This window comes from Vigna angularis, chromosome 9 (genome assembly GCF_016808095.1).
Source record: "Vigna angularis cultivar LongXiaoDou No.4 chromosome 9, ASM1680809v1, whole genome shotgun sequence".
Classification (NCBI taxonomy): Eukaryota; Viridiplantae; Streptophyta; class Magnoliopsida; order Fabales; family Fabaceae; genus Vigna; species Vigna angularis.
Window position 1 is genome coordinate 18,164,956 of NC_068978.1, and position 72,089 is coordinate 18,237,044.

Sequence of the window (72,089 nt, forward strand, 5' to 3'; positions counted from 1 at the left end):
TATCAAGCATTAACATATTTCAAAACAGTAACAAACTTAATCGAATACATATCACATGCAATCAATTACGCAACACTGTTATGCAAAGTTTTAAAAACTTTTCTCTTTGAAAACTCTCACAACACACTTGGAAATGTTTGTGCAAATACATGAGTTTTAATTGATTCACCCCATAATGTAATCGATTTCAAACTGTTGTTTTGCCACACATTTTAAAGTTCAACATTAGTGCTTGTGATTTTTCATTCGAAAACATGTGTCATGCATTCATGTATAAAATCACATATATAACTCAGTGAAATGCAATGAACAACATGGCAATCAACACAATCATCTTCTCATATACTCATATAACATGTAAGCATATAACAAGTAACACAAAATACACATGTATTCTTAATTATGTGTTGTCATCATCAAAAACTCAAATATTACTAAGATTGTGGGTTTAGCTATATCAGTGCTCCCACTATCAACAATCTCCCCCTTTTTTGATGATGCACAACCATGATTAATAATCAAGTGGGTTTAGCTATATCAGTGCTCCCACTATCAACAATCTCCCCCTTTTTTGATGATGCACAACCATGATTAATAATCAACCATGTTGCACAACTCTATACAGATTATCAATCAATTACCAACCAATAATTCTCCCCCTTTGGGCATTAGCAAAAAAGGTCAGCACAATGGTATTGATATACAAATAATCAAGCATATAGAGATGCATAAGATAACCATAAAAAAAGTAATGATGCTTCCCCTATCAAAGATATTCACATGAAATTGAGATATCCCCCCCCCCTTAAATGAAGACATGTGAAATATATCAATGATATGCAATGCTCCCCCTGTCATTATGCATATTTCAATCTCAAAATACAGATGCACAATGTAGTAATCAGAATATGTCAGAGCATTTATAGGCATGTAATAACATTGTATCAGATCAGATATATCACAATAATAACATAGTGATACTTATTCAATCAAACAACACATTTTAATCTCTTATCATCTAAGATATTTTATGCAGCAGATAAGCATAGAGATATAAGAATAAACAATCAATCATCAAATAAAAACAAGATCTAAAGATATTAGATATTCCAGTTTTGGAATCTTTAAACCCTTGTGATGTTTAATCGATTTGATCTCAGCCAAAGTCAATTTTTTGCTGTAACATATTTCAGATTATCCAGTTCCATCCAGTCAACAAGTGATATTCCTGCAAATCCTTTCAAAGTCTTTCCAGATCAAGCATTTTAGAATCAATGTTATACAGGAATTAATGTGTGAGTATGCGAATGTATGAAAGTAACAATAATCAATAATTCATTCGCATACAAGCACAAAGTAATCAATTTTAATCTATTTTATACTACAGTTATCAAGAATTCCCAGTTCATTTCGAATAGTATAAAATCATTCTTTGTTCAAAGGTTTTGTAAAAATATTTGCTCATTGATTTAAGGTATCTACATATTCGACCTTAATTTCACCCTTGAGGATGTGGCTTTGTATGAAATGATGCCTTATTTCAATATGCTTAAATTTTGAGTGAAGGACAGGATTTTTTGTCAAATTAATTGCACTGTATTATCACACTTTAAGGGAATATGATCTAATGATATGCCATAGTGCTCTAGTTGACTCTTAACCCAAAGAGATTGAGCACAACAGCTTCCGGTTGCTATGTACTCAGCTTCTGTGGTAGATAAAGCCACACAAGCTTGCTTCTTTGAATTCCAAGAAACTAGAGAACATCCTAGTAGATGACAGGTACCACTAGTTCTCTTTCTATCTAGCTTGCAGCCACTAAAGTCATAATCACTGTATCCCTTAAGAAAAATGTTCGAACCACTTGGATACCACAAACCAAGATTCTTGGTTCCTTTCAAGTATTTTAAAATTCTTTTTACAATAGTAAGATGGGATTCTTTCGGTTGAGACTGAAATCTAGCATAGAGACAGACATTATGAATGATATCTAGTCTACTAGTAGTTAAGTACAATAGGGATCCGATCATACCTCTATACATTTTCTGGTCAACAATTTTTCCTGCTTCATCAAGATCAAGATAGCAGTTAGTTGTCATAGGTGTTGCAGCCTCTTTGCAGTCCAGCATTTTGTATTTCTTTAACAGGTCGTTGTAGTACTTTGATTGATGTATAAAAATGCCATTATCAGTCTGCTTAACTTGAAGTCCCAAGAAGTATATGAGTTCTCCCATCATGGACATCTCGAACTCTTCCTGCATAGTCTTAGAAAATTCCTTGCATAACATGGGATTAGTTGAGCCAAAAATAATATCATCAACATAAATTTGCACATACAACTTATCCTTTTTGGAATTCTTAATGAAGAGAGTAGAATCCACTTTACCTCTAGTGAATCCTTTCTTTATCAGGAATTCACTTAGACACTTATACCATGACCTTGGTGCCTGTTTCAATCCATATAGAGCCTTTTTTGAGTTTGAAAACATAATATGGATGCTCGTAATCTTGGAATCCTGGTGGTTGTTCCACATAGACTTCTTCCTTAATATACCCATTCAAAAATGTGCTCTTGACATCCATTTGGTACAGGTTAAGCTTCATTACAGATGTAACAACGAGTAGAATTCTTATTGCCTCTAGTCTGGCTACTAGTGCATAAGTCTCATCATAATCGGTTCCTTCTTCTTGGTTGTAGCCTTTAGCAACCAACCTTGTCTTGTTCTTTATGATTTCACCCAAGTCATCCATCTTGTTCCGAAAGACCCATTTAGTGCCAATAACCTATAAGTTTTTAGTTCTTGGAACAAGATCCCACACATTGTTTCTCTTAAACTGATTTAGTTCCTCTTGCATGGCCATCATCCAATTTTCATCAGCAATAGCATATTCAATATTTTTGGGTTCAGTTTCAGAAACATATGCTACACTCATGCAAAATTGATTAAGTTGATGCCTAGTGGAAACTCCTCTCGTGATATCACCAATGATGTTGCTTGTTGAGACATTTCTTGGTGTTTTCCACTCCTTAATCGATTCAACTCTGGGAGGATTAATTACATTTTCAGAATCTTCTTCCCTTAAAACTTCTTCATCTTCTTTTTCTTCTCCAACGGAATCATCTGCATCTATTGTCTTTCTAGGGTGAACATGATTAGTGATAACATCAATATGCTCATCAAAGACCACATGGACAGATTCTTCAACACACATTGTTCTTTTATTATAGACACTATAAGCTTTACTTGTGAGAGAATAACCCATAAAGACAACCTCATCGGATTTAGAATTGAACTTACCAAGGCTTTCTTTACCATTGTTTAGAATAAAACATTTGCATCCAAAGACCCGTAGATGTGAGATGTTTGGCTTTCTTCCTTTGAACAATTGATAAGGAATCATCTTCATCATTGATCTTATTATAATTTTGTTTATTACATAACATGTTGTGCTCATTGCATCTGCTCATAAGTACTTCGACAAGTCCCTCTCATTCAGCATGGTTCTTGCAAGTTCTTCTAGTGCTCTATTTTTTCTTTCCACTACTCCATTTTGTTGTGGTGTTCTAGGTGCAGAAAAGTTGTGATTAATTCCCATCTCTACACAATATTCATCAAATGTTTCATTCTGAAATTCTTTTCCATGATCGCTTCGTATACACTTTATTTTGAGTTCTTTTTCATTTTGAATGGCTATAGCAAATTTTTTGAACACCCTTAAAGTTTCACTCTTGGCAGAGATGAAGAAGGTCCGAGTAAACTGAGAATAATCATCAACAATAACTAAGCCATACAAATGTCTAGTGGTTGACATTTCTCTTTTATTTTTGAAGGATTGTCTTATCTGTTTTCCTTTTTGGCAAGCATCACACAATCTTTCTGAAGCATAGCGTATATTAGGAACACCAATGACAATATCTTTAGACACTAGCTTGTTCAATTGACCCATATTAATATGAGTTAGTCTCTTGTGCCATAACCATGCATCACCTTCTCTAGACATCAGACAAACAACGGATTTGAATGAAGTCTTTCTAAAATCGATTATGTAAATATTGTTATATCTTTTTTCGATTAATAACAGCTCATCAGTTAACCTATTGCTAATGAAACAGTACTTTGGTTCAAAAATAATCTTCAGTCCTTTATCACACAATTGACTAATGCTGAGTAAATTATGTTTCAATCCTTCAACAAGCAGCACATTGTCAATTTCATATGTGAAGGGAATTTGAATTTTACCAATACCGATGATCTTTCCTTTTTTGTTGTCACCGTAGGTGACTTGTCCATTATTCTTGTAAGATATGCTTGTAAACTTTTTTGGATCTCCTATCATGTGCCTAGAGCATCCACTACCAAATACCACATGGAATCCTTTACTTCTTGTTCCAAACAGGCTTTCTCCTTTTCAAATTTTGCCATCATGATGAGATTGCTTTCTGATACACTCCCTTTATTTTCCTTTTGATCCCTGTTGCTCTTCTTCTTCTTTAGGAATCTTGTAAATTTTCCATGCAGATCTATCCTTCCAGTTCTTGATTCCAGCCCTTTTGTCTTGCAACAAATTTGTTTCAAAAGATTCATAAAATCCATTAGTAATGTTCTGTACCAATATTTCCACTTTTCTTGATTTCAACCTCTTTGTAAAGTTGTTCTGGACCAATATTTTCACCCTTGAATATGGTTTAACTAGGATTATTTCCTACTTTTCAACAATTTAATTTGCTGCCTTGCTAAGAATTAGTCCTACATGAGTCATTCCAATGAAGACGTAAATGTAAGCAAGAAGTTTTGATAGTTGTCTATCTGGCACAAGATCTCCATATCCAACTGTTCTCATTATTACAGCACAAAACACAGAAGTAAATGGCACACACAGATCAAGACAAAACTCAAACAAATGAATTGAAACAAATTTACAACATAGAAAAATAAAGAAAAACACTTAGCTCAAGTGGACGCGCTTAACTTAGGCTCTGATACACCGTGAAGGAGAATAAACCTTCCTTTTGATTAGGATGGATGTCACTAGCTACTACATATCTAGGGTATGCAACTTTGTCTTAGAACAAATCTTGGTTCGCCTTAGATTTTTGTATCATATGTATGACTTCTTCAATTGTAGGTGTACTGATTAAAACAAATTTCCTATATTTCTATAGAACATTTTGTTCCCCTTATTCGACAAACAATGTTCTATTTTGGAGGATAAATTTTCATTTAACAAATACTAGATAGACAAGGTCTAAGAATTGAAAGTACAAAATTATGTAGTACAAGGTGATAAAAGTTTTTACATCCATATATATATATATATATATATATATATATATATATATATATATATATATATATATATATCATGTTGACCTACCTATTTTCAATTATATCAAAGAGTTGAGCATATTGTCCAGAATCTTGCTTGGCTAAAAGCCCTTTATACTCATCATAAGAGAGATTTTTAAAATAGACACTTGCATTTCCTAGCATAACAAAAAATGTTTCCTCACATGGATTAACAGAATGTATAACAAATATTCCAAAGCACATAACACACAAATGTTAAACATTCATCACAAAAAAAAAAAACACAACGACATTACATCAACCACTAGTAAAAAAAGTTGATTGATGACATTTTCGTAATAAAACAAAGAGGTATTATGACTTAGTTTTGAAGGCCAGTCATAATATATCAACACAGTGGAAAAATTGAAATTTAAGTTTAAAACAATAGATATTCTGTCATAGTAAATTTTTTTATGGTTGTTAACTTAACATGTGTCATAATACATTGAATATAGTAGCAATATTATAACTAATTTTAAAGAACTTGTCATAGAATCTCCTAAATTTGAATTTTTGATCTCTCTCGAGGATAGACACAACCACAACCCTAGGGTGTCTCCTAAGGTTTCATTCATAATCTAAGGTTTTCTTCTTCTTCGTCCTGTTTGAAATTCGTGAACACTGGTGGCGCAAGTTGGCAACAATACTACGTTGGGCATTTCAGGTGGGTCCTCATCGTCACGCAAGGATGTGTCCTATCTCTTTCTATTCCTAGTTCGTTCACGCATGTAGGGGAAGCGATTTTGATAGTAAACGCGACCTCCCTCTTTGCATCACCATGGACGCGAGGGAAAGGAGTTTCGCTCTTTAGTGACTTCAGGATTATTGGCATAGGTTTCAGGGTGTTGGTCATGCAATTTCTTGTTTAAAGTCTCGCGATTTTGGGTGTAGCCGTGAAGGTTTATTCTTATGAAGATTTTGGGTGTAGTCGCGATTTCTATGTTGTTTATACCTTCATAGAAGTATTAGAGAAGGAGTTGCTCAGAGACTTGGTAGTGTGGGCAACTTGCACAAAGCTTCTTAAATCTTTCTCAATATTTATATAAGTTTTCACCACCGAGCTACCTAATCCCAAAAATATCTTTCCTTATGGCCATGGTCCTTGACGCTGGGAAGAAGTTCTCCAAAAACAATCTCTTCAAACCATCCCAACAAATGATAGACCTCGGCGTAGGGTAATAAAGTCAATCCTTTGTCACGCCCTCTAAAGAATGTGGGAATGCATTCAAGAAGATGTGATCTTCAAGAACATCATAAGGCTTCATCCTTGAACAAACAATATGGAACTCCTTAAGATGCTTATGTGGGCATTCACCTGCAAGGCCATGAAACTTGGGCAACAAATGGATCATTCCAATTTTGAGAACATATGACACGTCCTCATCAGGATATTGGATACACAATCTTTCATAGGTGAAATCAAGTGCATCCATTTTCCTAAGAGTCCTCTCGCGAGGTGGAGGTTGGGCTATATTGTTCTCAGTAGTATAATGAAAAATAAATTTAGTATTATTTCCAAATGCAGCAGATGAAGTAGATGCAGAATGCATAAAATATGAAATAGTGGATGTAGAAATAGAATGTTGAAACTCTAATGGTATGGACTCAGATGGTGGGACTGACTTTAAAAACAAATTCCTAGTATGCCTAGTTAACCTATGAAAAGTCCTATCAATTTCAGGATCAAATAGTGGTAGTTGTCCAGAATTTCCCCTAGTCATGCATTACGCCAACTTCTATCAAAAAAGTCAACATAGTAAAATAAAGGAGGGTAAATACAAGTATATGTAAACCAAATCAGAATGGGCTGAAACTTTGTGACAAACATCCAAAAATCATGAAAAGATAGCACAAACAATTTCAAAGCAAAATTCAAAGTGCAACTATGACAACCAACACAGGAAAGTGTGAAAAACGATAAAAATAAAACTTCAAAAATAAAAAAGAAATAGTAAACAACCATCTTTTGGAATTCGAGTCTTGACCTCTTGGCGCAAGGGAGAACAATGGATAGCTCACATTTTTTTTACCCAAAAAGCATATATGATTCGTCAAATTCGGACATTGTGAGCAAAAGTTTGGGCTGACGCGTTTTTCAGAAAACTTGACCGGGACAACCACAAGCGCTTTTGAGATTTTTCTATCAAAATATGGGCCAAAATAAGTGAGGAGAACCAAAATTCAACAAAAAAACAAGACCTTAGCTATCAAAACTAAAAATGCCAATTAATTAGACAAAAGTTGACATTATTCATGGATTATTCACAAAAACAGAACCAGCACCGCTCAGCGCTAGCACACAAAACACACATACTAACACATACCTAAAACTGAATTTTTCGATCCCCGGCAACGACACCAAATTGGATCGAGGTTGTACCTGAATCAAATTAATGAGCAATTAAATGCAATATAAGCTAGGAAAATGACCCCTACATCGTCTCTCAAAGACCAAATGTGGTTCAATAATTAGATCAAACACATGGTGGGAGGTTTTAAAGGTGGCTTTGCGTAATAAAATAAACTAACTAAAGTAGAAATTCAAACACAGATTTAATGATAGATTAAAGAAAAGTTAGTGCTAACTCGGTTTGCACTTGTTTCTAATCATAGATTTTCATTAGATATTCAATCCTATGACCCTTAATCCAACACAAACTAGACAACTAAGCGAAGTCTTATAAAGTCTTCATAAGATGTGAATTAAGCAAACACACTGACACAAATTCATCAATTCTGCACACATAGTAATCAACTAAGCAAAGATTATCGTGCTCAATTTAGACCACTAAGCGAGGACCAATTGCACAAAACATATTGCATATATGCTGGTCACACAAAACAGAATAACAATTAGACTCCAATAATCTCAAGGAAACCTTTGCAACCTCACTAATCACCAACACACAAAATTAAGCTTCCATGAACATAATTCAAAATGCAGAAAATGAATGCGTAACTCAATGCGAAATTAAATGCAGCAAAACGAATTCAATTAAGAACTAGAAAACAAAATTCACAAACAAAATAAAAACTGAAAACGAAAAAAAAAAACTGAAAATAAAATAAAAAAAAATGAAACGCAATGGAAACAAATTGAACAACAAACGAAAATTGCAATGCGAGAATAAAAGTGAAATTTAATGTGCAAAATTAAAATTGCAAAGAAGAAAACAAAATTACAAAATTGCATTAGTGGAATTGAAAGTACATCAAATTATAAATGAAAAACCTAAAACCTCAAAACCTCAAATTGGGAGATCTCTTGCTATCCAAAAGTGCAGAAAACATAAATGAGAAAGTGAGGGACGTTTTGCCCCCTTTGTATCCTAAAACCCTTTTCCAAGGTTAGCCTACAAATTAAACTTTTAATATTTTGACCCAACCAAAAATGACCCATTGATTCAAATATGTCCAAAAATACACTAAAAACAAATTTATAATTAAAATACATATAAAATGTCTATTGGAGAGTGGTTATTGACGTTCTTGGCTTCTTGATATCCCTAATATTCCAAACAATTTTCTGCAATTAATAATTAAAATAATTAGTCTAAGATAATTTAAATTAACTAAAATAAGAATTACTAATCAAATTAAATCCAAATATTAAAATTAAAAAAATATTGAATAATTAAGCACAATTCCCTAATCAAATGTAATACAATAAGCTAAGTGAATATTAAAAAATATTGAATTATCAGTGTCTTTTTTAATAGTAAAAAATATTAATTTATTAGTGTCATTTTTAAAAAGAAAGATATGGTCCTAAAAATTGACAAAGTTTCTAATAATAACTATAATCAATGTCTTAAATATTATCTTATTTGAAATATATTGCAACCAAGACCATTTTTTCTCAACCAAAACCATTTTTTCTCCTATTTTGTTTATTGTTAGTTAATTCACAATTAAAATAAGATTACCATTGCAATATATATATATATATATATATATATATATATATATATATATATATATATATATATATATATATATTTGAAATTACAATAGTTTCACTAGTACAGTAAAAAGATACGGCTTCGGTTGTTTTTGCTTATAGATAGCGGTTCTGGAACCGAAGCATATACGAGCAAGGTAAAAAGTCTGCTTCTTTTGCCTCGGTTATAGACCGAAACCGAAAATAATAGGATTTTGCCTCGGTTCTCTTTTGAACCAAGGTAATATACTGGAAAATTCAATAAAAAAATGTTATTGTGAGTCCTTCTTTCAGTGCTTTACTGTAATCTAAAATTTGGCAGTTTCCACTGAGTAGTACAATAATCATCGATATCAAATGTTACCAACATCTTCAACCACAAGAAACAAGGGATAATCTTTTCACAAATTAACAAGATATCGTCCTAGACTATCACTACTCATGACGAAATGGCATTGCCCTATTTCTGTGAAGTAAAAAATGGCAAGAACAATGTCACAAAGATGTCCATCAGCTTCCTTACCCACAAGCTTCATCTCCAAAGCTTCATCTCCCTCAACTGTTTCTCTGCCTCAATTCCATGACCAGTACAAATGTACATACCAAGGAGTCTTTCATGAATCACTCCATATAGTGATGGGCTGCCATCCTGTATTAGCCAATTGGACAACCGCACTCCATGGACCAGTAGCAAAACTCTGAAAAAAAATTGAACAATATTTTCAATGGTGTTGGTGATGCCTACAACCACAAAACGACAACTATCAAACCCAAAACAATTGATAAAGAAAGAACCCGGCCCAGGTGGGTCTCCTCCTGGGGCACGAGCCCAGGCTAGAGGTGCGGCGGAACAAACTTGTCGAGCTTGGTGAGCGGAGACGAGAGCAAGGAAGCGGCGCTAGTTCGACGAGGAGAGAGATCGCGTCTGTGACGGAGCCAGATTGCGTCCAGATCGCGTTCGGTGGAGGAGAGAGATCGCGTTCGTGGCGGAGCCAGATCGCGTCTGGTGGCGGATCCAGATCGTGTCCAGATTGCGTCCGGTGGCGTTATGAGATCGCGTCCAGATCTCGTCTGGTGGCGGAGCAAGATCGCGACCGATGGCGGAGAAAGATCGCATCCAGATCGCTTCCCGTGGCGGAGCGAGATGGCGTCCGGTGGCGGTTCTGATTGGTGGTGGGGTTAGGGTTGCGGGGGTGGGAGGCGTGACAGGTTTGGGGGTGGGACAACGACGATGCGGCCATGGGCTTTGGGAGCAGAGACGGAGGAAGAACTGCGGGGGAGAAGAGGAAGAAGAACTGTGCGCGGAGAAGAGGAAGAGGAACTGGAGATTAGGGTTCTGCACTTTTGAAGATAAAAAAGTAATACTGACTTGGTTATTTACCAAACCCGATGTCTATACTGAGTTTACTATCTCGGTCCAATTCAACCGATGCCGTAGGTCAATTTGAAAAAGAATTACGCCTCGTTTTAACCATTAACCGAGGTAATTTGACATTTATGCCTCGGTTTAAAGAGAACCGAGGCCTATAAATTCACTTAAATTGCAAAAATGCCACCGCCTTTATATATACCTCGGTTCTCTGAAAACCGCGACCTATTGGCCGCCTTCTTTACCGTATTTTGTACTAGTGTTTTGTTGAAAAGAGGACTAACCCTACAATTTAAACATTTTAATCATATCTGAACAATGATTTGACATATATGATTTTAATACACAAGCAAAGATATCAATAAAGGGTACTTGTGCATGCAAGCGAAGAATGAAGGGATGATTGCCACGCTTGGGATAATATGCTTAGATTCTAACTCTGGATGGGAAATGATCTCACATTCGAAGTTGCACCATTTCCTCTAAACTTAGTAATGGTTTTGATGTATGCCTAGATGTAGATAAGAACAACTATTAAGAAACCCAATCATGCAGTATTAATTATAATACAACAATTAGATTTTTTATACAACAATTAGATTATTTTTCCCTATATGATCCAAGCTAATATGTGGCCAACAAAAACTTGATTTACTAAAACAAGACTTATATGAAACTCATATGTTTATTTTAAAAATGTCAAGACTTATATGAAACTCATATGTTTATTTTAAAAATGTGAATGTAAACAGTAGTAGTTGATAAAAGAATTCATAATCATAATTAAGGGTTTGAGTACTCCATCCAATATAAAAGACTTATACTAGAATATAGATATGGTAAACTGGTAATTCTCCAGATATCTGACACTGCTAGGTTTCCCTGTTTCCCTGTTTTCTTTGGATATTACCACTACCTTAAGAGCAACACTCTGGAGTAGATTACCGACTCAAAACTTAAATTGGTGCCTTTGCATTTGACTTTGTTTGGATGATGAATGGTCCCCACCACTTGAACAAACCTGACACTTCTTTATAGCTTAGCAAAATTGGTCTGAATACAAGGGAAAGTAGAAACAAGCAAAACTTATCAATTTCTTGTATTAACTAAGGACATCAACAGATGTTTTTCCTTAAAAACTACAAAGTAAAGCAGCAACACAGACAAGAGACAAGCTCAAACACAATAATCAAATCACTGATTACCTCTCGAGAATCAGTGTGGCAGCGAACACGGTAGGGCATTTTAATGGATACAAAATCTAAAAACTCAAAAATTCAAAAACTTTTATGGTTCTTACACTGCTGATACGTAAAGAAACACGTCACATGCTGTTATATTTATTTATGAATGAAAATTTTATTTTTTAAAATTAATTTCTTCATTTATTAAAAAATTTAAAATTATTGTTCGGTGTAGCTCACGCTTTTCAAAATTATTCAAAACAAATAAAAACCATTGCTGGTAGTTGCAGTAAGTAGAGGGTGCTCCAGTTCCAAATGGAATCCCCTGTTCTTCTGCTTCAGTTACTCAAAAAGTAATTTATTAGCAAGATTTAGCATAGCAAAGATTTATTAAGAAATATAAACAGGATACACCAAAAGAAAAAGGCAAGACGAAGACGGAGAAGGAAAACGAGAACATTGATTAATAAACCCAAAATACTGCAAGTCATCGTCATGCTGAAAGGTTTAATTCAAGATACTGGAAACACTAAAAAGGATACAAGAAACTCCAACAGAAATACACAATAAAATGACAAGTGACAAACATGGCAGAAAAAATTGCAAGAGAAATAACACTGTTCCAGCCGTAAAAACCTTACTTTCCGGCTTATACTAATCACGCTAAAATAAGCATAAATTGTGTGTTCATTAGCTTAATTATCTAATAATTGTGACACTTACTTTTCGGATATACATTCGTCAATGTCAGTATTTTTACACTAGTCACACTTTTATGTTTCTTTTATGATAGACAAGTTTGTCTGTTGACACTTTAATGTTGTTTTATGATAGACTAGTTTGTCTGTTCTCACATTAATGTTTCTTTTATGATAGACAAACGATGACTATACTCCTAATTATAATCATATTAGTGCACGTTATATTTTGTTTAGTTAGTTTTCATATATACAAATCCCATAAGTGAAATGAAAGAATGCAAGATTTATGCGAATGTAAGATTCATGTTATAGAGATATATGAAAATAGTTCATTTTTTAACTTATGTTTTTAAGTAATACACTATTCAAACCAAAAGAGACTCTAAAGAACCGAATAAATGAGAATCCAAAGTGACAAGGCCACTAAACTAAGATAATAAAAGTTTCTCCTGGAAAGAAAACTACAATGGGTTGAATCTTAACCCAAAAACATTAGTAAGAATCGAAAATAACCCATCCAAAAATTTTCTCATACTTATATTTAAACTTTGACCAAGGACACTACCACATTTGTATACTCCAATGTCTTAAATTCAATGAGTTGGGCAACTTTCTCTGCAAATCTTGTGAACAATTCATCCATGGTATCTTTCCCAAACTCAACTGACAAAAGAGGTTCGAAAACCGCTCTAACGTACTTAGACAGGAACTCTACTTTCATTTTTCTATCAAGTATAGAATCACCGACATCCTCGTGAGGATTTGCATCCCAAACCATGTTGAAAGTCCTCAATGTTTGAATGGCAAAAGATCCTTCTTCTTCAATCACTTGTCTAATTTCTTCAGCTGTGGGACCATATACAGGTAGATCAAAGAAGTCTAATTTTTTCTCTTCAAGTAGACCCTACAAATCACAAAGAATAAATAAAGTTACCTTATTTTCCTATTGCTGGTCTCTAGAGTCTTTCAAATTTCTGGCTTTAGCAAGCACAAAATATACACCACAGGGGTAACATCCAATACAAAACAATGTGCAAAATAAATGATAAAATAATAAAATACGACCTAGCTATAAAACAACATATAAATTATTATAAAATTTAGTGTAAATTCTAGTTTTAAATCACAGTTTTCGAAACACATGTACTTTTGTTGTGGAATTCTAATGTGCGAACCGCAGTTAGTGGTTTCTGATACTCTTGGCATGAAATGACCGACACACATACACAATAATACAACTTATTTTGATGAGTTGGTTCACTTTTGGATAATCATCTATCAGACCTTATCGCTTACCTCTTGGACCATGTCATTGAGTACCATTCCAATTACCTCTGGAGCTGGATTACGAATTTTCCGAGTTTCATCTCTACCAATGAATGTAAGTAACATAATACCATCAGACTTTAATTCCTCTGAACGTGATTTTAGAAAAAGTTTGAAATTCTTTTCAAATTGCTTGAAGTATGCTTCACGGACAGAAGGAGAGCATGTACTTGTTACACAAATATTTCCCTTGTTGAGTGGTTCGTCTGTGTTGCTCGAGCTTTTTGGTGCCTGCATGATACCATGGCAAGGTTGAACATAAAAAAATTTAACTTTCGTAAATTCAATTGTATATATAGAATAGAACAGAAGCACATGCAGTTAAAATGAAATGATGTTAATTTCTTAAATATATCATCGAATATAATTGACCTGTGATAGCCAGTGAAGACTGTAAGAAGAATGAAAGAAGTGGATGTAATCATCAGGAAAAAGTCTTCCATAGAAGCTTCCAGGTGTTGCATGAATAAAACATCGTACATGGTTGTCGTTTTTTTCTTCATGTATTCTTTGGAAGAAGTCAGGGATAAACTTGAAGGTGCTGTTGAAATCATTTCCAAATACATCATTCATGTAAATTTGCAATGCGCGTGGCGTACCCTGGTTTAAGCTGAAGCTAGCCTTATCCACGATGCTTAAGATGTCTGACACAAAAAAGAGTGAATTTGGCCCCGAAGAGCATCCCAAATCTGCTACTTTCCAACATCTTTCGGAACTCAAGTTTGACATAAACCGTTTTACAGTATCTTCAAGTATAGGTTTCACCATGCTTGCCAATTTTCTCTGCACCAAATTTAACTTGGGTTACCTTCTTATAAGATTGAATATGATATATACATATATATGTCTGGTTCAACTCATTTCGTTTTAGGAAATTTATAAAACAAAAGGAAAACCCTGTTTCTATTTTATGATATAAAGGTTGTACAGATGATAGTTTTTGGACGGCAGAAAAGAGATGATATACCTGAAGTAAGGAGTTTTTGGCATAGCTGGTTTCTCCCTCTCCACCCTTCATATGAAGCACTCTCTCTGTTGCCATTATGTAATGAATGGACTCTGAACAATACAAAGACACCAAGAGTCGTTCTTTTCTTTGAAAAATGTCATGCAAAATATGTCTTGAGAAGATAGAGGTGTGAGGGGAGGAATTAGTTCTTGAGAAGTGGTGAATAGGAGGTAGGAACAAGAGAGGAGGAAGGAAGGAAAATTTGGCAGCTGTAATTGTAAGGATGATATGAGTTGCGTGGACTGAAGAAGAAAGACAACGTGGTGAGTGGGCAATGAAAGTTGTTTAATCATAATCCATGTGGTGTAGAGTTCCATGCATGAAGACACCTGTGAATCTTGGTTTGATGGCCTTGCCATTTTCCCTGGTTTCATCAAATACATTACATCCCTTTGTAAATAAAATTTATTACATTTGTTTTTCATGTCCCTTCCACACGTTACGTTAATTAATCATTTCAAAATATTATGATTAAATGTTTTTTTCTTGAATATTTTTTAAAATTGTTTTTAATTAAATTTATATTATTCTTATTATGTTTTATAAAGAATATATAAAGAATATATAAAGCATTCTTTTTCATAAATAATTTTGTGAAATGTTTTATTTGACAAATTTACTAGTGAAAAAATACCATTTTTTTTAATATATTTCAGATTTTTAACAAAAAATAAGTCTTAAAAAAATGTATGATATTTTTGAAATTATTATCAAAATATAAGTTTAAATTATTTATAAAATCAAAGCTTAATCACTAATTAATAAGAATAGGTTTCGGTTATTGAGCAGCATATATGTTTTGAATAATTTTAAAAGTATTATTGCTTTTTTAAAATATTTTATCTGAGTGGTAGAGGTATAGACTTCGATTTCAGGTAAAATCGAAACTTATACTAACTTATAAGAATAGGCTTAAATTATTGTGTATCCAATAATTTAAAAAATTGATAATATTTTAACATCATTTACGTGTCATTTTATTATTGGTTTATAATTACTTTAATAATCATAAACACCAACATGGACTAATCACATAATGATACGTAGATGATGTTAAAATGTTGTCAAAATATCATTATCCTTTAAAAAATGTCACAATTATTTTTAAAATATTTTAATTTAGTGACAGAGGTATAGACTTCGATTCTTTGTAAAATCGAAACCTATAACCTAATTGCATGAGATGGTGCATTTGTTACACATAACATGATAATAGGCCGATCAATTTTTGCGATAAAAAAGTTTTCATGATTGTCCCTCAAGATTTGTTATTTTTGTCTAATTATAATTGTTTGATTCTTTTTATTCTTCAATTATTTATAATTATATTGATATATTTTAGTGTAACAAAAAAACTAGTTCATACAAGTGCAATTTGTTGGAACAACTGGTACCGATTTTACGTAGCGGAAATAAACAGATACGATTGTTAAAGCAGAAAGCGTGTTACTGTCAATAAAACGGTTCCTTTGGCAATTTTAAATTTCTTGTAAAACTTTTAACAAACAATTGGTGTGTTAAAAAATGTAGAGAGTATAACGAAGAGAAAAATCACACAACTGATTTTTATCCTGGTTCGAATAAAAAAATTATACGTCCAATCGTTAATCACTATAAATAGTAATTAACCTTTTTACTAAAATATTGTTCACAGGTTACAATAAGATGAAATGATAAATGAGAAAAAAAACATCTTCCTTTGACAAACGAACCGGAAGTAAACACTAATACAAAAATGGTTTTTTATACCTCTTAAAAAAGGTTTTTTATACCTATTTTTTAGTAGGTATAGAAACAAGAAGTATAGAAAGTTTACGATCTTTTATACCTATTTTTAAATCGGTGTAGAAAGTTTTCATTTTTATACCTGTGTTATTCATAATAGGTATAAAAGTCTTATATTTACACCTAATACTATGGGAGCAGGTATAAAAAGTCCTCCTCGATGTTAGAGAGAAAATTTTCTTTTTATACCTACTGGTGCTATAATAGGTGTAAAAAGTGAAGTTTTTTTTTAAAATATTTTATTTTTATGTACTACTATCCATATTCAAACCTGTATAAGATTCAATCCCAAAATACAATTTAAATAATCAATAACAAGTAAAATAATCAATATTATTTTCATCTAACACATCAAAATGTAATATCTACCTTACAAATTTCCTAACTATATTTACCTAACATAGTTACTTAACATATTACACATAAAATAGTTCCTAAACTCAAAATGTAATATTGAAACATCCAATCATTTACAAATGGTTAAAAGAAATGTAGCCCATTGCTCCCGAACATCCTTTATGACATGTTGTTCCATTGGAGACGTGTCATCAAATATCTACATAATGAATAGTTTGAGTAAAGTTATAATATTAATAAATTAATATCTTAGTTATAAAATGTTCACATTACCAATTTCCATGAGTCAACGATATTTGCGGATATAATTTTCTGCATGTGCTTCATGACATAATATCCGCACTCAAAGCTTTCCGGTTGAGGTGAGCACTACAAGTTAAATTTATAAAGTATCATAAAATTTATAATTGTATTTATAGTTTGAAAGATTAACTACTTACAGTTGGTGCAATGAACTGCAACTTCTTTCTAGAGACGATATGTGTTCCCTGCAACCTTGAATATGCCTCAACCACTCTATAAAGTTAAATGTACATTGAAATGAGAACTTAGTAAAATCAGATATGTCTACACTACAAATAAAATATTAAAAACTTACAATATTAGTGTATTTTTAATAGCCAAAGTGTGAGGTTTTTTGTGCAATGAACATAAGAGAACTATAAGAAACTGTTGAGGAAGAATTAATAACAATTGTCAGTGACCCCTGTAGATTCAAACAATAATAGTGTTAAATAACATTTACATAAATAAAATTTATTAATAAAAATTATATACTTACTGTTGCAAATAAGGTGCTAAGTACACTTGCTTTTTTCCGTTTACAAAAGCCTCTAAGAGGTAGTTTTGGACCTCTTCACCTTTATTCCCAACTCCTTGAATGGCAACAGGGTCAATAAAACCATAAATGTGATCATTCTTCTTTTCAATGGTCAACCGATGTAAATACCTTAAACATTGAAAATGAATAATGTTAGAATAAAATATTGAATATATTTAAACTTCATAAATGTAGAAATTTACTTACAACAACCAAAGTTGTAATATTGATATACATAACATATCAGTGCCAGAGAGAATTTCAAAAATATCCCTTTGACATATGAAGAAAGAGAGAATTTCAAGAATATGTTGATAAAATTAAGATAAAATGAATTTACATTTCATATTAATTTAGTTATATTTAATGATACGATATTTTTTATTGTTAAGTTAATTTGCTTAGCATATTAGTCATCATATTATTAACTATGATATATTTGTTAACTTAAATACTATGATATACTTTTTAAAATCTATGTTAGCAACAAAAAATTCTACAACTTTTACTTTTTCATATCTACCTTAATATCCTTGTAAAATAAAATACAAGTAGTATTATGTTTTTGCTATATTTAAACACATAATATACTCATTCGTTATGATTTTCTAGTTCTATCAAATCTTCCTACTTTGAAGGCTGATATGTTTTATTTAAGTCGAAGTATTTATAGATCTAAAATATATTTGTTAATACACTTTAACACCAAAGTCAAATATTTATGAAAAAATCACAAAAAATGTAATTATGAATGCATAACTTCACCAATATTATTTATAATATCTTTATCGTAGAGTTTTGATGTGATCTTATATTATGTAGGTTATTATCTATCATGTGCTTTTTTAGAGTTTTACTAACCTGACTTGTTCACCAAATCTTTAATTAATCATATTAACCTTAAATTGGTTTCTACATTTTAATTTATATTTATTGTTTGATAATAATTTTAATATACATATGTCTATTTTTATTGCATGTACGGCTACATTTATAGGAAAAAAATTATTGTTATGTAAAATGGAAAAAATTTGAATTACACTGAAATATAATTAACGATAGTTTGTTTTGTTTAGTAAATGTGAACAGTACCTTTGTTCACGTTTCAACAGGCTTCAGTGAAATTGGAATCACTTTTCAATAGGCTTCCAAACCAGTCAATAATTTCATGATTGGAAGTACCAAAACAGCAATCCTACAAAGGAAGAGATTGGCGCAACCAGATATTACAAATCTGCACTTCCAAAAACAGCCCCTGCACAACTAAACACACCATCCAAGCAAAAGGAAATATGCCACAAAGTAAAACAAACCATACCTGATAGCTTGGGCAAAGAATGCTTCTTCGTGTCAAGAATCCTTACAGTTTAAAAATGTCTTAAAAAAGAAGAAGAAAAAATTAGAAAATACAAATTAACCCTTTTGTGGTTCTTATTCTAATAATTGGCATGAAAAATTATACCTACTTGAATGACGGAATAAAAATAGATGAAAAATTATACATATCTTAGCAGGGGATGCAATTGATAAAGTTCATGGACCATTTTTTCCAGTTTCTTTGATTTATTATTTGAGATACAAGAATTTGTTCTTGAAAAGAAGAGTGAAATATTTTTACTCTCAATTCAGGATATAATCTTTTCACTAATCTTAAATATTAATTTAGAATAAAATCTTTCAGCTGGTCCACTTAAGGTAGAAAATTCCTGATTTCCTGTCTCAGTTCTTCTTAGTTCTAGCTAAGTTGATTATTTTTTGGGAACTAAACTTTGATTAGCTGGAACCAAAGGTTGACTAATCCCAAAAGGTTGATTAATAATTCTAACATTATGAAATCTCAGCCAGAAAATCTTGTAAACTTACGGGAAATGAGCATTTTATTCATTTTCCAACTAGAATTTATATCTAAAGCAAATTAGAAAAGCCATTTAAGAAAGATGACTTTTATTGCAGAGAGCAATTTATGGTGTGGAGGGATACTAGAACTAGATGTTTATGAAGGAACATTACTGATATTGCTTCTTTGATTAGATGAAAAACCAGTTAGAGCCAACAATGTTGTGTCAGGAAAAGCAAATATTTTTCATGTTAAAGAAACTTGATGAATGGTTTTGTTTATGCTGACATGAAACCTTATGGAATTTGATCCTATATATGAAGAACTGAAATGTTTTCATAGCAGTGTAAGCAAAATGACTGACCTCAAGAGCCTTGTTCTTGGCAAATGCTTCAGGATCAGCAGACAATCCAGCAGTGTCCCATCCATAGTCCCTTGGGAATTCTCTAGTTAAATAAGAGGGAGTTTAAGCCGAAAAGGTTCCCAAGTATTTCACTCTGTCTGGATCGTACCACAATTCATTTCTTTGCTCACTCATCAACACAGATAACACTACATATTAGTCACACAACACAACCCAACAAAACCAAAACCAGTAAGAAAAAATATGAAAAGCACAAACAAACAAACACTTGAAATTTTGTATTCTCAACTTTCTTCACTTTTCCTAACTTCTTCAACAAACAAACAAACAAACCAACATAAACAAGGAGGAACTTATGAACTCAAAGGTTCACGTCTAAACATAACTAAGATCCAATCACATTTCCAAGACTAATTTCAAGAGGTTTTCATCACATAATTCAGATTCCAAACTAGATTCAAAGTGTTATATAAGAGAGTAGCAATTCTACCTTATATCAACTAAACAAAGATCTATCCATCAAAGGAAGAAATTTGAAATTTGGATCTTAAACAAATTTAAAGTACACAAGTTGATACGTTTAAATTTACTAAAGATAAGCCAAGATTAACCAAAGTATCATTGACAGTTAGAGTGAACAACATATTGAGTGTTAAACAGCAAAAAACTTCACGCCTGTTTAAACAACCTACTATCAGATATATACTCTTTATACATAACTACTGACAATTATATTCTACACATAACTTCCATAATTGTCCTTGATGATCAGTTCCTATTATATATAACTTTATAGTAGCAAAATGTGATTCAAGAGAATAAATATCACTCCTTAATACCACGTGAGTCATTTTCTGGTTTTTAATCTTGTTTAACATTAGTTCATTGCTAAAATTCTTGTCAATCTGTTCTAGAGTCATTGCAGACCTTTCCTTCACATTGCAAATTGCATAACTAGCTTGTTTAAATGCTTGTTACTTAGTATAATGGTCAGAAACGAATTTAAGCTGTGTGAGTTGATCAAACTAGGAAAAGGCAAAGCTGAAAAAAGAACTGCACATGTGATTTGGATACCTTGAAGAATGTTTTATCATTGAAAATTAATATTTTTATAATTATATATTTATTTGATAACTTATTTTCAAGAATAATGGAATTATCAAAAACATATTTTTATAATTAAAAATAAAATGAACAAAACAACGAATGTAAGTGATTGTATAAATTTATTTGGAATTCATGGTATTATTGTGTAAAGTAAATAAGAGTGAAAAAAATTTGTTTGAGGATCTTCTTAAACTCAACACCTCTTTAATAATATAAATATAATCAAAACATTATTATTTTGTAGTGTTAAATAAATTAAATTTTGTGTTTTGTGGTGTAAAAGTATCATCCGATAAGAGGCATTTCAAATGACAAGTCTGCAACATAATACCACAATAATTGCCTCTGTTATTCCTTTGTGAGCTAAAGTATCTTACAAAGTTAATCAAAAGTTTTGTCCCTGATCAACTAAGATGTACAAAATAAACAACACAAGTAAAATTAGAATTAAAGCTAACTAGCTAGATCTATTCTGCTATTCATATTACCCATGATACTAGCTTAATTAGACGACATGAATAGTTAATGGCTTTCTAAGAATACAAAAAAACTCAGATGTGTTGATTTCTACGAGCAACACGAAAAGCTACTCTAGCTGTTTGATGAATCTGTGGTTGGTTTTGGGTATGAAGAATAGCCTTCACAATAGTAAAGAAAACAGTCGTAGAACCCTAAGTTCAATACCTTGAACACCATATTAGCCACCAACCGCTCTACTCTACTACTTTTAGGATAAGGTTTTTAGTTTCTTATAATGGAGCAGTCACCGAGGGATACCCTAGCTTAGATCTAAAAGAATATGTATGCAGTTGCACACTTCCTCAGCCAAACAACATATAAAACAACGAAACAGATGTCTGCAACAACATAAATATTTTGCACACAATGATACAAGCGAAATTGATTGCCTTAACAGAAAATTTGGAGAAGAATTATCAGTATAAACCCTAATTCATAAAAATGTACCACCCACGGCAGACCACCTGACGACGGCACACCACGGCAAGGGTTTCACCTACACAGCTTGAAACGCGGACGAACAACTTCAAACGTGGACCAATAGCTTCACACAACCACCTCGACAACTTCAATAATAATAACGAACGATAACAATGGCAGGAGAATGAAGAAGAATGGAGGAGAAGAAGGGAGAACGAAGGATGGGGAAGAAAGGAGGGAGAATAAAGGAGGGAGAACAGGAGACAGAACGAAAAAGAAATTGCACTAAGGAAGAAGAGTTGCGGGAGGGAAAAGAAATTGAATATGTAAATAATCCATACCTGTTATAATTTTCAAGCGGTGTAGATCAATAATTTATACCTATTTTAAGGTTAAGAGGTATAAAAATAAAGAATTATTTATACCTATTATCATTGCAACCGGTATAAAGCTATTTGTATTTTTTACAATTTTGCCACCGTATCAGTTTTTATACCTGATTTCATTATAACCGGTGTAAAAAAGTTTCACATATTTACAAAATTGCCACCACATCAATTTCTATAGCTAATGAATTTTAATAGGTATAAAAATTAGCTATAAAAAGTATATTATCCACTAGTGAAACTACTCAGCCAACTTGAAGAGAATTGTTTCGACCTTAGACACACTAAGCACGAGTTTCTCCTATTCACAAGACTTGACAAGAGCACACTATCACTTGAGAACTTCCTCAGACAAATTGTATTCTCAAATGGCATAGATAAGATTTAAAGAGTTTGGCAAAGAATATATATAGCCCAGAGGTTAGAATTTAAAAGGACACTTCCCAACTGCAAGTGATAATCGATTATTGTAATAGATTATCCTTGTCTATTATGGGTTTTTCAAAAAGCGATAATCGATTATTCCGAGGGATAATCGATTATCTGTGAGACTTGGGTCATACTGACTCAGACTAGAATAATCGATTATTTCGAGCCATAATATAAACTCGTGATAATCGATTATTAAACCAAATAATCAATTATCTGCGCAAGCTTTCTAAAGACAAAAAAACTTTTAAGTATTTATATCAACAAAATTAATCCTAATACAATTTATACTACAAGAATGCTTTTAAACATATTACAACAAGGATCTTCAATTTACACCAATGCACTTCATTGTTAACACAGTTATTATATTATACATTGGATAGAAACCATGCTTGTATTACAAGTGATTGGCAATCGATAGTAATTTGATTAATTCAATTACTTTTCAACTTTGTACTTTTTTGTACTAATCGAAATTAATGTCTTTTGTAAAGAGATTTGACAATTCCACACCAATGCATGAGAATTCAATTCCATAGTAATTTGTCACAATTCTATTATCACTAATACATAGCTAATTTGTCGCAATTTTATTCTCAATAATTCGTAGTTAATTTTTGCAATTTTTTTACTCTAATTTGTAGCTAATTTGTCGGAATTATATTCTCTCTTATCCATAACTAATTTGTCACAATTATGTTCTTGTTTATCCATAGTTAATTTGTCGCACCACCAAACCCCTGACACATTATCCTTTAGTGTCACATGTTGTTGTCAACGATAGTCAAGACTCCCTCACATTCTTAAGAAAAGTGTAACCATTTCTCTTGTTTTATCATTACCTAATCCTATTGGGCACTTTGTGATATTTTGTGATGCTTCCAAAATTATATTAGGATGTGTTCTTATGCAAGATAGAAGGGTAGTAGCATAGGCTTCTAGGAAACTAAGAGCACATGAGAAAAACTATTCAACTCATCATATAGAATTAACTCACATTGTTTTGCACTTAAAATATGGAGGCATTATGTCTATAGTGGTAAGTTTGAGGTTTTAGTGATCATAAAAGTATCATATACTTGTTTGATAAAAATGAGTTAAATATGAGATAAAGGAGATGGATGCGATTTTTAAAAGATTATGATTTTTAATTACATTATCATCCAGGAAAGGTAAATGTAGTAGTAGTCGAAAATTTTTTAATGTCTCCAATAAAAAAATGAGTTCGTTAGAAAAATTTATAGAGTTAAATTTGTCAATTACATTAGGTTATGATAAAATGAAATCAAATTCCATTCAAGTCACTAGTAACTTATAAAATCAAATCCAAGAGGCTCAAATAAGTGATTAATTCATTCAAAAGAAAAATAAGTTCTTAGGACAAAAGGATGAAGAAAATTTTGGGAATGATAATACATGGATTTTGATATTTTGAGAGCAAATGACCTTTAGGTGACACTCTTATCACTTCCTTATAGTTTGCCTACATTAGCTCTCATTAGCTCTAAAAGTGCCCATTACTATCATGTTCACTATTCTCTCCACCTTCATTCATATGAATCTCTTCTACATGATGCCATTATATTAGTCTAATTTTGAAAAAATAAGAATAAAGTTATAAAACTACTATAGTAGAAATATATGTATGGTAGTAAACAATGTATAATTATGCTTTGGGTTAATGTAAAATACCTATATAAATATGAATAAGGATGCAAAATATGTTTAATAACTAATTAAGGTGTCCTAAATTTTTTAAAGAGTATACAATATTTTGTAATTACATTAGTAGGTTATAAAAAAAAATCTTTACTAATAAAATTGATAATTGGGACATCACACCGAATATCTTGAGGTCTAGTAGTTACATTTTCCTCTCAAACTCAAAAGCCATAAATAAGATGTAATTGGACCAATTTTAAAGATGCATGAGTTTTAATATTTTGAGTTTTGACTTGAGTAACTATTTTGAGGTTGTATTTTAACAACCATCATTAGAGGTTGATGCTTGCAACCTTTCATAAGGTTGAGTTTTATTTGGCTTTTTAATCATTATGATGTGTCTAATATGTTAGCAAAAAGAAGAAGATAGACATATTGTTTCAATGAAGGATTTTAATGATGATGTTTCATGAAGGAGTGTTGACAATTTAAAGGATGTTTGAATTCAAGAGATACATTAAAGTCTTAAGAACTTCATTGTTAAAGTATTGTAATTTGTGTATTGTATTTAATTTAGTAGTTCAAGAGTCAAGAGGTAGAACTTAAGCAACAGAGTTCTCAGGTAAAGGTTTATTTTTCATAAAAGCCTCTGTCACTAGTGTAGAAAGGGCTTTAGACGTCCGTTCTTTTGGCCTTTAGACGTCCGACCTTCCCCCGACGTCTTTATGGGTGACATTACTCAAACGTTGAGGGGTCCAAATCGGACTTGTGTATAGACGTCCGATGTGTTAGGCCCGACGCCTATGCAGACGTCCGGTGTACACCCCTCGGACGTCCATATAGACGTCCCATGTGCCCCGTCGGATGTCTATACAGACGTCCGTCTTCTCCTCCCCCCGACGTCTATACACGTCCGAGGTGTATCAACCGACGACCACATGCCTGAATTGTTTTGTGCTAGGGTGGGGTTGGACATCGGTGTGTGCACTGTCAGACGTCTATAGACGTCCGACAGTGCACTAACCGACGTCTACTGGCGTTTTTTTTTTAAATTAATTTATTTTTGCAATAAAACCACACCTGAAAAGCAGAAAATTGTCCCAGAACAATTTTGCAATAATATATATATGTTTCATATAAACAAATTTCTACTTAATGTAAAATATAATCCACTACCAAAACTATCAAGATAAAACTTAAACTAAAACTAAGTAATGTTCAACAACAAATAAAACTATTCCTAACTCCATCTTTGCAGAAGATAAGCGGTCCACTCCTGCCTTATCTGTCTAATTGTGTCCTCTGGCATAGGCGATGACCTCTTGAAGCGCTGCAAAATTCAAGAAAGATTCATTGGTTTCATATATGTTTGAAGATGAATTTGATTTGTAATGTATTCAAGGTATACGTCATTTCCTCATTCCAGTCATCTGTAATGACAACTCGAATGATGGTCTTAATCCAACACATCACATAGAAGTCACATTCCCATGAATCTAGTTACTGGTTACACTAAAATAACAAACTAAATAGTTAAGAATTTAGATCATTCAATAACATAGAAAATGAATTAGAACTATAAATGACTTAAAACCTTTGGATACAAGATTTGAACCAGTTGACCACGTTATTTACCAATAACTCTGTACATATGGAAAACACAAAGTATAATTAATATGACTATATTTATCATAAAAGTTGAAGGTGAGCATCAAATTCAAAGTCATTTTTGGAGAAACACTTACCCTTGAAGCATTGTTCTCAAGTCATTTTTCATCTTCCTATGCAACGATCAAAACCATATAATTTTACATGCTTTGGGAATGATGACCATCAGCTGCCAGTGCATGCTATCATAAAAGGATAAATAGTTATTGAACTAATTAAGGAAAGTATAATAATGAACTGGACACATATAACAACACCTACCCATCAATGTATGGCACAAGGTATACGTCTCTTTTTGACTCATCCATCCATGTTTGCAAATATTGTTGTCTGTTTTGAAGTGTGTTACTAGACGGTTGAATGGTCTGAGGTTCAACAACTCCGTACATGGAAGACTGACCTTGGTCTACAACAATTGTGTCCATGTACCTAAACCAACAAAGTTAAGTTGTTACAAAACTATAAGAATCTAAATAAAAGTAATATGAAATACCAAATTGACTATCTTACATGCATCACAGCTGAATGATGGAAATATTCAACATCCGGTCTCCCCCAATCATCTCCAATGCATCAGAGAGATTGATATAAACTGGCACATGTGGAGGAATACCAAATACTCTCAAATCCTAGTATAGTTCTAATGGTGCTTTCTTCAACCTGGGTAATCTTGTCATTAGCTTTGATAGAGGATCATCCTCCGCTTTAGCCATGTCATCATCTTCATGTATGATTGTATCATGAATTGGCTGCTTCTGAGGACGTGTGAACTGAAGATAAGAATTTACGTCAAAGAGTTATCAACAAATATTTGAAGAATAAACATAAAAATACTAAGGGAAAAGACATTATATCTGTGGAGTAGCAATGTGTGACATGATCAATGCTCTAGGCTAGGCAATAAATGATCCTATGGCCTCCCCCACAAAGTTAATTTCTGGAGTGGGTACAGGCACCTGAGCCTGAGGATCACGAACCTCGTCAATCGTCACACGCACGTGCTGGGGTAATATGGGAACACCATGAATAGTCTGCCCTCCCTCAAGCACTCGTCCGACAACCACAATGCGTGGGGGATCCCCATCAACCAACAGCTCATATTGACCGCTATACTGAGTGGGTTCTACAGCAGAGCATGATCCTTTAGTGCTGACCCGAGGTGGTGTGGGAGTTTCAGCGGCCCCCATGTTGCCTTGCATCATGGAATGCAGCTTTTCTTCAAGCGCTTTTTGTATATCTTTTTGTTCTTGTAGCTGGTCCATTAATCGTTGCTCCATTGATCTCATGCTTTGGTTGAGTCTTTCCTCCCACTGAAGATCCATATGCCTCAGTGTCTCCTGACTCATTGATGGGGGGTTTTCTGTGTAGGGCCAAAGTAGTCACGAAGACCAATCGCCCCAGGAACTCAACGTACACATCCTGGGTGCTCGGGCCTTCCAATGACCGTTGTTAGAATGTCGTCCCTACCTTGGCCAACAAATGTGCCTTGAGTCTGCTGCTCAACCAACTCATCCTGCACATAAAAAAACAATCGTTACTTAGAAGACATGCTGTGATAGATACACAATCAAACAACTGCTTATAATTTGAACTTACAATTCTCTGTGAGATCAAGGCAGTTGAGGAAGATGTCATGTTCCCATCAGATTTAGTCCGAGCAGCCTTCCACAGCTCGTACCTAGCAGGTGCAGGTGCTAGGTCCGGCGACTCAAGTCCCAAGGCATCCGCTCTAGACTTTCTAAGTTTCTTTTCCAATTTTGCATAACCACCTCGTGAAAACAAGTGTGGTGCATCATTTAGCCTTTGTCTTTCTTGGGCGGCTAACCTTTTACCCTGTGAAACCGTGTATATAAATAAGTGTAAAATCATAAAAACTTAATGAATACATTTTCAGATGTTAAGAAACATACCTTCCATTCCTCAGACTCTCTAGATGCACGAAACTGCATGCAATCCTCCTCTGTGAATGTATATTGCTGATAGGGATTTTCATGTTGCCTGTCTCCAAAGACATAGAGTCGTGTCAGCCTTGTCTTGAAATCCCTCCATCTTATCGCTATATGCGATAACACTTTCTTTCTAATTTGTATTGTGTTTGGAATATCATAATGTTGCTGTCAGAAACAAAAAACATGTTATTGATAATAAAACATGAAAGATAAGTATATCAAAATTGCATGAAGTATAAATATACCTGAATATCTTGCCATAAGAGGTTCTTGTCGACCTTTGGGACGTCACCCCAACATGCATGAAGGATAGAGACATGACTTTTTGCTAACTTACCTAGATAACTCCTACACCTCACCTATTAGTATTTGGCCCTGATGGATGACCTGATCTGGGGTCAATGTCAACATGTCTCCTCTGACCATCCACACGTCCGGATGTCACATCTGCCACTCGGGTGACGCCTCGACCACGTCTGGTCTTTCCCGATCCTGAGTCTGAGGCCGACATACCTGAAAAATTATATATGGTTAATAATAATTCAATTATGATGAACATACATATAAAGTCAATAAAAAACAAAAATATCAACCTATTAAGATATTGTTTTTTTCCCAAATCCTTTCATTGTGATCACTACGAATTGCTTGGATGACATCGGCAATGTCATCAACTGAGTCTTCAGTGGATCTAGATGCAACAGATGTTGTCTCAAGTATATCCAGAGAATCGTCATCATCATGTCCATGCATGTTTTTTCCTTCTAAAACCACTGACCATTTGTTATTCGCTGGATCATTTACGTAGAATATTTGTCTTGCTTGACTAGCCATGATAAATGGTTTATCAGTGTAATTCATCTTGTTCAAGTCTACCAATGTGAAACCAAGGTCATCTGTCATGACACCAGAATTTATATCAACCCATTTACACTTGAAAACTGGGACTCTAAAAGTGACGTAATCAACTTCCCATATTTCTTGTATTATTCCAAAATAACTAATGGATGCTGTGATTGGATTTTTGTCTTTAAAACTAGCAAAGTGCACAGCCTCAGCTTGTAGTGTGACGCCACTATTTTGAACTCTGCTTTTGTCATTTTCTACCTTTGTCTAAAAAGAAATATTGTTTATATAGTACCCACCATATGTAATGACATCCGTGTTCGGCCCACGAGATAACCTCAATAAAGTTTCAGAAACATGTGGAGTCGCATAAATCTTTTTCTTAAACCATTGTAAGAAGGTTTTCACATGTTCATTAAGATGCATTTTTCACTCATTTTTGGGTTTGCTGCCTTTATTTCATTAACGTGGTCAGAAATGTAAGGAATCACATCAACAGTGTTGTTTAAGACGTACAAATGAGCTTGGTCAATTTCTTTTCTACTAACACTTTGAATTCTCACACCTCGAACACCCTTACCTTCACATTTTCCTTCATGTCTGCTCTTGGGAAGACCCACGGGTTCACAAGATGGCATATAACTTGAACAAAATTCAATGGCTTCTTCTGCAACGTATCGCTCTATGATTGAAGCTTCTGGTCTATACTGATTCTTGACATATCCCTTTAAGATCTTCATGTATCTTTCAACTAGGTACATCCACCTTAAGAAGATCGGCCCACATATTCGAATTTCTCTGACTAGAAGAACAATCAAATGTACCATGATGTCAAAAAAGGAAGGTGGAAAATACATCTCCAATTGACATAGTAGTCTTATTCCCTCATTTTCCAATTCATCTAAACCTCGAGGGTCAACAACTTTTTTGCAAATGGCATAAAGAAAAAACTCAGACATGTCAGAATACCCCTAACAAAAGGAGGTAATATGCCTCGAATAACAATAGGTAACAATTGTTGCATCAACACATGACAATCGTGAGACTTTAAACCAACTAGCTTTAAGTCTTGCATAGACACAAGGTTACTAATATTTGAAGAATAACCTTGTGGAACCTTCACACTTCTTAAACAGTTACAAAAACTTTGTTTTTTTTTTAGAAAGTGTGTGACAGGCTGGGGGCAGATAGGTGCGTCTTCCTATTATCTGTGGATGTAACTCAGATCGGATTCCCATGTCAGCCAAATCTTGTCGTGCTTTTATTCCGTCTTTGCTCTTCCCTTTGACGTTTAATAACATTCCGATGACACTGTCACAAACATTTTTTTCAACGTGCATCACATCAATACAATGTCTAACATCAAGTTCAAACCGATATGGAAGCTTAAAAAATATTGATCGTTTCTTCCAAATGTTTTTTGCAGAGGTAGTTTTACGATGTTTTCCAAACACAATGTCAATGTTTTTGACTTCGTTGTACACCTCTTCACCATTCCGGGGTCTGCACACAACCTCATCCTCAGCACTTCCATTAAATGCTTTTTTCAATCTACGATAAGGATGATTACGAGGAAGGAATTTTCGATGTCTTGTATATACCGTCTTCTGACCATGCTTCAACTGAAGGTAATTAGTGTTTTCTTCACATATGGGACATGCAAAATGACCTTTAACACTATAACCGCTAAAGTTTCCATACGCTGGGAAATCATTTATAGTGCAAAACAACATTGCACGCAAACGGAACTGTTCCTGAACATGTGAATCAAACACTTCGATCCCTTCTTCCCACAACAATTTCAAATCATCAATTAAAGGTTGTAAGTACGCATCAATGTCATTTCCAGGTTGTCTAGGACCTGATATCATCATGGACAACATCACATATTTTCTCTTCATGCACAACAAAGGAGAAAGATTGTAAATCATCAACATAACTGGCCACGAACTGTGTTTGCTACTTAAGTTTCCATAAGGATTCATACCATCAGTTGCAAGTGCAAGCCTTAAGTTTCTTGGATCTGCACCAAATTCTGGGAATTTGTCATCAATCTTTTTCCATTGTGGTGAATCAGCAGGGTGTCGAAGAAGATTATCGCACTTTCTTTCGTCAAAGTGCCATTTAAGGTTCTTTGCATCTTCTTTTACAGAGAACATATGTTTGAACCTAGGTATTATAGGCAAATACCACATCACCTTAGCAGGTGCACCATCATTACCTTCATTAGTAGTGATTCTGTCATATTTCTTTTTAAAACGGGATAAACCACATGTTGGACAATACTTTAGCGATGCAAAGTCCTTTGTGTACAAAACACAATCATTAGGACAAGCACGTATCTTTTGATATTCAAGACCCATTGGACATAAAAAAATTTTGGCCTCGTAATTACGAATAGATAGAGTATTATTTTCTAGAAGCATCTCCTTCAACAACTGCAACAACTCGGTGAAACTTTTATCGGTCCATCCATTCCTTGCTTTTAAACTAAACAACTTTAAAGTTGCAGACAGACGTGTAAAGTTCGAGCATCCTGGGAACAACGGTTGCTCTGAATCATTAATAAGAGAATCATACAAATTAGCTCTTCCAAAATTATCTTCACCGACATCACGTATCATGTCCTCTAAATGGTCACTCATCCATTCTTCCACATAATCTGTTCCTCGTGACGTGGTAGGCTGGTCCAGTACATTTCCATGCCAAGTCCAAACGGTATAAGTCCTCATTATGCCGTACATGAATAGATGATCACACACATTGCCTAAGTCTTGTCGTATTTGATTAAGACAATGAACACAAGGACAAAAATATGTCTCGTTCACAGACTTAGCATTTTGTTCAACGTATTGCAAGAACTCCGAAACACCCTTATCATATTCTTCACTGATGTGACGTTCATTCATCCAGCTTCGATCCATACTATGTTCGTAAAATCATTAGTATAAGTTTTTTAACTCTCACAAGGTTAGACCCTACCCATTCAAAAAAATTAATTTTCATAATTTGCTAAGACACGTGCAAAGAAGTCTACATGATAAGATTGATAACATTTCGGCAGCATTTCGCATTGGTCTCCGAAATACACGAAATGAGAGTAGTCAACGATGACCACAATCAAATATGCATCCAGAGAACAACACAAATATTGAACTGAAATTTTATCAATCTTATCCATAAACTCCAATTGACATGTTTTGCAAATTATGAAAATTAATTTTCTTAAACTGTCCAATCGGACAATTCAAAATTTAACACAAACGATTAAAAGATTAATCGTTTGTGTTAAATTTCAAACGGGAACTAAGTGTCACTCAATGATTTGATACTTACATTCTAACATATCACAGTTATAATAACACAACTAATACATACATATTCAAAAGCCAATAACACATGCATACCTTATAGAGTCAAAAACATGCATACACAAAAACCAATAACATGCATACAAAAAACCTTTATCAACATACAAGCTAACCTGAAAAGTTGATTCCAAATGAAAGGGAGGGAAATCGAGGAGGGCACGGCCTAAAATGTAGGCTAAAAATAATCGAAAGAGTCGCCCAAGAACACGCACCAAACTGCACTAAAACGCACCGAAAACGATTTTTAATTGGTTCAAATCAAAGATATTTCATCACATAGCAATGTAATCGGATTGAAAGTAAATTTAAACGGTCCAAAACAAAGAAAACGCACCTAGAAAGCAATGCCGCAGAGAGAGTTCGCGGGGAAGACGATGAATAGTGAGCGTAACTGCTCGCGGGTTCGTGTTTTACTACAAAAACTAATAGACGTCCAGTACTATGGGGCCCTAACGTTTATAATACTATAGACGTCGGGGCTATCACTAATATGACGTCTATGGGGATTTAAAATTGATATTCGTGGGGGGTTTTAGACGTCCGTGGTGGAGGGGCTCGGACGTCTATAATATTATAGACGTCCGGACCCACCCACGGACGTCTAAGAGGCTAAAGAAATGAACACTTCAACTTCCCTGTCAGCCTCTTAAACGTCTGTTGTGGAGGGGGTCAGACATCTATAATATTATAGACGTCCGACCCCCTCCACCACGGACGTCTAAGTGGCTGAAGACAATTAATTCGTCAACCACCCTGTCAGCACCCTAAACGTCCGATATGGGGGGACGGACGTCTATAATATTATAGACGTCCGACCCCCTCCACAACGGACGTTTAAGGGCTGACAGAGGGAGTTGAAGAGGTGATTGTTCCAGCCTCTTAGACGTTCGTGGTAGGGGCCCGGACGTTTATAATATTATAGACGTCTGACCCCCTCCACAACGGACGTCTACAGTTTCACTTATTTACGGATATGCCACCGGTCAATTATTTACGTTGGGGCTTTTGTGGACGGACGTCCATGGGGTGACGTTAAAGGCCAATTTTGCACTAGTGTGTGATAATCGATTATCACTAATTATAATTGATTATCAAATTAAAATCAAGAATTTCAGAAATGCCTTTGTGATAACATATTATCACTATGAATAATGGATTATCACATTAACAAATTGTTATTTGAAAATGTTTCTAGAATAATTGATTGTCACTTATGATAATTAATGTAAGAGTCTATAAATACTTAACTTAAACCTAACTTAAAAGCATTTTTCACTTAGAGTATTAGAGTTATGTGCCTAAGGGAAACTATCTATGTTTGTGAAAAGAGGCTTTGAAAAACTTAGTGTGGGTAAAGCGAGAACTTTCACTGTGTGTCTAGGTGATTGAGTGTTGCAACTATTGCTAAGAAAGTCATTCATCCTTTGTCAGTCAAAAGAAGTGTTCATCCTTTGTGTATTGAAAGAGGTGTTGTTCATCGTTTGTGAGTCAAAGGAGGTGCTTTCTAACCTTACATCTTTTCTCTGTGATATTTTAAGTTCTGGTTATTTCTTAGTATTTAGTTAATCTTTTTTTAAAAAGGTTAACACCTGAACGTATGGTCTTTTAATCGAAACAAGTATAAAATACTTGTGCAATCTTTCTTTTTTCCTATACTCTTTATTTTTATTGTTGTTATCGATTTTATTTGTAAAATCATTTTAAAAACATGAAAGATTATTAAAAGGTTCAATTTTTCCAAGAATCCAAATTCAACTCTTCTTAGTTATTATCTAAGTTCTAAATATTTCGTTGCGTGTTTTCTAAGATAATAAAAGTGGGATTCTCGATGTGCATTGTATAGTATGATCGTCCGCTGCACCCAAGAACTGGGCGGTTAACCAACATAGGATCAACTCAAGAATCAAGCAATCGACCAGTCTACGGTAAACTGAACGGTCAGATTGAAAACATGATTAACGTTAAGGATACTTATATTAATCATAAGTTAGACCATTACCGTTTAGACCATGTTTATACCATAATTAGGTCAATATTAATCAGAAGTTCATCCCGAAATTTATAAATACAAGTTTATGGTATTTAGGTAGTTGGTTACATTCATTGCGTATTTATTACTACTACTATCTATGACATCCTTAAAATATACGTCATGCATATATAATAAAGACGTCATTGAATTATAATAATAGAAAGCAGTTAGAAACATATGACAGAGTATAGGGAGTTACAATCATCCTTAGAAAGCTAGGAATTCAAACATGAGGTACTAAAGTCTTCCAAAATAACATAGGTTCTACAAATACAATTTTAAAACGCATAATTCAAAGTACAAATATCCTAATGATACTAGGATTCAGCATTCTCTTCCTCCAAGGCTTGCTCCAAGGGTTCCTCCTCGACATCTGCTCCCATCCAAGTGGATGATCATCGCAAGAAGAAACATACACAAACAACACGAACGCAAAAAGGCAAGGGTGAGCTAATTATATAAAAAGCATACAATATGACAAGATGTGCATGCAAGAATATAGTTGAATCAAACAAGATAAACACACATCCTAACATGTTACTTTCTAGACTTGACTCGTCTGGACTTTAGAATGATAGTCGAGCTATGGTGGGTCTTGCACTCATGGTGGCTTATGAAACTTGGGCTCCCCCACCCTACCACACTCACGAGGTTAGCCTGTTCCGGGCCTTGAGGCATACTGGAAGTCCCCAAGACTAAGACCTCCTGCTACTCCTCACCACATGGTTCAATCCTCTCTACATGAGAAGAAAGACCATTGGAGTTTCAGGATGACCCCCAAGATTGAGCTCCTACTTTCATTCTAAACACTAAGAATCTCACCAAGAGATCCTACACAGATGGAACTTGGTTTACAACTTGTATCATCTTACCACCACTTATAACCATACACGTTTTACTACCATCCACATACTTGTTTGAACCTCACAATACAATACTATTGATGCAAGGAAATGCTTCACCAATCAACCAAAGAGCACATAAATCAAACGTAGCATACAATGTAATTAAAGAACCAGACCCAACACTTGTCGCACAGCGCACCACCCTCGCATGGCGAGACTGGCACAATTTGCATAGCGCACCCACCTAGGTCGCCTTGCAAACTAAGTCTGAATAAGCATCAGACTTTGGGTCTCTCGCACAGCGCACCCAGGTCGCTATGCGAAAGTCCAAACAGAGACCAACCACCACCAGTCGCAAAGCAACAAGACTCGTCAGGCAAGTCCACAACTAGAGAGCAACACCCTCTGTTAATTCGCACAGCGCACCAGCTCGCACAGTGAATTATCTAGAGAGTGAGCACCCTCTACAGGGTCTCGCTATGTGAGACAACTCGCATAGTGACTCTGCATAATCTGCAGAACGCGAATTTTGCAAAGTCATGCAACTCACACCCCTCCAACCAATTCCAACCTTCCTTCCCAACTTCTAAGACCTCTAATTCATGATATGAACCTAGTTAAACTCGTCTAGATGAATCTTAACAGTTAAACAGTGATTCTAAAGTGATTTAGGCTTGAACTCAATTATAACACATCAAGTCCTATGGCTTAGTGGCTCAATTCAATTTTACCATTTCTAACTTGCTTTAGTCCAGGTTTATGACTCTAACAGGTCACATTAGGCCTATTTAAGCTACTCATACAGTCCCATTTCTCTTAAGACTCCAATTGCCCAAAATCACTACTCTACTTCCCTCAAACTAACCTAAAACAACACTCGAACCCCAACGTCTCACCTAAAAAATTCAACCACCAGTTTTCCACCCTAAACACTTCAGCAAACACCAATTCCAGAGATCAAATCACATCAAAACAGATTAAAATCATCCCATCACAGTTCATAGTTCTCCCATATCAATACATATACAGAACATACTCGAACAAGACGTACAACTCCAAACCGCATACTAGTTCAACATCCACATGCATACATATTTGCCAAAACAGACTTAAAACAAACAACTGGCTCCCCTTACCTTGAAGTTGAGCAGTATAGTCCACCTAGAATGTCCTAACAGTGCCCTTCACCATGAGAACCCGAACAGTGGACTACAACCACCTAAATGGTGATGGAAACAGCTCTTAGAGCTAGAATAAGCAGAGAATCAAAGAGGAGTACTACCAGTTGCATGCAACAGAAAAGTTGCATGCCCTAGGTTCAAGAAGAATGGAGAAACTAAGTTACCCGTCCAAAGCGGAAATTAATCGGATGGATGGGAAGCTCTCAACTCCGTGAGCGAAAGAACACCACCAAGTTAAAAATCCAATGGTTCAATTGTGTGTAACGGTAGAGGGAAGGCAGAGCAAGAAGAAGGAAAAGGAAACTGAGTTTAGAGAAAGAAAGAGGAACTGGATTATGAACTCAGAGCTGGAAAATGAGTCCTCTTTTAAGGTCATAGTGCCCTTAGCTTCCTTGGCCAGACTGCCTCAACATAGGGCCCAATAACCTTATATTTTCCAGGCTCTTACATTCTCTCACACATCAAAAATTTTCGGCCTCGAAAATTAGACTTACCAGTGAATAGTTGAGGATAAGACTTCCGCATCTCTCCCTCTAATTTCCAAGTAGAGTCACCCGTTCTACTATCCCAGATGACTTTGACAAGGCTGATGGTTTTGCCTCTAAGCTGCTTGTTCTGGCTCCCCTCAATTTCTAACCGACTGCACCTCCATAGATAGATCTTCTCGGATACTAACGTCTTCAGCTTCTAGTACATGAGACGAATTAGACACATACTTTCTAAGTTGTGAGACGTGAAAGACTAGATGAAGATTAGCGAGCCGTGATGGCATGGCTATCTCATAAGTCACTACACTACATATCCTGAAATTTCCGGCGGATATTTACCGAAGGACATTGTTCCACCGGTATTGTTATTTTACCGAAGGATGTTCCAAAGGATTTGAGCCGCCGGTAAAAGCAATGATATGGTCAGCAGTCATTAGCGAAGGATTTAGTCAGCCGTTCAGGAAATCAAATTAAACATTTTGGAGGGTGATTCTCCCTCTTCGAGTGACATAAGCCAGAGCACTTAGAAACCTTTAGAAGCGTTTAGAACCTTTCTTCTCCGCAACCCTAGTGTGCACATCTCTTCCTTCACAGAGGGTCGGCTAGTGAGAGTGCTTCTTCGTTCAGTGTGTGTGACCTATCGGAGTCCTGCTACCGTTGTGGATGGTCGTCCATTCCGCCATCATTCTCGGCCAGTGGTAAGTGTTCCCATCCTTCTCCGTCTTTTTTCCCCATCTCTGGAATAAACTGAGTGAAATTTGTGATTACTGTCTCAAACCTCAGGAAAACTCCCAAACCCGTCTGGCACTGGCGAGAGCCTTAATAGGTCTCAAAGCCAGTCTTTCGAAAAAAAGTTCGTGCGTGAAACCCGCTGCTGAGGAGGTCGAGCACGTGGTAGCACTAATGCTTCTCCCATGAAGGTTAAAGAAAGTGCTTTGATTCCTAAAGGTGAGATTTTTAAAATGGTACATTCTAAAATTGTAAGACTATTGTTTATTTTGATGCATTTTTGTGTTTGGAATTGGTATTGGTTTGGGTTTTGAGATTTCCAGTGATATCATTTGTGATTACTGTGTTTACTGGTTTAGGTTCTTCCTGTATATATGTGATTAGTTTATAGGGTATAAAAATAGGGTTATGGATACTGAAGTGATGGATTTATTTATAAATAAAACATTATAGAATACATTGAAATATTTGGGAGAAGGGTTTTGGATGAATTTGGGAGAAGGGTTTTGGATGCATTTGTCTTTGTCTGGTGATTACTCTGTGATTTGTGTAATGAGTAATTGTAGAATTGCTGACATTACTAGTAAATAATGAAGACAACATCACACTAAAATAACTTCAACGAGAGCTTTGTTATCTTTTAATACTTTTTTCATGTTTATTGAGTTTTTAAATAATTGAAGTTTCAATATGCTAGAGTTGCTCATGCCTGATCAATTTGTTAGTCTTGGAGCCAAGCATCAGTAATTTGCATATAAATGTTACCAAGAGAATTTACTTTACTTTTTGAGTGAAATGAAAAAAATAGTCTTTTCATAGCATGATAACATCATCTGTCTTAGTTGCCTACTTCGTGAAAGAGATATGGTGTAATCATTTTAATTATTGAGAAACTTTTTAGCATGATATGATATGAGCCATATTATGAAAATCTAATTTTTGGGTGCAGATTTATGATTTACTAAAAAATAATCACGTGGCTTGTCTTCTATGCAGCTTTAAGCATCCATGCTTATATACCTTTTAGCTTTAAAGTTATCATATTCTTTGTTATTTCTCTCTTAAAATGATTACAATGTTGTGTCATTTATTATTATTATTTTAAAAAACTATAACATAATACAACATAGAATAGTAAATAACAGTAGTGATGATATGACACTAGAGAAGTCAGGTATCTAGTGTATCAGAACCACACATAAAAAAAGGTGATTGCATTAGGAACCTCACATGCTTTCTACATCTTCAGATGTGTCTCTATTTAAAATTTGAGTTGGCTCAAGGCAACTTCTTAATGTGTCGTGACCAAGTTGTGCTCTTTCATTATCTCCAAAGCCAAATATCTTTGTCCTGCTAGTGAACACAACAGTGTGGTACAAGCCAGTGCTAATTTCATAAACATGATGAGATTTCAAGGTATATATCTAAGATGCGAGGTTCCAATACTTTATCTAATACCCTTCTATCCAGGAATCCGAGGCTGCCAAATCCCATGGAGCCAAAGCCATAGACTGAACCAGAATCAACTAGCACAAATGTTTTCCTCTTCCTTGCACAGACCTACAAGTAATAAATAAACATAAGCCTTTTACACTATGGATATCTTAAGACTAGTCAACATCTCTGGAGTTGTCTTCTCAATCTCATCGCCATGGCCTAAAGCACCACAGTATCCCTTGCCCCATGTATATACCTGGACAATTAACAAAATCTTAGTACCTGCATGATTTGTGAAAAATGTTTCTTATTTTTGTTTAGTGCTTTCAATTTCAATTACAAAGTAACACCTTGTTTTCATTTTGTTTATTCTTTCCAAAAGTTGGGATATGAAAGTGGAAGCAACATTTATCTGTTATCTGTTTACATTGTTTCTTGTACAAATTTTGACAATAGGAAAGAAAATGAAAACATAAAACATTTTGTTGAATCAAATGATCTCAATCATTTTCCATTAATGAAAATCCTTTGCTGAAATGAAAAAGGTTCTCTTACCCAAATATAGTGCTATCTTTTGCAATGCCGTTCAATTTTGCTAAGTCTTCCTTTAATTACTAACTCACAAGGTTGTTTATGTGTCTTAATGTTGTGATTCTGTTATAACTATCTTTTTTTTATGCTTAACTCTGTAACAGTAAAACCCATGCATGTTAATTATTTACTTTTACTTATTTGTTTTTCACTGTGATTGGTTGTTGGCTGAGTTGCTAGTTAATGGCGTGATCGTTATGATTGGACCTTTTTTTTCATCATGCTGAAGCCTGATTTTCTCATAAATGGTGTATTTGTTGTTAGCATAGGGCTTTTTGGGTTGCTGTTAATTTGGAGTGAACGATGGATTTGACTTTTACTGTTTCAGTTTTTGGCAGTTTTTGGATTGCTAGTTAATGTTTTGCAAAATGGACTTTGATCATTAAATGAGCTTTATATATTGTTTTCATGTTTGAGTCAGTGCATGCCCAATTTATGATCCACAATGATTCCCCTGTCACAAGGTGTTGCCAATTTTGCAGTGCTGGTCCATGAATGTTTTTTCTTATTTATGTTAAATATTATACTAGTTTAATCCTTCAAACATTAAAATATAGATTACTATGATGTATTATCAAGTTTATATTTTTAAATCATAAAGTTAACAAAAGCTTAAGTTCTTTCTATACACCATCAATACTTTTAAAAAGAATTACTGTAAAAGTTAACAAATTTATTAACCAACTAAAATTTCTTTACACTGATAATCCACAAACTATTCACATAACTAATGAAGAAAGAATAGATTAAGGTATGAAATAGGCTAATTAAGATTGAGATGATGATAGCATGAAGGATTAAGTAAAAGAGAAGTAATGTGAAGGTCTTAGATAGAAGGGTGTGTGTCTTAGACTAACAGATATAAACCCTGTATGTTATTGTAAAAAAGCGAAAATAAAATGCATTTGTATTTTCCTCCTAATTTTTATTTTTTTGGTGCTGAGCTCCCATTTTTTTTATATACTGAAATTTATATTACCGAAGGCTTTTGGTCCTCGGTAATTACCGAAGGCTTTTGGCCCTCGGTAATTACCGAAGGGCAGAAGTCCTCGGTAATTGTTAGCGACAAGGGATTTACCGAGGACTCCTTGGCCGTCGATAAGCCGTCTGTAACTACTATTTTCCGACGATTTATGGCATTTTTCGAGGGCTTTTGGTTTTCGGTAATGTCCTTTTTTTTGGTAGTGCTGGGATGTTTGAGTATTCGTCTGTTGCAGCTAAAAGTGCAGTGTTCTAAACCTTTGGTCTCCCATTTCTACAGTTTATAAACCATTCGCATTCATTTGTCATAAAACAGAGGTAACATCCCCTCCTAATCAAGTTCGCACCTTTTCTGCCCTACGTATATTAAGAGAGATCATAGAATACTGAGTCAAAGGAAGTCAGACTTTGAATTATCATTCATCCAATTGGATCCTCCTAGCATTGAAGAACCATCTCATATAGAAAGAAAGGCATACACGGTCATCCATCTCATTGAATTTCTAAAACATGAAAGCTCTCACTTTAAATAAATGAATAAAAATCATGTAATTTAATATAATTTTTATCTCTTAATTTATAAAGAAACGTCACATAAATTTAATAAAATTTAATTAAAAAAATAAAATTTATGTATTTCTAAAATTAAAGAATTAAATTAAATCAAAATTTCAAAAGAGAAAATAATTCTAATTTTTATTAAAAGTTGAAACCGAAAACATATTTAATTCTTTAATTTTCTATATTATGCAATTATTTTAAAATCGTTAAGCTTTTACATTATGCTTTTTTATAATACATTATTGATATTAAAAATAGATACTATATATAGAACTAAATAGATAAGACTCCACAGTTACAAGGCTACTAAACTAACATAAAGAAAGTTTCTCCTGGAAAGAAATATAAAGTTACAATGAATTGAATGCTTAACTCAAAACATTATAGTAAAAATCCAAAATAACTAACTCATCCAAAACATTTGATTATAATTAACCCAACAAAATATATATCTTCAAGAAACTTTGGCCATGGACACTGACACATTAGTATACTCCAAAGTCTGAAATTCAATGAGTTGGGAAACTTTCTTTTCAAATCTTTTGAAAATTTCATCCGTGGTATCTTCCCCAAACTCAACTGAAAAAAGAGGTTCAGAAACAGCTCTGATGGACTTGGCTACGAACTCTCCTTTCATTTTGCTATCAAGTATAGAATCATCGACATCCTCGTGAAGATTTGCATCCCAACCTATGCTGAAAGTCCTCAATGTTTGAATGGCAAAGGATCCTTCTTCTTCAATCACTTGTCTAACTTCTTCAGCAGTGGGACCATATACAGGAAGATCAAAGAAGTCTAATTTTTTCTCTTCAAGTAAACCCTACAAATCACAAAGAATAAATAAAGCAACCTTTTTTTCCTATTTCTGGTCTCTAGAGTCTTTCAAATTTCCGGCTTCAGCAATCACAAAAACATCACCACAGGTATTACATCCAATGAAAAACAACAGGTGAAATAAATGATAAAATAATAAAATACGACCTTGCTAAATAACAACACATAAATTGTTATAAAATTTAGCATAAATTCTGGTTTTAAATCACAGTTTTTAAACTGAACACATGTATGTATATTTTGGAACGTAACAATTTCTTTTAATAATTTTTTAATAATAAATTATGTCTCACTATTTTAGTATGTATATTTGAAAATGATCAATATTATAAACTATCGTGGAGACAATTGTAAAAAAATTGTTAAAAAAACATTTTCATTTGCGTAATCATCTATCACACCTCATGGCTTACCTCTTGGACCATGTCATTGAGTACCATTCCAACTACCTCTGCAGGATTACCAATTTTATGGGTTTCATCTCTACCGATGAATGGAAGTACCATAACACCATCTGACTTTACTTCCTCTGAACGTGATTTTAGAAAAAGTTCGAAATTCTTTGCAAATTGGCTAAAGTATGCTTCACGGATGGAAGGAAGGCTTGTACTTGTTATATAAATATTTCCCTTGTTGAGTGGTTCGTCTGTGTTGCTCGAGCTTTTTGGTGCCTGCATGATACCATGGCAAGGTTGAACATAAAAAGTTTAACTTTCGTAAATTCAATTGTATATATAGAATAGAACAGAAGCACATGCAGTTAAAATGAAATGATGTTAATTTCTTAAATATATCATCGAATATAATTGACCTGTGATAGCCAGTGAAGACTGTAAGAAGAATGAAAGAAGTGGATGTAATCATCAGGAAAAAGTCTTCCATAGAAGCTTCCAGGTGTTGCATGAATAAAACATCGTACATGGTTGTCGTTTTTTTCTTCATGTATTCTTTGGAAGAAGTCAGGGATGAACTTGAAGATGCTGTTGAAATCATTTCCAAATAGATCATTCATGTAAATTTGCAATGCGCGTGGCATACCCTGGTTTAAGCTGAAGCTAGCATTATCCACGATGCTTAAAATGTCTGACACAAAAAAGAGTGAATTTGGCCCCGAAGAGCATCCCAAATCTGCTACTTTCCAACATCTTTCGGAACTCAAGTTTGACATAAACCGTTTTACAGTATCTTCAAGTATAGGTTTCACCATGCTTGCCACTTTTCTCTGCATCAAATTTAACTTGGGTTACCTACATATAATATTCAATATATATATATATATATATATATATATATATATATATATATATATATATATATATATATATACACACATATATATATATGTATGTAAGTATATATAAGAAAAGAGATAATACCTGAAGTAAGGAGTTTTTGGTATAGCTGGTTTCTCCTTCACCACCATTCATGTGAAGCACTCTCTCTGTTGCCATCATATAATGAATGGACACTCAACAATACAAACAAACAATTACGGTATGCTATGAGAATTGTCACCGTTTATATAGGGCACTTTATTGTTAGAACGAGGATATGACTGCTTTTTTTCTAAAAAAAGACATGATCATGACTAATATAACTAAAAAAACATGGCAAAAAAAGCCTAACCCATTTATTTTTCATTCAATAATCGGAAGATATTTTTAATTTGATTTAATTATTTATTTAGTTCCTAAATTCAACTTCGTTTCTCTTTTAAAAAATGTCAATTTCGTCTTATTTTGTAAAATTTCACCAATCAAATTTATTTTCCTACATTCACAAAAACAGAGTTTAATATTTTAATGATGTAATAAAGAATTTTGCATTTTATTTTCTATACTACTATGTGCCTATTTCTTTCTCTCTCTTATATGTTCATCTTAACATTAAATATACTTATCTTTTAATAATTTAAATTTATTTGAAAAACTATAAAATTTTCTAAGAAAACACATACATTTTCGAATAGTACTTTATAGCAATAAAAACAGTATAAATAAGTAATAAATGGACTGCATGCGTCCCAAATTATATAAAACTATATAATTTAGTGGTCCACATTTTAATATAATAGAACAGTTAGAAGAAGACTTGTAAATAAAGTCTTAAGGTTACAGTCATCCCAAAATGGTTGTAAATTTAAAACTTTAACACGACAGAGTATTTCAAAATAAGCATAAGCCTATGGATCCTAACTAGGCTAAGCAGCAGTGTCATCTCCCTCTAAGGCCTACTCCAGAGCATCTCATCTACCTCTGCTCACATCCAAATGGATGATCATTGCAACAGAAAACACACACAAACAAAAGACAAACACAAGCAGAAGGGTGAGCTAGATATACAAAAATCATATTATAACAATCACACACAACATGCAAGTCTAATTCATATATACTGGAACACTTAACACAACTTATTACACTTTAAAATTGACTCGTCCGGGCTTAGAATGATTGTCGAGCTATGGTGGGTCATGCACTCGTGGTGGTCTCTACTGCTTTGCAAAGCCATTGCCAATGGGTTTCACCCTACCACACTCACGAGGTTAGTCTGTTATCACTCACCTTGGGCCATACTAGAAGCACCCAAGACTAGGACCTCCAGCTACTACTCACGACATGGTTCAATCCTCTCTACTTGAGAATGATTGACCATTGTAGTTTCAGGATAACCCCCAAGACTGAGCTTCCATGAAAATCATTCTAAAACATGCCAAGGGCACCACCATGTAACCTCCCTTTGAGATCCATGCAATTACGTCCATAACATAGGGCACCACCATGTGACCTCCCTTTGAGATCCATGGAATTACGTCTATCAACCATACTGTCACTTTGAAACTTAACTCAAGATATGAACAACCAAATACCATAATATTATCACATTGAATCCAAACATATAACCTCACTGATCAAACAATATCATAGATACTTTTACATCATTCTAATAATCAAAACATAGTTCAAGGTTATCATAAAACAGGAATAAAAAGAATAAAAACAGATTATGGGCAAGTCACTCAGCGCACCAAGTTTGTGTGCTATGCTAAACTACATTCGCACAGCGCACCAAGTCTGTGCGCTATGCTAAACTGAAAATTATGCTACACATTATCAGACCCTAAACCCTCACATAGCGCCCCAAATTTGCTACTCGAATTAAACTAGCATTTTCCAGGCAATCACTAGTCGCACAGCGCCCAGATTCCCTATGCGAATCACCAAATAGAGAGGAACTCTCTCTAGCCATTCGCACAGTGCACCAACTCATTGTGCGAATGCCCTGACAGAGAGCATCTCGCTAGGGTGACTCGCTGTGCGAAACAATTCGCTCAGCGAGTCTGCATAATCTGCAGAACGCAAATTCTGTAGAATTATGCAACTCACACACTCTTTACCATTTCTAGTCATTTTCCTAAACTTCTAACACCCCTTAATTCGTGTTTTATACTTAATTAAACTTGTCTAATTGATCCTAAACGTTTCTACTACATTTCTAAAGGGATTACTACTCAACTTTTACTCCTCAACATATCAATTTCCACAACTTGAAGATCCCAAACCCAACTCTAACTCTTTGTACCTATTTGGACCACTTTGGTGACTCAAACAAGTCACAATGCACTGGTTAAGTATGCCCCAACAGCCCAAAAATACTCTAGACCTCTAATGCTTAAAATCACTATCACTTCCTCTTAAAATGAATTGAACCCTAACAAAACACCAAGTTTTCTACCTATCCACTGTTACCATAGATCTCTCAGCCCAAACACTTCAACATGATTATTACAGAAACTAGATACATCCAAAACAGTTTACAATCATCACACTCTAGTTTCACAGCCATACATTCCAACACATGCAACTAAATATTCCCCAATCAAAGCACAACGCCAACAGCACAGCAATACAAAAATCAATATACATACACCACATGCAACCCATTAAAAATGTATTATAGCTCCCCTTATCCTAGGGTTTCACAACTAAGCTCACAACTTGAGTTAACAGTGCCTGACTCAGCAAGAACTCAACCAAACCCTACAAACCACCCAATGGGTGATAGAACAGCTCTTTAAAGCTAAGTTTTGACAAGAAATTGAAGGAAAAGGTTTCTAGTTACATGAAATCAGTAGAACAACATGCCCTAGGTTTCAAAACAGAGGAGGAAAAGGGAGAACTACTTACCGGTCCGAATGAAATAAGTAATCGGTTCAAAATAAAGCCCTCTACGCTGTGGACGCTTGGGCACCACCTAAAGAGGCATGCACTGAGTCAGTGAGTGTGGAGGTTAGAGAGAAGGAGGAAAACTTAGAAGACCTTGAGATTTTAAAGAGATAATGGAAGTAGCTAATGAACCAGGTTGTTCAGAAATCCATTTTATACTAAAATAAAAATATGGTTCTATTAGTCTAATACACTAACCCATTCTTTTAAATCCCAAATTTTGGTTTCTTACATATAATTTTTAATGGACTGTTATAGTATTTAATAATTTATGACTTATCTGTTATGTTTTTTTTTTAATTTTTAATAATATATGCATGTATGCGTTATTTTAAATTTTATTGTTATAAATAATTTTATCTCTCTATTTTGTTATTTAAATTTAATAAAAATTGTTAAAAATAAACCTTGTATTAAATTTCGGTTGGCCAATTTTATTTGTTTATATTTTTTTTCTAATTTTATTTTTTAAAAATAAAATAATTATTTTATCAATTGCATTTTTTTAATCATCGTTTATTTAAAGTTTTCAATTAGATATTTTTTTAAATTAAAAAAATTCTTTAATTTAAACATTTTTAATTGAAAAAATATTTATAAAATAAATAACAACTATTTACATTAAAATTATAGAAACTATTTATATTTAATTTGATATTAATAATAATAGTAATTTTATTATATTTAATTATCATAAAAAAAACTTGAACAGTAATAAATGTGTTTTCACAAATAAATAATAACAGAGATTCAAATTTAAAATATCTTAATGTTATATTATTTTAATTAGATATATACTTATAAATCTATGCCTATATATAATATATAAACTGAATTTATTTTATTGTCACTAATTTTTTAATTTTATCTTTTAAGTATATTGTTTTTAAACTAAAATAATTATTTTATCGCTCAAATAATTTTTTTAATTTAACCGTTTTTCAATTATAAAACTACCAAAAAAATAAATAAAAATTACTTATAATAAAATAATAAAAAGTATTTATATTCATAAAAAATATTTTTTAACATCATAAAAAAACACACACGACACGTGTGTTTTTGTATTCACCAGTAACTATAAACAGGATAAGAACGTAATAAACATGTAATATATTAAAAGCAATGGTATAATAAATTTATACATGAGTGTGATGGTTTTAAATTCAATTTAATTTGATTCAATAAATTTTTCTAATCCGTTTAAGTTTTATTTATTCAATTATTAAATAGATTAAGTTCAACAATTTTTATTTTTTATTTATTTTCTTCAAAATTTTGAAAACAATCACGTAAAATTTTGATTGAAAAAGCAAGATTTAATTGTTTACTTAGTTCCTATTTCACTCTAATGTGTCAACTTGGTCCTTTCTTTTAAAAAAGTTTCAATTTCGTCTACACTTGATATAATTTGCATGTATAAATTCTATTAACGTTATTTAAATAGATAAAGTTGACTTATTTTTTAATCTATGTTGTGCATATTTTGTTGTCGTGGCATTGCCTTGAGATATTGATTGTGACGTGTAAGCCAATAAGAAGGTGACGTGGAATTAGGATTTATATTTGGGGAAAAAACTTAATGTTAATAGAATTAGGGATTTCGAGCAAAGAAAAGGAATTTGGACATTTCTTATAAAGATTGATGAGTTCGTGATCAAAGAGAATTCGTGATCTACATTAGGAACATAGAAGAATTGCAATTGGGGTTTCAAAAACAGAAGTGCATTTTGCATTGTTCGTGGGATATTTTGAACAACGAAGTGGGTTCCATTGCAGGCCCAGCTAGCCCAAAGGTCCACCAACATAGTCGATCACCACCACAGCAAACCCTCTTCAACCTCAACCTATCATAACACAACAAAGAACCACCCAAATTCACATAACCAAAAACCCCCAAATTTACCACTACCACCATGCCTTTTTCGTGGCAACACCTGCATGCATCGTGAGCCAAAATCCATAAGTAGAAAAATCCCAATAAAAACAAGAAAGAAGAAGGAAGAAATGGTTCTCCACAAGGTCGAACCAAAACCAAAGAAGAATAGGAGCCTCCTTCGCCACTACTCCTTGCGCCACCAACTTTAAGAGAAGAAATCAGGAACCCAAGAACAAACGTCCCAAAACCCCCAAATTTGAGATAAAAAATGTGAAAACAAGAAGCCCCAAAAACCCCAAATTCGAGATAAAAAACGTGAGAACAAAAAGTCCCAAAAACCTCAATCGAAACCCTCGCCACGAAGTCGTCGAAGAGAGAAACCCTTGTGTTGCGGAGATGTCGCATCGTGGCCACTATGTCGCGAAGAGGTCACACCTGCGCTACCTGAGCATGCCTCCCCTCCTTGCGAAAACAACCAGACAAAAAGGGGGAAACAGAACCCTCCTAGCCACATCGTTCATGCATGGCGAAGAACTTCACACCACAACTTTGTCGTCTTCTTCATGCAACTGAGAATCTTGAGTTCTCCACGGCATGAATCGCTAGTCCAGAGCCTTGCCACCACCAAGCCACGAACACAGAAACCCTTCCCCCTCAATTTGGGTTTTTAGTTAAGAGAAAGAAAATTAACGTTTGAGGATCAAGTTAGGGTTTTTCATATTCGATTTAATGACAAAGGGATTTAGAATTAATCAGAAATTGAATTTTAGAAGTTATTAACAAAAGAAATTCTAACTCTTAATTTATTTCTAATTGTAATTAAAAGAAAAATCCCAACTCTAATCTATTTATAATTATAATTAGGGCATTCACGTATAAGCGCCCTTTGTAACCACACAGTACATTTAAACATCTGTAAACCTTAAAAAATTATTTTTGCCACGATAGCATACTCTTTTGCCGCATCAAAAAACAGTTAACTTTGTTTCTGCAAAATTAATGGAATGGACTTGATTGATGCTGTCGCAACCGGGATCGCGACGAGATGGCGAGCCGAAAAACAAACGGGTTAAGAAAAGATTTTGGAGTCGCCACCATAATTTATTATGGAAAAACTATGGAAAACCAAAAAAATAAGACATGGTCTGCGAAAAGTAGATTTTAGGTTCGGGAATCGGTTACGAGTAAGGAAGGTATTAACACCCTACTACGCCTGCCTAAAAGCAGTACCTTTAATTAAATGTATGAAGTTGACGTGTTTTTGATAAATGTTTAATTTTCCCTTAAAAAAATAAAGAAACTATTAAGAAACAAAAATATTTTTTTTGTTTTATGAACCCGACAAGGATTGACCTTGCTCCTACGTATACCCATTTATGATCGACAATCAAGGATCGCGTAGTTCTTCATGTAGAAAAAGGTTTATGAGTTTGTTTAAAAAAATTATTATAGATTGATTTAGATTTTTGAAAAGCGAACCAAACAAAGATTTGGTTTAACAAGATTGACATCTTTTTGGTTTTAAAGATCTCGTATTTTTTATTATTTAAGAATGGTGGGAAAAAGAAAGAAACGCCACAAGCCGACACATACTTATAAAAAAAATTTATGATTAAAAAAAACCATTATTTATGTGTAGGAAAAATAATACCTTTAGGAAAAAACTTCAGATTACAATAAAAAGTGAAAAAATAATGGTGTAGAGGTAACATACCTTTTTAGCTTTCAATACTCTTCTATTTCTTCTTTGGTGATTGCCGTTGACAGAACCCTTATGGGTGAGAACCTATTTTTCTCAATACTGTCTTTCTCTCTTTTTATTATTTCTGCCTATTTCCCCTTCTCTCTATTCTTTCGTCCCCATTTTTCTATGACAGAGTGCGTATTTATATACACACACTACTTAAATGTGAATTAAATGACAATAAAACAAAATAGGGAAAGAAATGGTCTTGGTTGCCAGAAAACAAATTAAATAATATTCAAAACATTGATTATCAATATTGTCAGAAAATTTGTTCATTTTAAAAAAATCATATTTTCCTCTTTAAAATGCAGCAAATTATATTAATATACTATTTTAATTACTGTTTATAATTATTAGCATAATATTGATTCAAATAATTACCATATTAAACTAACATTTCAAAAATATTGTGTCCGGTATTATAGTTATTATTTTATCCATTTTTACCTACCATTAATATTTATTCTCTTATTCTTTATTTTTAATTATTTACTTACCCGGACGAAATTGACTAGAGACAAAGTAAGTAATTAAATCAAAAAAAAATTATGTAGTTCTAGTAATTAAAAAAGAAATTAAATTGATTATTGCAATAGAAAAGAAAATTTTAAAAAATAATTAAATAACAAAAAAAGTAATTAAGCCACGATTTAAAATTAATTGATTCATGAAAATTACATCATGAATAGAGGTGTCAATTTGATCCATGACCCCGGGGCTAGCTCTAATCCACTCTTGAAAAAGCCCCCTTTTAAGAAGTCTCTCAAATGGGGGCCAAAAAAAAGCCCCAACCCCCAAAGCCCCCTCTCGAGGGGGTTAGGGTCAAGGTTAAGGTGGGTATAGCCCACTAAATTTTTTTTGGAAACTAAACTTCAACATTCTTAATAGTAACTATTAAAAGTACTAAATTTTATATTCATGTAATTGATTTCTTATTTCAAATTATTAAATAAAACTAATTAATTATACTATAATAGAATATTTAATATTCAAAATAACCACTTTTTTAAATAATTAAAAATAATTGCAAACCACACACTTAATTTTATACCACTAAATAGTATTACAAATTTATTTTACTGAAATATTATAAAAATGCTTTATTTTGTTGTCAATTTTAATTAAATTATGTCTTATGTTGCAAACACCAATTATTAGAAAATTATATATAATTAGTAATATCAAAATAACCCCAAAGAGAGATAATAACATATTAATTTGATTTAATATTTGCACTGCTTTTACAGTTCTTAAAAGGAATTACTGTTTTGTTTCCTCGACTTCTAAAATATCACTCAATCTGCTTTTAATTATTTAAAATTAAAATAATTCAAAAATTTATTATCTAAATTTTTTTGATCAAAAATAGTATTAATATTTTATGTGTAAATTAAACTTATGTTTTATTTTGTTTTTTTTCTCTCTGATAATCTTTTCTCAAAATCACCATAAGATATATTATAAAAAGAAAGTTAATTTCTTAACAATTTATAAAAAAATGAAAATTTTAAATAGACCTAAAGTACTAAAGAATGACAAATGTTAGTATTTCAATTCTTTAACTAACACATTAAATAATTTATTTTTAACTTTCAATTAGAACACATAACATAAATGTATGTTTATATTTATGTTTATGACATTTAAAATATAAACATTTTGAGTGAGTAGTACGACGAGATTGAATTCTATGGGCGAATACAACTGCACAAGGTTTCTGAGTTTTTTCTTTTTATTTATTATTTTTGTTATGAACATGATTTGTTGAGTATAAAATGAAAAAGAAAATCATTTATATTTAATTTCTTTTTGGTTTAATAGGTTCGGAGGTCCCTATATTTATGGGTTCGTTTCAATTGGGTCCTCCAATTTTGAAAGTGATCAATTTGGTCCCTAATTTAACAAAATTGAGTCAATAATACCCTTTCCGTTAAATGCAATGGACGTCATTAACTTTTTAAACATGTGGTATGTTGAAGCATCCTTCAAATAAAACTGTGCCACCTGCAAATAAAAGGATGCCTCAACATGCCACATGTTTAAAAAGTTAACGCCGTCCATTATATTTAACGGAAAAGGTATTATTGACTCAATTTTGTTAAATTAGGGACCAAATTGATCACTTTCAAAATTGGAGGACCCAATTGAAACGAACCCACAAATATAAGGACATCCGAACCTATTAAACCTTTCTTTTTCAATAACTTTCTAAGAAAATAAAGAAGCCTATTTTTTTTTTTAAATTAAGAGCTTCAATTAGAGAAAATCTTCTCTTAAATTTCAATTAGGATAATTTTAGATAAAAAGTTAATTTCTTACTTATAACTTAAAAAAAAGTGAAATTAAATATTTAAATTTCAAATTTATAAAATGATCCTTTAATTTTATACTTAGATAATCTAACTCAATAAATATTGTCATTTTGTTTTTGCTTCTTGATTTTAGAACTCTCCTCTTATAAAAATTTCAATTTATTTTCTATAGTAACTATTTTTGTAACAAATTAGGAGTTAATTATATTTTTTCTTGTATTCAAAATGAACATTTTTTCTAAAAAAGAAGGCCCATGGGTTGGCCCTAGCCCACAGGGCTTTTGAAGATATTTTGGCCCCGTGGGCTTTTTCTACGAGAGGCTTTTTGGCTCTGTGAATTTTTTTGACCCTAACTCACATGGGTTAGGGTCAAACCATGTAAGGAGGGCCAAATTGACAGGTCTAATCATGAACGGGAACAGGGAGGAATATGGGCAGTGTATGCTACTTTTAGGCGCAGTGTAGGTGGAGAAGAGGAGAAAGAAAAAATATATTTCTTTATTACATCGCCAAATATTTAATTCTACTAATTTAAGGAGATGCACGTACAATTATACAATGTGAGATGAAATTGACACTTTGTTTTAAATAGGAGACGACTTAAACGTTAATTTAAGGAATAAATAAACAATTATATATATATGTATATATATATTTTGTAAATTTAATTTAATTTGATTCAATAAAGTTTTTTAATCCGTTTAGTTTTTATTTATTCAATTGTTAAATAGATTAAATTCAACAGCTTTTATTTTTTATTTATTTTCTTCAAAATTTCGAAAACAATCACGTAAAAATTTGATTGAAAAAACAAAATTATATACTTCTGATAATTAAAAAATAAATTAAATTAATTATTGCAAATAGAAAGAAAATTTAATAAAATAATTAAATAATAAAACAGTAATTAAGCATTGATTTAAAATTATACAAAGTCACAAACAATTATGGTATGTTATGGGAAGTGTCACCATTTATATAGAGCGCTATATTGTTAGAACGAGTTTTTTTCTAAAAAAAGACATGATCATGACTCAACTAAAAAAACAAAAATGGCAAGGAGTATGGTTGTTAGAAGGAAAAAAAGCCTAACACATTTATTTTTCATTCAAGAAAAATGGCAAGCAGATACACATCTTCTTTCTGCATACCTAAATAAAGAAGAACACATGCATTACATTACACATGGGATTAAAGTGAAATATATCACTATTTTTAAAGAACAATATATAAATGAGAGAAGTAAAAGTAGTTATTAGTTACGAAGGGTTTAAACCAATTTGGAGTGAGATTTCCTATCGCTAAAATAAAATAAGTAGTTATTAGCAAATCTTGTGGACTTTGCTCAATATCTGTGACACCTGTGGAGGGGTGTCATACCCTGTGAACTTTGCTGGAGATGTGTATGAACCTCGTGAATTGGAATCTTTATATATATATATATATATATATATATATATATATATATATATATATATATATATATATATTTTGAGAGGCGCAAGAACCTCAAAAAACTTACTAGAGAGGCTCACGAACCTCATAATACTAGATGGTGAGACGTACGAATCTCGTAAAATTAAATGGAGAGGCGCACGAACCTCGTATAACTTGATGGTGAGGCGCACGAACCTCATATAACTTGATGGAGAGGCGCACGAACCTCGTAAAATTTGATAGAGAGACGCACGAACCTCGTAAAATTAAATGGAGAGGCGCACGAACCTCGTAATACTTGATGGTGAGGCGCACGAACCTTGCATAACTTGATGGGGAGGCGCACGAACCTCGTAAAATTTGATGGTGAGGTGCACGAACCTCGTATAACTTGATGGGGAGGCGCATGAACCTCGTAAAATTAAATGGAGAGGCGCACGAACCTCGTAATACTTGATGGTAAGGTGCACGAACCTGGTAATACTTGATGGTGAGGCGCACAAACCTCGTATAACTTGATGGTGAGACGCACGAACCTCGTATAACTTGATGGTGAGGCGCACGAACCTCGTAAAACTTGATGGTGAGGCGCACGAACCTCGTAAAACTTGATGATGAGGCGCACGAACCTCGTAAAATATGATGGTGAGGCGCACGAACCTCGTATAATTTGATGGGGAGGCGCACGAACCTCGTAAAATTTGATGGTAAGGCGCACGAACGTCGTATAACTAAATGGAGAGGCATACGAACCTCGTAATACTTGATGGTGAGGCGCACGAACCTCGTATAACTTGATGGTGAGGTGCATGAACCTCGTAAAATTTGATGGAGAGGCGCACGAACCTCGTAAAATTAAATGGAGAGGCACACAAACCTCGTAATACTTGATGGTGAGGCGCACGAACCTCGTATAACTTGATGGGGAGGCGCACGAACCTCGTAAAATTTGATGGAGAGGGCACGAACCTCGTAAAATTAAATGGAGAGGCGCACGAACCTCGTATAACTTGATGGTGAGGCGCACAAACCTCTTCAAATTTGATGGAGAGGCGCATGAACCTCGTAATAGTTGATGGTGAGGCGCACGAACCTCGTAATACTTGATGGTGAGGCGCACGAACCTTGATACGACTGTCGCGGTCATACAAATTTGATACAGATAAAGAATGTAGTATAACTAGGAAGTGACTCCTAGGTCGTCTCTCGAGGACCAATTTGGGTTCAGTCTCAGATTTTTTTTTACACGAAGTGGGGGGGGGGGGTTTTGTGGATGTTTTTGACACGGAAAAATAAAATAAATTAAAAACAACTGAATTTAAAAACACTGAAATAAATTTTAACGATGGTAAAAACAAGCGGTAAAAGGTGGTAAAAAAAACGAAACAGTAAATATGCAGAAACGGTAAAATTAAACGATGCAGAAAACAATAAACGGTAAAATAAAAGAGACGGTAAATTTAGAGAATGGTAAAAAAGGAATTTAACTTTTTGAACATAAAGAGAAAACGTAAATCAACATTGCACTGAAAATAAAACTGAGAAGCATCAAGTTTTGTAGATTGGAAACGAAATTTGACAAAATCAAAATGCGGGACTGAAATTCATAGCAGAACTAAAAATGGAAGTAATTGCATCCAAATTCTAAATGTGAAATCGGAATTGTAAACGAAAGTGATTCGCGTATGAAAATAAAGATTTGAACAAACGTAAAACACACTCAAATGGAAACAAATCCAAAACCTCCCCAAAGGGGACGAGGAAAAATGAAAGGCACGTAAATTCTCTCCTACTCCTAAAATCTACTGAGTTTTCTTCAAAAATCTGCCTGCTGCTCTCTTTTATATTGCCAATTCTCTGAACCCGTGAGCCTCTCCCAATCTGTTCAGAATCCTTCCCGTGAGCATTTACACAAATTGCTGAGCAATAGTTTCTTGGCCGTGAGAAAATAGGGTGAGGGCCCCTCAATCTTGTCCTCTTGTACACCATTCCAGAACTGGATTTTGCTCCTCCAAGCTGCTGCCCGAGACTCCACTCCTTCATTTCAGCGTGTTGGCTTCTTCTTCAAACTCCTTGCTGCAAGCTTGCTGGACAGTGAGGGCTGCTTCCTACGTGTTGCTGGTAGCGTGTTCATCCTAGCTTCCAGCCATCACTGTGTACCTCCAAGCATCTTCTTCCACTCAGCTGGACCGTGAAGTGTGTGTATTGTGTGCTGTCATCAACGTGCTTTCTCCTTTCCATCCATCCATAGCTTCTCTTCTTGCTTCCAATGGATGGACACTCTCTTTATGGATGCTTCACCTTCTTCCAGGGCCGTGACACCACTCCAGCTCATTGGATGTTTAGCTGCTGCCCAACCTTGGACGCTTGGTTGTCTTCTCTTCCGTGTGTGAGAAGAACGGAGAAGCTGCTGGACTTGGAGATAGCTGCTGCACTTCTTCCTTCCAGCAGTCTGTGTGTTGGCTTTTTCCAAGCTGCTGGATATGAAATGGGGAGGGCCGTGAGCTTTTAAGTGGAGTGGGAGAGGAAAAGAAATCTGCACATAATAAGCTAAAATGCCGTGAGCTATGGATGTAAGGAGCATGTTCGCCTTGCTTTCTACCATTTCTCCTAACAAAACCGTGAGCTCCATTAAGTGGTGGCCCCTTCTTTGATTCCAACTAAGGCTTTTCATACAATTCTCTTGTCATGAAATAGATTGCTATTTCCAAAACATGGTGGTCCCTTCTCTATGCCAAATGCTAAGCAATTTAAAAAGCAAGAAAGAGATTCCTTGGCTAGCTAAAAATCTGACGAGAGTTTTATTTCCCTGTGCTTGTTAATTGTTGGATGTGCAAGGTGTAAAAGCAAGTGGTCCCTTTCATCATTTCACTTTAAGTCTTTAGTGTTTTGCCAACGTGAATTCACCAAGCTATTCTTCCAAAACATTTGATAAAACCGTGGGAATAAGTGGTGGCCCCAATTGGTCATTTTGTTTTGTTCCAATTCCAAAATGAGTGAATAGAACCGTAAGCACTTGCAAAGTGGTCTTTGTTGATTTTGTTTTTAGGAAAGCAAAGAGTTGTTCCAGCCGAAAATCTTTCATCTAACAAGTTTTTGTGCAAAAGTGTGGGGACCGTGTGCTATTTACACTTCAACAAATTCAACACTTGTACTTGGAAGTTGGACGTGATATGTTTCAAAGGCATCAATTAAATGCCAAAATAAAACCTTGAATGGGAGAATAAAACCGTGGGATCCCAGTAGAAAAATTAAGTCCTTCATCCAAAACGGATCAGCACATCTTTTTCTGAATGAATAAAGTTTGATTTCATCCAAGTAAATAACACAGTGATCAAATAAATTTCCTTCCAAATGTCCTAGAATATTTACAGAATTTTCCCTGCACTCAATAATGTAAATAATTAGTCTCAAATAATTCAAATTAATTAAAATAAGAATTTCTGATCGGATTAAGCTCAATTCAGTAAAATGGGAAAATACTGGACATTTAAGCACAATTCCCTGATTAATTTTAGTACAATAAACTAAGTGAAGTGAAGAAAATAATGATTCATCAAAATAGACCACACTTAGTCTTTTGCACTCCTGGGCAAAAATCAAGACGCAAATCAGGGTATGGTTCGAAGGACTTTTAGGGAGGTGACACAACTCAGCAGATAGAAAAATAAAACTCACAAGAAAAATAAAAAGAATTTACAGAGTTCTCAAGAATTATGGACAGATGAAAGAAGTAGAAATTTTGCAACACAAAATCAATAAAAGCACATACTTATAGAAATCATCCAAGCAATTCACAGTATGGCAAAATAATTAATCAGCTCAAGAGGTGATTTAAAAATAACATAACCTCACAGATGCACTAATAGTGTTTCTCTCAAGTGTTTAAGGTAAATAATTTCAACTCCATGTACTCAAGAAAACAAACACAAGTAGACTTGGCAAGCTTCTAATATCAACACTTAAAACTATGCATGTTCAGATCTAAAGGTCTCTCAGGGTTGTAATGGGGCCAAGGACAGGGGAGGATAAATATGGATAAGTAGCTAGATCTCAGAAGAAATAGAGGAGCACTAGGGAAAAAGTGTAAACGCAGTGAAATCTCACCCAAACCTCTAATTCAATCCTCTTCTCGACTCCATTATTCACAGGATTATTTTTCAATTTCGTTTTTTTTTTTGCACTCAATTGTAAGAGACAAAATACACAACATATTTACAAAAATGAAACACGAAGAGGAACCCACTCGCCAATTCACTAGAATCCCCAGGAAGACCACATTTGTTCCCAAAACACTTCTAAAGCTCCAAAATTTCCTAAGGTTTAGATAATCATGGTTTTTCACTTAGGATTATAGTATGAGCTTAAAAACAAAGAAATTGGGACAACATAGGCTCAAAAGGGGTCATCAATGGATAATAACAAGGTAGGCTTATTTGGCTAGAGAGGTTCAAGAACAAAAATGCCTTTATCACGTCTGAACATGCATATTAATCAAGTATATAAAAAAGAATCAAGCCAAGGCATATGTGCAAGCATTCAAGATACATATCACACAAGAAAGAAAATAAAGTGGCTCAAATCTCACACAGGGTGTTCGTCATAATCAAATCAATCTCTCAAACACATAATCATCTTTCCAGGCAGAGAAAAGCAAGGATTACAAACTATAAGTATTAAGTAAGTGAAGCAAAAATCTACAACTTAGACATCATCCAGAAATTAAGAGAAAAATGTAAAATTTATTGCACTCAAGACACACTAAAACAACTTAAAACAGAAAAAATTTCACACACAAAATACATACTAATAGAAACTAACAGAAAAATCAGAATTTCTCCCCAGTAGACCACACTTAAATAACACAATGTCCTCAGTGTGTTACAATCATCAGATTATCAATTTCAGAGCAGTCAAATAATATAGACAAGTGCAATAAAAAGTTTGGAAATGGGAAGAAATTTTAAGTAACATCCATCAGTAGATGTTATAAGTGACATCCATCAGCAGATGTCGAAATCACCTAGCACCCATCAGTAGATGCTAATTAATTTTTTTTTTTTTGAAATACTTTTTTTTTTTTTGAGAAAGGAGAAACCGGTACTGTGACAACAGTTTCGATAGCTCGACCGAAACTGTTGCTACAGTGACAAAATTTTTGGCTATAAAAGGGTACCTCCTCAGCGTCGAGCAACATTTCTGACTTCCCTGCTCTCTCTCTCTACTCCTCTCTTCTCTCTACTCCTCTCTCCTCCTCTCTCTTCTGAGCATCTGGAGTCTGCGCGGAGCCTCTGCCACCGTGCCTTCTGAAGAGTCCGAGATCGCCGAGGAGCTTCTCTGCCAGCCTACTTCTCCAAGTAAGTCTTTCTTCACTAAGGATCTCCTTTTCTCTCTGCTTGCTTGCTCTGCTTCTCTTTAAGCTTTCAGATCTTTCATTTCCATTTTTTCATTTCCTGCTTTCTTTTCATGCTTTCATTTCTCTTCTTTTCCATTGTTATTTTCTTGCGCTTTCTCAGCTTTCCTCTTGCCTGCTCTCCCTTTCTTTTCTTTTTTTTTGCCTTATTTTTTTTAAAGAAAAACACATAAAACACAACTGTCAAAAAAAACTTAAGGGGTATATCGGCTGGAAACCAGACGTTAATCTCCCTTCGATTGAAGGTATGACAGAGACAATCGGGTAGAACAACGCCACGTACCCCACTTAAAAATAAAACACAGAAACTTAATAACATGAATGACATGGACAAGGACAACTGGACATAGATCCGTTTAGGACCCCTTTGCAAGGACCGTGAAACAGATCAAAGACCAGACACTGAAACATCAAATACAAACTGGACAAAATAAATCTAAAAGGAAACAAGAACAAATAAAGAAAACACAGAACTAATCTAATTATATTTTTAAGCTCTTTTCTTTTTCTTTTTTTTTTTCTGTTTTGTTCTTCTGTTTTTGTTCTTTTTTTATTTATTTATTTTATTTATTTATTTATTTTTATGTTTAAGAATATTAGAGAGGAATGATGAGTGAGATGGAAATCGAGAGATACACGAGTCAGCGGTGGCGTCCAACAGATCATCAGGTCAAGATGATGACCAACATCTTCAACTATGGGGTCACTCATCCAAGCCGAGCGCAAGTCGTCGAGATCACGTCTCGACTAAGGACCTTCGGAGATGCCAGCGAATACAACGTGCACTGCTGGTTCAACAACCACGGCAATCGGGTCAGGCGTTGGCAAGCGGAGATAGACCCCACTGGCACTCAGTTTTCACAACTGCCGCTATATATGTACGGTAAGACCTCTGATCAAATCTCACTTTTATTGAATATTTTTTTTCTCTATTTTTATTAACAAGATTTTTTTGTTTGTTGAAAGAATATGGCTGGGTGGTAATGAGGGCACCAAGGCTGCTGGATCTGTTCCCCGTTCCAATCATCATTGATGACGACAGAGACGAACGACAAATCCCGCCACCTATGCTCCCTGCATTCCGTACCAGAGCTCCCTCGACGGAGCTTACGCTAAGATCGCCACCCAGCAACAACTTTCAACTTTAATTTTTTATGTTTTTTTTATGTTTTTGTTGGCCGAGTGTGGCCAGAATATTAATGAGGACTGTAATATGAACAATTTTTTTTTTTATGTTTTTTTTTATGTTGTTTTTTTTTTATTTGGTTTGTAATATTAACGATCATTAAAGATTGAACCCCGAACAGCTTTATTTTCATATATATCAACTGCAATTTCATTTTCAGATCTGTTAAATCCCTTTTCTCCATTACCGTAACTTTTGTTATTATGAATGAAATCTTTTCTTAGTCTAAACAAAATTTTCAATCAATTAACCGTATAAAAACAACTAAGAAATTATATTTACAGTGAAGGAAAATAAGGAAAAAAATGAGATCTGAAGTGAAAATTTTTATAATAAGAAACTGAGGGCCGAAAAAATCATGGACTACGCAAAACAATTTTTTGAATTTTTGATTTTTTTGATTTTTTTTTTTTAGGGATAACAATTTGAAAGCTAAAAAAAAAATAAATATACATATCCAAATACAGATTTGGCACGCTTTAAACAAAAAATTTTATCACAAAGAATAATTTTTTTAATTTTTTTTTTTTAAAGATAACAATTCGAAAACTAAGAAAAAAAAGGGAAAAACAAACTTAAAAGAAAAACAAAATGCAGAATCTTCCCGAGACCACACTTAAACTACACTGTCCTAAATGTTTTCTAAGCATAAGATCATCAATTAAAACACTAAACAGATAAAGGACAAATGCAATAAAAGTATGAAAACGGGGAAGAAAGAAAAAGAAAACTCCCCTGGTTATGGTGGCAGTTGCCAATTTTGGATTATCAGGGAGATTTTCTTCACCTCAGGATCCAGCATGAAATTGTTGAGGACGAACTGCTTCATCCTCCAGATTTGATCAAGCAGTGAAATGTCCTCCACCGCCGGATCTAAACAACAATTGTTGTTTCTGAGCGGATTCAGTAGGTGCCTTTTGATCTTCGAACTGCTGTATGTACTGGCACCTTTGTCTTCCAGCGTGGGTGCATGCTGATCAAATTTATATGTACCTCCTGCAATATGGTTAGTGCAAAATGGCACTACAGAAATTTCATGCAGGGGTATAACACCCAAATCCAGTGTAACATGCTGAACCTCAGATACATCCTCAGAACATGAATCAATTTCAAAATTACATGCATTATCAACCACAGATTCAGGTTCATGTTCAGTGCATGGAGATGAAACATTCAAATGTGATAGTAAAAAGTGGTTTTCATCATGCACAGAGGAAAAATTAAAATCAGATTCAGCAACAATATAGTCATCAACATACCCCTCAACAGTATAATCATCAATATAATCAAATGGAGGTATGCTTACCTCCTCTTCCTTGAAGATTGGTAGAGTGGTGGAAGATGAAGGTGGTCTACCTGGGTTATAATTATTGCTCATATCTGCCTGGTTCTCAAAATCTTCAGCATTCTCCTCAAGTGCAAGAGTGGTCATCTGCCCGATCTGATCACTCAGATTCTGCATGACAGCTTGAGTTTCCTGCTGGATCTTCATGCTCTCTTGCTTGAACTTGAGATTCTGCATGGTCATCTGCTCCAATAACTCCTTCAATGTATGTTCAGAAGTTGAAGGCTGAGGAGTTGTTTGGGCAGAAGCATTATACTGCTGACTATGATATTGCTGGACTGGTGGAGGCATGAAAGTACTCTGGAATAGTGGTTGTTGGTATTGATGCTGTGGAGCATTGTACCATCCCAAGGTAGGGTCATTCCATCCAGGACCATTGTTGTATCCATCTTGCACAGGGGAAAATTTGCTCAGAAATTTTTCCTCAAGATCTTCCCATCTGGTAATGAGCACTGGAGGAAGAGAGTCTTTCCAATCCTTTGCTGCTCCTTCTAATGAGTGCGGGAATGCCCTTAAGAAAACTAGATTATCTGGAACATTTGGAAGTTTCATTAAAGAGCAAATTCGATAAAACCTATCCAAATGTTCATATGGGCATTCATCCGAGAGTCCATGAAAATGGGGCAGCAAATTTATCAATCCAGTGGTGAGCACTAAATGATCACCATCCTCATTAGGTGAAACCGGCTCCCAAAGGGAGCTCTCAGAAGTTTGAGGATGAGACATAATGTTCTCATCATAAAAATCAGCATAATTACAATTAGAATACCAAGCAGAAGGAGAATCATAATTGGAGACATTTGCAGAATAAGCATTATTTTCATAATCAAAATAGGTAGACATTGAAAAATAAAAATAAAAATAAAATACTACAAATTACTAGACAAACAAAACACAACACATTTATACATGCTACAGGAACACACAAAACAAAAGACAGAACATAATAAATTTTTTTTTAAAATTTTTTTTATTTAACAGATAAAGCACATGCAACACACATACAGAACATCACATCACAACACAAAATAAAACACAACACAATTAAACATGCTTCAGACACAAACAAGACAGAACAAAATTAAAAACTTTTTTTTAAAATTTTTTTTTTTTTATTAAATAATTTTTTAATTAACAGATATAATACAAAACACAACACAATAAAAATATAAAAGACAAAACATATATTACAACCACGTAATAAAACAAAAACAGTAAAAATCTAAAACAAGAACCTGGACTGAAGTGACAACGCCGCCAAAATTTGCTGAAGGTGTCATTGTCGCCTACAAAAATATACAAGACAAAACACACAAAACAAACATATTAACAGAACAAAACTTTATACAACAAAAATCTAAAACCAAACCTTCATTGGTCCCCGGCAACGGCGCCAAAATTTGATACGACTGTCGCGGTCATACAAATTTGATACAGATAAAGAATGTAGTATAACTAGGAAGTGACTCCTAGGTCGTCTCTCGAGGACCAATTTGGGTTCAGTCTCAGATTTTTTTTTTACACGAAGTGGGGGGGGTTTTGTGGATGTTTTTGACACGGAAAAATAAAATAAATTAAAAACAACTGAATTTAAAAACACTGAAATAAATTTTAACGATGGTAAAAACAAGCGGTAAAAGGTGGTAAAAAAAACGGAACAGTAAATATGCAGAAACGGTAAAATTAAACGATGCAGAAAACAATAAACGGTAAAATAAAAGAGACGGTAAATTTAGAGAATGGTAAAAAAGGAATTTAACTTTTTGAACATAAAGAGAAAACGTAAATCAACATTGCACTGAAAATAAAACTGAGAAGCATCAAGTTTTGTAGATTGGAAACGAAATTTGACAAAATCAAAATGCGGGACTGAAATTCATAGCAGAACTAAAAATGGAAGTAATTGCATCCAAATTCTAAATGTGAAATCGGAATTGTAAACTAAAGTGATTCGCATATGAAAATAAAGATTTGAACAAACGTAAAACACACTCAAATGGAAACAAATCCAAAACCTCCCCAAAGGGGAGGAGGAAAAATGAAAGGCACGTAAATTCTCTCCTACTCCTAAAATCTACTGAGTTTTCTTCAAAAATCTGCCTACTGCTCTCTTTTATATTGCCAATTCTCTGAACCCGTGAGCCTCTCCCAATCTGTTCAGAATCCTTCCCGTGAGCATTTACACAAATTGCTGAGCAATAGTTTCTTGGCCGTGAGAAAATAGGGTGAGGGCCCCTCAATCTTGTCCTCTTGTACACCATTCCAGAACTGGATTTTGCTCCTCCAAGCTGCTGCCCGAGACTCCACTCCTTCATTTCAGCGTGTTGGCTTCTTCTTCCAACTCCTTGCTGCAAGCTTGCTGGACAGTGAGGGCTGCTTCCTACGTGTTGCTGGTAGCGTGTTCATCCTAGCTTCCAGCCATCACTGTGTACCTCCAAGCATCTTCTTCCACTCAGCTGGACCGTGAAGTGTGTGTATTGTGTGCTGTCATCAACGTGCTTTCTCCTTTCCATCCATCCATAGCTTCTCTTCTTTCTTCCAATGGATGGACACTCTCTTTATGGATGCTTCACCTTCTTCCAGGGCCGTGACACCACTCCAGCTCATTGGATGTTTAGCTGCTGCCCAACCTTGGACGCTTGGTTGTCTTCTCTTCCGTGTGTGAGAAGAACGGAGAAGCTGCTGGACTTGGAGATAGCTGCTGCACTTCTTCCTTCCAGCAGTCTGTGTGTTGGCTTTTTCCAAGCTGCTGGATATGAAATGGGGAGGGCCGTGAGCTTTTAAGTGGAGTGAGAGAGGAAAAGAAATCTGCACATAATAAGCTAAAATGCCGTGAGCTATGGATGTAAGGAGCATGTTCGCCTTGCTTTCTACCATTTCTCCTAACAAAACCGTGAGCTCCATTAAGTGGTGGCCCCTTCTTTGATTCCAACTAAGGCTTTTCATACAATTCTCTTGTCATGAAATAGATTGCTATTTCCAAAACATGGTGGTCCCTTCTCTATGCCAAATGCTAAGCAATTTAAAAAGCAAGAAAGAGATTCCTTGGCTAGCTAAAAATCTGACGAGAGTTTTATTTCCCTGTGCTTGTTAATTGTTGGATGTGCAAGGTGTAAAAGCAAGTGGTCCCTTTCATCATTTCACTTTAAGTCTTTAGTGTTTTGCCAACGTGAATTCACCAAGCTATTCTTCCAAAACATTTGATAAAATCGTGGGAATAAGTGGTGGCCCCAATTGGTCATTTTGTTTTGTTCCAATTCCAAAATGAGTGAATAGAACCGTAAGCACTTGCAAAGTGGTCTTTGTTGATTTTGTGTTTAGGAAAGCAAAGAGTTGTTCCAGCCGAAAATCTTTCATCTAACAAGTTTTTGTGCAAAAGTGTGGGGACCGTGTGCTATTTACACTTCAACAAATTCAACACTTGTACTTGGAAGTTGGACGTGATATGTTTCAAAGGCATCAATTAAATGCCAAAATAAAACCTTGAATGGGAGAATAAAACCGTGGGATCCCAGTAGAAAAATTAAGTCCTTCATCCAAAACGGATCAGCACATCTTTTTCTGAATGAATAAAGTTTGATTTCATCCAAGTAAATAACACAGTGATCAAATAAATTTCCTTCCAAATGTCCTAGAATATTTACAGAATTTTCCCTGCACTCAATAATGTAAATAATTAGTCTCAAATAATTCAAATTAATTAAAATAAGAATTTCTGATCGGATTAAGCTCAATTCAGTAAAATGGGAAAATACTGGACATTTAAGCACAATTCCCTGATTAATTTTAGTACAATAAACTAAGTGAAGTGAAGAAAATAATGATTCATCAAACCTCATAATACTTCTTCTTCTTTTTTTATTTCAAAATTCCCAACTTTTTCACTAATGTACTTGTTGAGTTGATTTCCATTGAATTCGTGAATTTCCTTATTGATATTGATAATGCATGGTGTGTTATGCTTTTTTCCTTTGAACCCTATGATGATGCATGCATGATGTTGAATGCATGAATGTATGGGTGAAAATTCATGTGAGACCCAAATATGGTATTATATTTCCTGTTTTGTTTTAAATCCACGACATCTCTTAAGAACAAACTCGTACCCTGTGAACGTGCCTGTAATGCTTATTATTTTCGGGGAGGTAAATCGAAAGTTAAGAGCGACATTGCGTAGAAAAATAATTATTGAATAAAAACATAATACAATGATGTGAATTCCACCTTAACAGCATTCCCTATCATGGAATCATTATGCATAGAATTTTTTGACTACGTCAGAATTAACCGGCAAAGGTAACTCCTCTCCATCCATTCTTGTGAGAATAAGTGCCCCACCATCAAATGCCTTCTTTAACACATACGGGCCCCCATAATTTGGAGTCCACTTGCCCTTGTGATCCTTTTGTATTGGCAAAATCTTTTTTAGGACCAGTTCGCCTTCTTGGAGTTCCCTAGGACGTACCTTCTTGTTGAATGCTTTTTTCATTCTTTGTTGGTATAATTGTCCTTGTCATGCTGAGGTCAACCGTTTCTCCTCTATGAGATTGAGTTGATCAAACCGGGTTTGAACCCAATCCGCTTCCTCTAAACGGGTTTCCATTAACACTCGTAAAGATGGGATTTCTACCTCGAAGGGTAGTACCGCTTCCATTCCGTATACCAAAGAAAAAGGTGTAGCCCCGGTCGACGTGCATACTGATGTGCGGTAACCATGTAAAGCGAAAGGAAGCATTTCGTTCCAGTCCCTATATGTGACTACCATCTTTTATACAATCTTCTTGATGTTTTTATTTGCAGCTTCAACTGCTCCATTCATCTTTGGACGATAAGGTGAAGAATTATGGTGTCGAATCTTAAACCCTTCGCACAACTCTTTCATCATTTGATTGTTCAGGTTTTTGGCATTATCAGTGATGATCTTGTTAGGGAGCTCGTATCGACAAATTAAATATCTTTTGATTAATTCTGTTACTACCTTTCGAGTGACATTGGCATAGGAGGCCGCTTCTACCCATTTAGTGAAATAGTCAATTGCGACCAGTATAAAGCGGTGTCCATTTGTTGCTTTGGGTTCTATAGCCCCGATGACATCTATTCCCCACATTGAAAATGGCCAAGGTGCCATTAATACATTTCGGTTTATGGGTGGTGCATTGATATTATCTGCATAATTTTAGCATTTTTCACACCTTCTTACATGCGCGCAACAATCTCGTTCCATGGTTAACCAAAAGTAACTCGCTCTCAGAATCTTTCTAGCCATTGAATGCTCATTCATGTGTGTTCCAAATGTACCTTCGTGAACCTCTTCCAAAATTGACTCAGCCTCCCCTACTTCCACGCACCTGAGGAGTACCATGTCATGGTTTCTTTTGTACAAAACCATGACAAAATTGGCCGTCAACCTCCTCAGCGTTCTCTTATCGTTCTCAGATGCCCCTTCTAGATATCCCTGAGTCTTTAGATAGTTCTCAATATCATAATACCAAGGCTTCTCGTCTGGCTCTACATCTATGCAAAGACAATATGCTGGTTCTTCATGGCTCTTCATTTTGATCATTGGTATTTCCACGTCCCGATTAATCTCAAACATTAATGATAAGGTAGCCAAAGCATCTGCCAATTGATTGTCATCTCGCAATATGTGATGAAACGTGATGGAGTCAAAGCTCTCAATCAACTTACTGATGTAGACTTGATAGGGGACTAGTTTTGCATCCCTAGTCTCCCATTCCCCCCTTCAATTGGTTGATGATTAGGGCTGAGTCCCCATGTACACTCAAAAACTTTATCTTATATTCAGTTGTTGTTTTAATACCCATAACACAGGCCTCGTATTCGGCGATATTGTTGGTGCAGGTGAAGCACAACCTAGCGCACATTGGTGTGTATTGATTCTTCGGGGATATAAGTACTGCTCCTATTCTGTGTCCCATTACATTGGAAGCCCCATCAAACAGTAATGTCCAAGACTTTTCATTTTGACCTTCCTCAACTTTTTCGAACAGAGCCATGATATCTTCATCAGGAAAGTTGGGTTGCATCGGTTGATAATCTTTAATGGGTTGTTGGGCCAAATAATCAGGTAGAGCACTACCCTTGACAGATTTTTGAGTGACATATATGATATCATATTCTGACAAAAGCATTTGCCACCGTGCAATTCTTCCTGTGAGAGCAGGCTTTTCGAAAATATATTTAATAGGATCCATTTTGGATATCAACCAAGTAGAATGATTTAGCAGGTATGGTCTTAGGCGATGAGTAGTCCATGCTAATGCGCAACAAGTTCGCTCTAACGGTGAATATCGTCGCTCACACTCTGTGAATCTCTTGCTTAAATAGTATATAACATGTTCTCTTTTCCCGACTGTGTCGTGTTGACCTAACACACAACCCATTGATTCATCCAATACCATTAAGTAAAGAATGAGTGGCCTTCCCGACTCGGGCGTTCTCAATACAGGAGGGTCTTGTAGATATCGTTTGACTTTGTCGAAAGCGGCCTTACAATCCCCATTCCACTTTTCAGGCTGATTTTACGTAACAACTTGAACATGGGTTCACAGGTGGCTGTTAATTGAGAAATGAACCTAACAATGTAATTTAGCCGACCCAAAAAACCTCGTACCTCCTTTTCTGTGCTGGGGGAGGGTATTTCCATTATTGCTCGTATCTTGTCGGGGTTCACTTTTATCCCCTTTTGACTGACCACGAAACCCAACAACTTTCCGGACTTTACACCAAATGTACACTTAGCTGGGTTAAGTTTGAGTTTGAATTTTCTCAATCTTTCAAACAATTTTTTTAGATCGAGAATGTGTTCCTCTTCTCGTTCAGATTTGGCAATTATGTCATCCACATAAACTTCTATTTCCTTGTGCATCATATCGTGGAAAAGCACCACCATCGCCCTCTGATAAGTTGTCCCTGCGTTCTTGAGTCCGAAAGGCATCACCTTATAACAGAAAGTTCCCCGTAAAGTAATGAAGGTGGTCTTTTCCATATCCTCTAGGTCCATTTTAATCTTGTTATATCCCGAAAAGCCATCCATAAATAAAAATAAAGAGAACTTAGTTGTATTGTCTACTAATGTGTCGATATGTGGTAATGGAAAATTGTCCTTTGGACTTGCGCGGTTCAAATCACGGTAGTCAACACACATTCGAACTTTACCATCCTTCTTTGGTACCAGCACGATATTTGCCACCCATTGAGGGTACCTTTATACGGGTAGGAATCCTGCGTCAAATTGCTTTCGTATTTCATCTTTGATCTTTAGAGATATTTCTGGTTTCATTCTCCTTAGTTTCTGTCTGACCGGTGGACACTCTGGCTTGAGTGGTAGCTTATGTTGGACTATGTCTGTATCCAAACCAGGCATATCATCGTACGACCAAGCGAACACGTCCCTAAATTCCTTTAACAGAGCACATAACTCTGCTTTCACTTCCTTTTTCATGCTCGTGCCGATCTTCACCTCTCTTCTCTCGCTACCCTCTCCTACATTAAACATTTCAACTCCTTCTTGGTGGGGTTTTAATTACATGGAATCCTTCTCAACTAATCTCATTAATTCTGGAGAGGGTTCCGACTCAATTTCATAATCATCTTCCATTTTATTGATAGGGTGCTCGAAATTAGTAGTATCAACATTATTGTTTTCAAAACATTCAGTGTCACATCTGTATTATTTGAGTTTAAGGGAAATTTCTTTTTTTAGGACAAACTAAACAATAATAAAAAAAACAAAACAAACTTAATTTAATGTTAAACTGAATGCAAAAGAAAGTGTCAACCCGTAACGCATGGACCCCAATGCTCAGGGAAAAGCATTGAGGCTATTTAAAAACAATTACATTTCAACAAGCATCATAGGCAAATTCTCCGTCTTTCAGTTCTTGAGCTGTGTTTCTGGGGTGCAAGGCCACACAAAAATGGAACCTTCATCTTCGTTCCCAATTATTGCTATTAGGCTGGCGTTAATCCATCCGGCGCTTCGGAAACTTTCCCTGATACCACAAATGCGGATCTTCCCTACCAGTGGATCCCTTCCTTCCATGCGAGCTAGGCTTCGTTCTTTCTTTTCCTCCCTTACTCTCCTTTTGTCGTCTCTGGTGGGCTTGTACCCGAGGCCATATCTATTCTTATTCTCCACAAGTTCTAGCAGGAGGGTCTGTCCTTGCCCATATCTTCCAAGACCTTTTCCGTGCTTAAAACCATCTTTTAGCATGACCTTAGCTGTCATAAGTGAATCACATCATACGGTAATTTCTCCAGCGTTACTTTAGGCATTACATTCAAGGAGGAACCATTATCAATTAAAACGCGTGCTATGGCATGATCCAAGCATTTTACAGAGATATGAAGGGCTTTATTGTGCCCTCTTCCCTCAGCAGGTATCTCTTCGTCAGTGAAGGTGAGGTAATCATTAGCAGTAATGTTGTTAACAATCCCCTCGAACCGGTCCAAGGAAATATTCTTCTCTACGTGAGCCCCGCCGAGTACCTTCATTAACAAATTTCTATGTGAGGTTGAATGCATGAGTAATTCCAAGAGGGAGATCCTTGCTGGCATGCGTTTCAGCTGATCCACTACTTTATATTCGCTTTGCTGTATAAACTTCAAGAATTCACATGCCTCTTCCATGGGACAGTCTTATCACTTCTATAGGCAAAAGGAGAAGATGTCTGAATAACGAAAGAGGACCCTCCTTGTGTCATGAGTGTAGGAGGGGTTATGGTGAAACGAATCACTAATGGTTCCCGTAAATTCATATTGGGCTCTCCACCAGTCTGTGCAAATACTTCTCCTTCTTTATCCTCATAGTATATTTGTATGAAACTTCTGTCAATCAGATCTTGGAGAATACTTCTAAACTTGTTACCATCATTAATGACATGTTCAGTTCTTGGATGAATTCCACATGCCTCTCCGAGACCGTTTTTGCCCCTTAGCAAACCCAATCCTACCAACTTTTCAAAAATGATCTTTTTGGAGCTTTAAATTCCACTTACATTCCTTACTAGCTTGTGTCGTCCAACCTCGATGGCATTTGTTGAGGCGTTCCCATGCTCGGTAAGGGGGTTGACCTCAATACTAGGTTTCTCTTCTTGGAACTTCAACCATCCTGCATCAATTAGCGATTGTACTTTGAATTTAAGCTCCATGCACCTTTCTGTCGAATGGCCAAGGCTTCCCCCGTGAAAATTGCATCTTGCATTTGGATCATAATTATGAGGGTATGGAGGTTGTAAGGGTTTCATGGGACGAACACTGGTCAGGCCCTTCTTTGAGAGATGAGCTAACAATTCTGTGTACGTCATAGGAAAGGGAATGAAATTCTTCTCTAGGTCCCTCCTAGGATGAGTATTATGACCAACGTTTTGATTAGGACCCATGCCAGCTCCTACTCTCCAAGCATTATTTGAAGCCTATGGTGGTGGATAATATCCTGGCTATTGAGATTTAATTTGGGGACTAGGAGCTGTGTTGTTCACATAGGGAGGGTAGCTTGGGCTTGGCGGATAGCTACGAGTGGGGGTATGACCTCCCCACGCAGGTGCTGATGTCGTCGCATGCACCCCTCCTTCCTTTTTTTCCGGATTAAAAACAGATTTCTTTGGAGTAGTGGCTTGAGATGTAATTTTCCCACTTTTCAGTCCGATTTCGATCCTTTCGCCTATGATGATGATATCGGCGAAATTGGAAGACACATTGCCAATCATATGCTCATAAAAAGGTGGTTGTAGTGTGCTCACAAACATTGCAACCATCTCCTTATCATATAGAGGTGGCTCAACCTGTGCTGCCAGCTCTCTCCATCGTTGTGGGTATTCTTCAAAAGACACTTCCTCTTTCTTCGCCATGTGGTGTAATTGTAACCTGTCTGGTGCAACATGCATGTTGTATTTGTACTGCCTCACAAATATGTGAGGAATTCAAGTGGGTATACCAACTCAACGCCGCTTCAGCCAAACTATCTTGAAAAAGATGAATAAGTAATTTGTCGTCATGAGCGTGAGCAGTCATTTTTTGACAATACATGGTTAAATGATTCTTAGGGCATGTGTTTTCCTTGTACTTTTCAAATTCTGGCACCTTAAACTTGTGTGGAATGGTTACTCCTGGAGCCAGACTCAACCTTGCCACGTCATCAAACCCGTAACTTTCAAACCCTTCTATGGCTCTCAATCTACCTTCTAGAACTTCGAGTTTATCTTTCGCTCCTTCTACATTCGCATGCAAAGCAGCATCTTGTGCGACAATTGTGTGGGGAAGCTTGGACGTTTCATTCGGCTTTGCCTCAGTTGTGTGGATAGGCCCTTGGGTACTAATGGGAAGTACATTGCTGGTTACGGGAAAAGCCAAAGCAGTGTGCTCTGCCTCTGAATGATCTCCAATAGGCGACGTGTAACCTGATGGTAAACCATACATTGGAAATGTGAATTGTGTGCCC

The 72,089-nt window shown here is 34.8% G+C and overlaps 3 protein-coding genes across 4 annotated transcripts; all 3 read right to left on the bottom strand.

Annotated features, from left to right (window-relative positions):
- Nucleotides 1-1,580: 1,580 nt before the first annotated feature.
- Nucleotides 1,581-2,751, bottom strand: LOC128193903 (uncharacterized mitochondrial protein AtMg00810-like). Its single transcript, XM_052868095.1, has 2 exons — nucleotides 2,434-2,751; nucleotides 1,581-2,276 (listed from the first exon to the last, which is right to left on the bottom strand). The coding sequence occupies exons 1-2, from the start codon at nucleotides 2,749-2,751 to the stop codon at nucleotides 1,581-1,583; spliced, it is 1,014 nt and encodes a 337-aa protein (XP_052724055.1).
- A 10,077-nt stretch (nucleotides 2,752-12,828) lies between these two features.
- On the bottom strand, nucleotides 12,829-15,099 carry LOC108347104 (monomethylxanthine methyltransferase 2). The gene is made up of 4 exons (XM_017586229.2): nucleotides 14,839-15,099; nucleotides 14,244-14,654; nucleotides 13,842-14,102; nucleotides 12,829-13,449 (listed from the first exon to the last, which is right to left on the bottom strand). The coding sequence occupies exons 1-4, from the start codon at nucleotides 14,911-14,913 to the stop codon at nucleotides 13,087-13,089; spliced, it is 1,110 nt and encodes a 369-aa protein (XP_017441718.2). The 5' UTR covers nucleotides 14,914-15,099; the 3' UTR covers nucleotides 12,829-13,086.
- Nucleotides 15,100-41,622: 26,523 nt separating this feature from the next.
- On the bottom strand, nucleotides 41,623-46,396 carry LOC128194082 (7-methylxanthosine synthase 1-like). 2 transcript variants are annotated; one of them, XM_052868764.1, is made up of 5 exons: nucleotides 46,270-46,396; nucleotides 43,459-43,523; nucleotides 42,894-43,304; nucleotides 42,496-42,753; nucleotides 41,623-42,068 (listed from the first exon to the last, which is right to left on the bottom strand). In XM_052868764.1, the coding sequence occupies exons 2-5, from the start codon at nucleotides 43,507-43,509 to the stop codon at nucleotides 41,703-41,705; spliced, it is 1,086 nt and encodes a 361-aa protein (XP_052724724.1). In that variant the 5' UTR covers nucleotides 43,510-43,523; nucleotides 46,270-46,396; the 3' UTR covers nucleotides 41,623-41,702. The 2 variants fall into 2 exon arrangements, with proteins under 2 accessions (XP_052724724.1, XP_052724723.1); XM_052868763.1 differs by lacking the exon at nucleotides 46,270-46,396 and having other exon boundaries at nucleotides 43,459-43,533.
- Between the last annotated feature and the right edge of the window lie 25,693 nt (nucleotides 46,397-72,089).

Coding starts and splice junctions, on each gene's coding strand:
- LOC128193903 (XM_052868095.1), bottom strand. CDS start 2,751: ATGGATGACTTGGGTGAAATCATAAAGAACAAGACAAGGTTGGTTGCT. Junction 2,277..2,433: donor AAACAGGCACCAAGGTCATG/GTATAAGTGTCT, acceptor ATGTTATGCAAG/GAATTTTCTAAGACTATGCA.
- LOC108347104 (XM_017586229.2), bottom strand. CDS start 14,913: ATGGCAACAGAGAGAGTGCTTCATATGAAGGGTGGAGAGGGAGAAACC. Junction 14,655..14,838: donor CCAAAAACTCCTTACTTCAG/GTATATCATCTC, acceptor AATTTGGTGCAG/AGAAAATTGGCAAGCATGGT. Junction 14,103..14,243: donor GTCTTCACTGGCTATCACAG/GTCAATTATATT, acceptor GGTATCATGCAG/GCACCAAAAAGCTCGAGCAA.
- LOC128194082 (XM_052868763.1), bottom strand. CDS start 43,533: ATGGCAACAGAGAGAGTGCTTCACATGAATGGTGGTGAAGGAGAAACC. Junction 43,305..43,458: donor CCAAAAACTCCTTACTTCAG/GTATTATCTCTT, acceptor AATTTGATGCAG/AGAAAAGTGGCAAGCATGGT. Junction 42,754..42,893: donor GTCTTCACTGGCTATCACAG/GTCAATTATATT, acceptor GGTATCATGCAG/GCACCAAAAAGCTCGAGCAA.